The 72089-nt window shown below is 35.3% G+C and overlaps 1 long non-coding RNA gene across 1 annotated transcript; it reads left to right on the plus strand.

The window, feature by feature from the left end:
• Positions 1-21036: 21036 nt before the first annotated feature.
• LOC131032990 (uncharacterized) lies at positions 21037-46977 on the plus strand. The gene is made up of 3 exons (XR_009103536.2): positions 21037-21364; positions 21470-21659; positions 46624-46977. It is a non-coding gene; the product is annotated as an uncharacterized LOC131032990 (long non-coding RNA).
• Positions 46978-72089: the final 25112 nt, after the last annotated feature.

Consider the following 72089-nt stretch of genomic DNA (forward strand, 5'->3'; position numbering starts at 1 on the left):
ATAGCTTGTCAAAAGTAGGTAGGAGTAGGATGGGTTTTGTGGCTACTTCTTGCTTTAATAATTGGAATGCTTTATCAGCCTGTTTGGTCCACTTGAATTTGGTTTTTAGGCCTCCTTTTATGGTTTCAAGTACTGGTGCACATATGCCATTGAATTTCCTCACAAACTTTCTATAGAATTGGGCTAAGCCATGGAAACTCCTAACTTCAGTCCCTGTTTTAGGGGCAGGCCAATTCAAAATTGCCTCCACTTTGCTTGGAACCATCTTCAAGGTTCCATTAGACACCACAAATCCCAAGTAGACCAAATCTTGCTTCAAAAAGTCACACTTCTCTAAGTTGATTGCCAACTTCTCTTCATGCAACCTCTCTAAGACTAACCTCAGATGTTCGAGGTGCTCCTCTTTGGTTTTGCTATAGATGAGTATGTCATCTAAGTACACCACCACAAACCTGCCTATGAAGTCATTTAACACCTCATTCATCAACCTCATGAAGGTGCTTGGGGCATTAGTAAGTCCAAATGGCATCACAAGCCATTCATACAACCCTTCTGTGGTCTTAAAAGCGGTCTTCCACTCATCACCCTCCTTAATTCTAATATGATGATAACCACTTTTAAGGTCCAACTTGGTAAAATAAATGGCACCTCCTAAACAGTCCATCAAATCCTCTATTCTAGGAATAGGAAATCTGTACCTTATGGTTATCCTATTGATTGCCCTTGAATCAGTGCAAAGTCTCCACTTGCCTCCCTTCTTTGATTCTAGCACTACCGGGATTGCACATGGGCTGATGCTCTTCTTGACCAGTCCTTGATCCAACAACTCTTGCACTTGCCTTGCCACCTCCTTGTTTTGATCAGGTGTGAGCTTATATGCAACTTTATTGGGTAGGGATGCATTGGGAACAAAGTCTATTTGATAGCTTATGGATCTTCTTGGTGGAAGTGTTGCAGGTGCTCACTCACTATGTCCTTATACTCTTGCAACATTTGCTTCACCTCCTTGGGTACCTCTATTTGCAACTTGTCTTCCTTCTCCTTTGGCTTCACAAAGATGGCACACCTCACTGTCTCCTCCTCATGTAGCAAGTGTAAGAACTCTTTACCAGTAGTCAGTAAGACACTAGGTGTTCTTGAGGTTCCCTCATCATTCTCTGTCAGAGACTGAATCTTAAAGGTTCTACTGTCCTTCTTGAAGGAAATGGAGTTCTCCTCTCCATCATAGATCACCTTCCTATCAAATTGCTAGGGTCTACCTAGCAATAGATGATAGGCATCCATGGGTAACACATCAAAAAGGATCTTATCCTTGTATCCTCCAATAGAGAACTCTACCCAAGTCTGTTGATTGACAAGCACACTCTGCTCTTGATTCAACCATGTCACTTTGTAAGGGCTAGTGTGGGGTATCCTTGTGAGTTTCAACTTCTTGGCTGCCTCATCTGATATGATGTTATCAGTTGACCCTGAATCAACTATCACCTTGCAAACTTTACCAAGGATCTTACATCTCACCCTAAACAATGCTCTCCTATGCTTAGGTTCATCCTTAACCGGTTGTCTTATCAAGACTCTATTGAACATCAGATTTTCTCCAATCTCTGATTCAATATGGTCCACCTAAGGTGTATTTCTGCTTGATGTATCTTCATGGGCATAAGCAACCCTTTTTCCACTGTTTGATGAGGTAGGTTTGTCAGGGCATCTATAGGCCGGGTGTCCCAATTGACCACAGTTGTAGCATTTCATGGTTGCAAAGTAGGAGTTACCCCTGCCAGTACCTCTACCCCTACTTGGACCCCCTTGTGCACCTCTTCCTCTAGAATGGCCTCCTCTGAGATTGGTTTCACTACTATGTTCAGTCAACTTGGACTCTCCTTGATTCCTTTGCTCATTTGCCTTGCTTTGGTAACCACCTCGGTGATTCATTTGATCTCTACCTCTGCCTCTACCCCCGTTGTTAGAGTCTCCTTTCCTTTTGTTCCTCTCTTCCACCTTAGCAGCAAGCTGATGACATTTTTGGACAGTGGTAGGAGTCCATAGGCTTATTTCCTCTTGAATGTTCCACTTTAGGCCACTTAGATACCTAGCCACCTTCATAGATTCCTCTTCTTGGACTTTGGATCTAAGACAAAGCTTTTGAAACTCCTCTGTGTAGGAGGTCACATCAAGGTCTTTTTGCTTCAATCCATGTCGCTTCTTATGAATTTGGTCTTCATAATCCTCTGGTAAGTAGTTCTCCTTGATCTTACTCACCATGGCCTTCCAATTTGCAATAGGTAGCTTCCCCATGCTAACTCTCTCTTCTTGCAGGTACTTCCACCATGTCAAGGCTGCTCCCCTTAGTCTTGATTTGGCAACCTTAACCTTTTGAGCTTCTGTCACACCTTCACACTCAAAGTGGTTCTCCATACCCTCAATCCATTCCATGACGGTGTCAATATCCATCCTTCCACTGAAATGTGGCAATCCTTCAAAAGCTTTAGTAGTCAAAGCCTTGATGGCCTTTACAAAAGTTTCTTCATTGATCAAGGGGTCTAGTTCAAGTATAATGTCATCTATGTCAATAGTTTTCTTGCCTTTATCCTTGGTGTCCTCACCCCAGGGTCCATGTGCCCTTTGATCAACCACTTCTTGCAGCTTGTCCCTTATCTCACTCATAGCTTCTTCAAGGAGTTTATTTTTCTCCTTCTGCTCTTCTACCTCCCTAGCCAGCTCTGCATTAGTGACCATTATGTTCTCCCCTACTGATTCACTAGAATATAGAGACATGCACGGTCAACCAAATCTTTAACTTGGGCTTTGATACCAATCTGATGGGAATGGGTATGGGGTAGACTAGCCTAGTCTATGCTCTTTGATCCTCTCCTTGGATCACCAGGTGTTCTAACCACACCCTAGGGTCTCTAGGACTTCCCTTTCTTGTGGAATCCCCTGACCTTTCCCAATCCACCCAACAACAACTTGCAATACTTCTCCTAAGGTCTCACCTACTCATGAGATTCAAAAGGACCCTTATTTAGGCTCATAAGGGTTTGGCTTGTCCTACACCTTCTTAGGTCCTAGCAAAGATAGGACAGGTTTTAGGAATGGTTTACCATCCATTCATGTTCCCCCAAGAGGTTTAGGCCTTCCTATTTGTTACCGATCTCACAATTTTGCTCTTTCCTTGCAAAATAGGGCTACAAGGAATGAGCCCAATTAGGCCTCCATTACGGACTTTTAGGGCTCACTCTTGCAAACGATGACCCAACTTGTGAAACTCCCCAAAAGGACTGATGTTCAATTGGCAAAAGATCAAATATTTTCCAGGTTTTGGGAATCCAAGTATCTGTACACTGCCCTAGGTGAATTTTGGGGTTTTTAAGGGTTTTTAAGAGGGTTTTTAGGCCTGCCAGGGTCATAGTGAAGGTTTAGTGTTTTTACCACCTTGTCTGGATTGGTGGAAGCTCCTCCTTCTCACCAATGGTTCTCCACACACCCCTCTACAACTCCTCCAAAGGGTGCATCCTCCTTTGACCTTCCTTGCTCTCACGGACCTTTGCAACCTTAACCCTTTCTTGTCGGGCACTGTCCAGTCTCGCCTAGGAGTGGGTCTTTGGATGGCTTCCCTACATCTTCAAGGCCCCTGCTTTCTCTAAAGTAATGTATAGGGTCTACACTCCTATTCCCCATGGTTTCATGGTGATTCCACAATGGGGATAGGAGTTGTTAACGGGTGAACTCACAATACTGGTTCCCACTTTTTGACCAACTTTGACACTTAGATGAACATTTTGCATAAAACCTTCACTTTCCGACACCTATAAATTTTAAATCATTAAGAATTTGAAGATGATGTAAACTAGTGATTTGTAACATCCTTTTTGTAGATTCTAAATATATTTTTTTCAATTTTTTTTGATTAAAACTTTATTGATTTTTCCATCTCCCTCAAAAGTAGTTTTTTATAGCAAACAACATTTTTTAAGAGTGATGTGCATCCCGAAACGTATAAATTTTCTTCTATAAATGATAAAAACTTATCTCTTTTAAATTTTGGTTTTTAACATCAATACCCAGGGCATGCAGTTGGTTTGATAGTGATATGTTGAATATTTTTTATTTTATTAAGTTTTGAAGTCCGACTAATTATAATTTAGATATAGGTGTACGTTTGAACACATAACTTGCTCTATATATATCAAAATTAAGTTTTGTTTTTTTTGTTAGAAAGAAGACATCAATACCTAGGGTATAGATATTTTTTCAGATTTTTTTTGAATTAGTTTACTATTTTTCCCAATGCATTGAACAAAGAAGTTCATGTTCGGTGAAAAACCTACATTCATAAAAAATAAAATAAAAATATATTAATGAGCTTAAATATATAAAAAATCATACTATTTGGAAAGCTTATAATAAGGACTAAATCCTTAAGAAAGCAAAACTTCTAAATGAATTTGTTTGACCCCTCAAAAGCTAATGTAAAATTGGTTTTTTATCAGCATTTGATAGATGCAAAGGAGACTCCATTTCAAGTATGATTTAGAAGTAGAGAGGTTCTATCCAAGAAATTTTGATCTAAGAGCCTTTTATCTAACTCTCTTCTATTAATTACTTCAAATGGGACCTCTTAAAGCTTAAATAATTATATTTTCCAAAAAATGTATGATTTCAACAAAAATCAGGATGTACCAAAAAGTGGGAACCAACTTTGTGAGTTCACCCTAACCCATTGACACAAAACAGTCCAAAATTGGACAGTGAAAGAGTGTTTTACAAGATATTTACAAAAGACTCAAGACCTGCACAACACACTAAAACTAATTGCTCAAAATGGAAGAGTAAACACAACACAAATCTTTCAACACAGTTTAGTCTGCAAAACAATCCATTATCACTCTCTAATGCTCCATTGTGCCGACTGGCAACCAAAATCACAGTCCCAGTCAAGGTCTCTTTTCTTGGGCCATACAAAAACTAACATCCAACCCATCATTTTAGGGTTTGTAACTATATATAGTATCATTTCCTCGGTCTGTGTGCTAAAATTAGAGTTCTCCACGCTAAACTAAGGTTTTTGACCTATTAGGTGGAAAAGTTGCTTGACAACTTTGAAAAGTTGTCGTGCAACTTTTTGCAACTTTTGGGCAACTTTTGCAAAATTGCTTTTCTTGACTCCTAGGCCTACATTGGGATATCCTATGGACACCACCATGCTAAAAGGACCCCAAACACATCAATGGCACACACAACCACTCCTCCACAAGAAATGAGAACCTAGGACCTAAACTAGGACCTAATTAAGATTAATGAGCTCATGGCTCTTATTACATTTACAATGGCTTCTTAAAGAAGCAAAACACCAACAAAAACCAAAAGGAGGAAGACCTTAGAAGGGTGCTCCTGCACCAATCATTTAGCACTTATTTATACTTCAACATTAATGACAACAAAATCTACAACAATCATCTACATAATCTACAAACAAGAGCACCAACCATACTTTAATCCACCATACCAATACCTGAGATATCAATTTACAACATCCAATAATCATAGGCATTATGTACTTGACATGTATCTATCCAACAATTGTAACATATCATCAATGGCGCCACACAAATTGAGGGTTGACATCAATGACACCAACTACCAACAGTTTAAACAAAATAGAATCACAACCAGGCTATAAATTCTTATGGCTAGAACTTGCACTATCTGTAGTCTTTTGTACTCATTAATTTTGGTAATAAGTATGGAACATTCATTGAAACATCCATGCTATCAAACATAGTCTTCTTTAAAAAAATAAAACTTTATTTCCTACTTAATCCATAGATAAAAATAATTCATTTAAAGTAGTTCTAAATAATTTCAATAGCACAATGATAGTAAAGACATGATATGCCTTGGAAAACACCTTATATGGTAAAACTTTGTCTCTAAAGCACATACAAATGCATTACTCTTCAAACATGCTGTATACACTAAAACCTAGAGAAAAATAATGGAAACAATGCTAAATAAAGGTTCATACTCTATACTTAGCTACACCTTCGATAGTGATTGGTGACTAGAGGGCAAGAATTTACTTGATTAAGTGATTTGTTGAGATCTTAAAAGTTGGCTTGAATTTGGATTGAAAGTAGTTGGAGATGAATGCTTAGGATTTATTTGAATAACTTGATGACTAAGATTTAGATTTAGTCTATTTTGGATTAATGCTTTGTATTTATATTTATTTTTAATTATGAATAGGATGATTACTATATTAGTGGTGAATATATAAAGATTTGGGGCTTTAAGCTAATTAATCAAATAATTGGATTATTCAATTAATTAGTTGAGATGGATGTAAGAAATTGATTAAATTAGATAAATATAATTTATTTTATTAATTTGATGATGGAAAAAGGTTAGAGGCCGAATCCTAATTAATTAAATAAATATAACTCTTCTAATTAATTTTAGTATTGAAATGACATAATTGTAGTTACAATATAATGTCAAAAATGACAAAAGTAGTAATTTTAGATGTGTCACTAGGATGTGACCATTTTTTTTCATAAATGTTTGCATTATCATTTATAAAGAAATAATAGCACACATATTCACAAAAAAAGTGGGTGGATATAAAATTGCACTCCAATAATCCACATGAGACTAGAGATTGGATCAAATACATATAACAAACAATTACTAGGTAGAGACAATAGTACCCAAGGGGTAGGTGGAGGGTACTAGTCGATTGACTTAACCTATACATCAACGGGTCAGAGTCTCATGATGATTCCCCACAACTTGTCATCATTTTCTTTATCTTGACCAATTTTAAATGTTTGCACATATTATAGTACACTACTTAATTTTAAGTCTCTAAATCACACTACAATAATTAAGTATTGCTTGACAATATAAATATATCTCAATCATTAATCTCATTGTAAAAAATCTTCTCAAGTTTACCATAGTGGACCTGGTCTGTGATAGAGCTAGAAAAGAGTATAATCTTCCTTTGGAAAAAACAGTTTTCCATGAGTATTAATTACTTTTATAAAAAAGAAATATAAAATTATACGAATCAATGAAAGATTTTTTAAAACATTTTTATACGTAATGCAACACAAATTTGCAAAATAGAGTACGCGATATATAGATCATGTTCCTCGTAATGTGAATTTGAAATTTCATGCACCATGAACTGTATAGTGAGTTGCCTGCAACAACAAAGAGAAAATAATAAATCTCTTTGACTAACCCAATTCCAGTGAGAATTAGGATTGCATTCTATAAAGCTAGGAGAGCATATGCACTGTCCTGTATAATATTTATGATAAGAAATTTGTGCAACTAGTAAATAAATATAATAATATAAAGATAGCTAGTGAATATAATAGACAATATGCATGTGAGCAGAATTGCACTGCAATGTTTCCATTTTTTAAAAAGTTATTTTTAACTGTTGTGATTGTACACCACTTCATTTTCTATATTTAATTAAATATATCAATAATATGAGTTGGAGTTTCACTTATTTTTCATTGGGTGTGATGAAATTGATAGATTTGTATGCAGATTTGTTGTGGATGTAAAATAGGATAAATTTATGTCATATAAGTGATATTATTTGTTGATATTTATCTATATGTTCAGTTTGGTGAAGTTTCTTTTGATTTGATATCAATTTTTGGAAATTTGGTGTAGTCTTGTGTAGAAATCTATCAACTTAGCGGGTTTGTGAAGCAGTTGTTTTCATAGTTGTATTTGTTGTAATAACTATCATAATAATACAAATTGATTTAAAAATTAGATTCACATCATTATGTAAAGTTGTGGGCATTTCAAGTTCAATTTTGTGCACTAGCTTGTTGGTTTGTTGAAATTGTTAAGTTTGATTTATGCAATTTCCATATTTGAACTTTGTGTATGCGGGAAAATGTGGTGACGAAAATGAATAACTCGAATCCAAAAGACCCACACACCAATGAGACTCTTGGTGCAAGTATATGAACTAATTCAATTAGTTCAACTTCTCAAGGGATGTCCCATTGTTCTCTATCTCACATGATCCCTAAAGTCAATGTTTTTCTCTCAGATCATTGAGCAAGTGATTTAGGAATGACAATTCCAAGAACGAGTGATGTTTGATTTATATGCATGAATTCATTCTAAGATATATATGATGATTAAGCTAAATTATGAAGATGATGATATGATAAAAGATTAGCAAATTATCCTAGCATGAATACCTTATGATATTAAAAATATTCCTAAATGTTATGATGATATTCTAATAAAGAGAGGCTAAAATGCTTAGTAAATTAGACTATAATGTAGATGCATGAAAGATTGTTTTTTTTGAAAATGAGGAATGAGAGCTCTATTTATAAGGAAAATAGGGCAATGGATGAATAATCTTAACAAGGGCTAGGGTTGAAAGTTAATCAATCCATGTTTACAATTCTCACCAATGAAATGGTGACAATTGTCAACAAAGGGTTGCTTGAGAGGAGATGCAAGAAGCATTAAATGTCTGAGAAGACATTAAGGTTACCCTAGGAGGTAAGGGTTAAGGTTAGGTTAGGGTCATCCATTGGATAAAGCTTTTACCCAAGGGGTAAACTCTTGTGCAAGGGTTAATAGGATAACCAAGGTTAAAACAATGAACGCTTGATGAGACCCTTGGGTTAGATGAGGATTAAGTTAGAGAGAGAGTCTCTAACCATGCAAGAAGGTTGAGTTAACCAATAATGGTTAGGAAGACTTTGAGGGTTAACTTGTCGAAGACATAAAGCCTTTAATGCATTTCAAAGACTTTGGAGGCTTTGAGAAGTGACTTACCTTTGCTTAGGAATGTGACAATAATTAGGATATGAATTAGGCTAAATTAGAAGAATTTATAAGGGGTTTAGGAGGCAAGTAGGAGATGTAGGAAAATGCAAGTGGAGGGAAAATGATTTTTATTTAAAATAAAATTGCTTTATTTCAACTAAAATAGGTGCAACTTGCATAAATACAAGTGGGGGGATTTAATAAATAAATTAGATTTATTTATTTGCAAGGATCAATTTAATTAAATGTAAATTTAATTAAAAAGGGAAAAAGGGGAATTAATTAAATAAAGTGATTTTATTTAATTAAAGACTAGAAAAGGTTAGGGTGAATTTAATTAAATAAATTGAGTAATTCATTTAATCAAATAGATGAAAATGAAGAAATTAATTAAATAGAATTTAATTAATAAGAGGAATGGGGTTAAAATAAATATGAAATATTTATTTAAGAAAGTGGTTAGATTTATAAGTCTACACTTTGTTATCAAATTTCTAGTTGAGATATTACAAGGAAAATGATAAGAAATAAAGCATATACCTTGCAAAACACCTCATTAGATAAAACTTGATTTTTAAAGCACATCAAAATGTACTAATCTACAAACTTTTTATACGTTGGAACATAGAGAAAAACAATAAGAATGGATGCTAAAATAAGGTTCCTACTCTATACATAGCGACACCTTCGATAGTGGGTGAGTAGAAGGCTAGGTGAATTGTTGGGATTAAAAGCTTGTTTGAATTCACATTGAAGGTAGTTGGAGATGAATAGCTAAGATTTATTTGAATACTCTGATGGCTAGGATTTAGGATCTACTCTAATTTGGATTGATGACTTGTATTTATTGTTATTACTTTTAATTATGAATAGGAATCAGCTATTGTAATAGTAGTGATTATATAAGGATTTGATATTTTACGCTAATTAATCAAACAATTAGATTATTGAATTAATTGATGAGCATGGATACAAAAAATATATAACTTAAAAAAATATAATTAAATTCATTAATTTGATGGTGGATGGAAGGTTAGAGGATCATCTAATTAATTAGCATTGATATGATATGAATGTAATTACAATAAACTAATATAATGTCAAAAATGACAAAAGCGATAATTCAAGATGTGTGAGTACCATGTGGCAAATATTAAACAGGTCTAGGTCTAGGTCTCCCTCTCCATGACCTCTTAGACAATGGTCTAGATCCCTTGTCAGGGCCCTCTCTAGAGAAATTATTCCAATTTAGCAGCAATATTCCTTATGGGAGAATTAGTCTAAAGTTCTACTTTCAGAACATATGGATTTCCTTCCCAGCATGCAATGAAGTTTTATGTAATGTCATGGAATGTTAGGGGTTTATCTATCCCCACCATAAAAGTTCATGTAAAGAAGGCTATGTAAATCCATAATGCGGATGTAATTTTCTTATAGGAATTCAAAATTGGAGGAACACACCTCCAACTATTCCTTCAATCATTGTGGAATGATGGCTAGTTCAATGTTACTCTTTATAATGACAAAAGTGGGGGTGTTCTGCTTGGAATTGCACCTTGGCTAGCTAAATTTATAATTGCTTTAGGATCTAATCCAAATAATAATTGTTTTTAGTGCCTACTATTTTTTCAAGGAAGGTCTATTTGTCTTTACTCCATTTATGCCCCTAATGACTCCTCCTCTCAAATCAAATTATGGGATTGGATGGTCAACAACCTGATGAATACTAAGAGGGGGGGTGAATTAGTATGCCAAAAATCTTTGCACTTAAACACTTTGCAAGACTAATAGTAAACTGGTAAAACAGTTTAGTAGACAACCCGGTTAACACACATGCAAACCAAATAGCAAATAATGCATTCACCCACAGAAGCACAAACACCATAACACAAGAGATTTTAACGTGGAAACCCAAATGGGAAAAACCACGGTGAGATGGAACTCACAAGTAACTATCTACAGAATAGGAACCAGACCGGTTAAGGTCAGATCGGTTAACGTCATACAATGTTCTTTACCAGAACAGATCCTGTTAGGAATCTCCATCTCTGTTAGGAGATAAGTCTGATTAAAGACTACCTTGCTAGAGGATTTTAGATTCACAGATGTGAACCACCTTGTTAAAGGATTTACAAGAGGCTTTTGGGCCTACCCGGTTAAGGGCTACAGACTTGTCGAAGATGTGAGTAATCAACAAGTGAGTGATCTAGCAAATAGCACAGATTGCTTGGTTAGATCCTTGATAGCTCGTTCCTAATGCATTCCAGCATTACTTCAGTCTTCTATACATTCATACTCTCTCTGACTCCTCAACCACCTTAAACCCTAGCAACAACATTAACAACAACAACAACCTAAAACCCTAGACATGATGTCCTTATAAAGGAATCTGATTTCATGTCGGTCCAATAGGATTACAATACAATTTCCTAGGTTCAATGCATCTAGACGTATCTGGTAACACGACACAAAAAGCACCGTTAAAGTGTCAGCACTGTCAAACAATCAGTGGATGGTAACTCATCACAAAATGCCGGTTGGTAACTCATCATAGAGTATTACCGGTTCATACAAAATACCGGTTCAAGCAAAATATCGGTTGCCGGTTTGACAAAATGAAGACTAGGAAATATGTGTTCTGTCGCTTTGATTCTTTGTACCGCTTGAGATCCTCGAACCGCTTGTGGTTAACATGCCGCTTCAGATTGGTAATCACTTTCTGCAAAACACCAATAGTCTAAGGACTATAATGCATCATACCGGTTGGAACATGTACCGGTTGAGCTTTAATTAATACATACAAAAATGATCTCAATGCAAGTGTGTGTCCATCAATGACAATCACAACATAATCATCAAAAATGCCAACAATCTCCCCCTTTGGCATTGATGGCAACACTTAGGAAATTTTGACATTTAAGTGTTTTACAACAAAAATATGCCAAAATCAAAATGACTCCCCCTAAGCATATACACTATCCCTTTTATAGAAAATACAATGTATACTACTTCTTAATAGAAATAACATGAAAGTATACATCAAAACATTCAAAATTTATACTTCTCCCCCTTTGCCAACAATGACAAAAACAATATTACAGACTAACCCATGTTTCATTAAAATAATAAGTGTTTATGACAGTAAAGAATAAAACTTGTCAAAAATAGATTTGAAGTCCTACAAAAATTGTTTCATAGAGAAGGACCAAGACTCAAGTAGGGAGGTTGCCACTTCTTTCTCTGTCTGCATCTGGGAGACCTGTTCTTCCATGGCATCTAGTGTGCTCATCTCTTGAGTCACTGTTAAAGCATCCAGATGGAGATAACATTTTTGAAGAATATGCAGGCGTGGGAGTAGAACTAGTTGGAGTTCCTGCAAATCTCGATTCCGGTTGCTTATTTCCAACTCTAATTTGGCAGATTGGATGTGAAACCGGTGAACGGTTTGCCCATAAGTTATAAAAGAGTCGTATGGTAGCTTGAAGGTACTCATATACAACTGCAAGTCAGTTTGAAGCTTCTGCTTCTGTACAAGTACATCACCATAGAAGAGATGGGGTTGGCAAATCTTTTTGAGTAGAAGATTCCCCTCATCCAGAGCATTCATTATATCCTTTTGTGCTTTTTGTAGCTCAGACCGGAGCTTATTAAGCTTCTTCACCAGGGCAATGTTGAGAGCCTTTTGATGCTCTTTCTTGGCATTTGCCTCTGCTACCTCCTCTAAGCTCTACACTTGATCATCCACTATTATGCATAGGATCTTCAATTGGGCCAATGATGAGTCGGTACAGGGGAGGTTTGTACCGGGTAACAAACCGGTAAGAGTGTCCACTGTTGCTTGGATCACATCTTCCTCCTTCTTCCTCCTTAACACCTCAAGGCGTTCTTGAGCAACCTTAATGCTCTGTAGTAACTCCATTTCTCTTGCGGACTGGAGGTCAATAGGACTAGTGAGGTCAGCCGGTTTGGCTTGACTACCGGTTGCCTTTGGAGTCTCCATTTGCGTGCTCTTTACCGCTTCAGCTTCCTTGCTCTCCTCTGCCTTCTTCTTCTCCGCTTCTTTTCTCTTTTCCTCTTCCTTATCCTCCTCTGCCTTCTTCTTTTCTACTTCCTTCCTCTTCTCCTCTGCCTTATCTTCCTCTTCCTTCTCCTTTTCTGCTTCCTTTCGCTTCTCCTCTTCCTTTCTCTTCTTCTCATCCTCTTCCTCTTTCTCCTTCCTTGCATCTTCTTGTTTCTTTTTCTCTTCTTCCTCTTCTTTTCTTTTCTTCTCTTCTTCTTTTCTCTTTTCTTCCTGTTTCTGTTTCTCCTCATCTTTTTCTTTCTTCTTCTTGTCCTCTTCCTTTTTCTTCTTGTCCTCTTCATCCTTCTTCTTCTTTTCCTCTTCTTTCTTCTCCTTCTCCTCTTCATCCTTCTTCTTTTCCTCTTCTGCTTTCTTCTTCTCCGCTTGCTTCTTTGCTTCCTCCTTTTTGTCCTTAGTTTCCTTTTGCTTATTTACCTGTTATGCCCGCTTCTCCTGTCCTGTTGCTTCCAATGGTGTACCCTGAGCAACATCCTCTCCATCCAGAGCATCGACATCAGTGGTGTCGATAGGTTCAACAACCGGATTTCCTTCATCATCAAACACTTCATCCGGTTTAGTTATTGTCGGTTCTTGTTCAGCCTTCCTGTTGGCTTTAGCCACGCTATGCATCTTAAGAGCTTCTAGAGCAAGAGTGTGTGTATTCTTGAGCACTTCTTGACCCTTTCCTTCAAGTAACAAGAGTCTTCTTCTTCTCATGAATAAGAGGCCTTTGTATTTATTCATTACTTCAAACAGTTCTGAATTTGATACATCAGGAAAATGTTCCGCAAAAACTTTCTCTCTCATTTCTTGTTCCTTCTCTATGGCAATGCACCATTTATTGTCTAAGGAATTATACAAAGAATCCGGTGTCTCAGATCTAATTTCTGAAGGCGACCAGTCATTAACACATAAGTACTTAATTATTTCTTGTTCAACCGCTTCTTTTTCATCATCATTAAAGTCATCAAAACAGTCAATCAAATCATTCAACACTTTTCTCCTAATATTTTTGATAGTTATTTGACAATGTGTCAAAGTTTTGTAGGAGGAGATGTCAATATTTATCAGTGTTGATGATGTCGGTTCATTCTTTGTCTTTTTCTTTGCTTGTCGTGTCTTCTTAGGTTTTTCCTCAGACACAGTTTCTTCTGAGTTTGGTGAGGCATTCGTTGTCTTCCTCTTTCTCTTGAACACTTTAGTAGGTGTCGCTTCCGGTTTCTTTTTAGCCAGTGACCGCTTGGTCACTTTAGGACTAGCTGTAGTAGTCGTTGCCGATGCTGAAGACACTGCTTTTGCATTCTTCATTGAAGGTTCTTTTCCTTTCTTTGTTGAGGGTTCCTCAACTGGTGTTATCCTTTCTAGGTAGGTGTCGGTTCTCCTTGCCTTTGGATCAAGCGGTGAGGCAATAAGGGTAGAGGCATATCATTCATTACCTCATAGCCCATAGGCTCCACTTCCTCCTGTCTGGGCTCAACAACCTCCATTATGCATTGATCCACTTTAATGGTGAAACAGATATCATCTTCATATTTCTTGACAATATCACTTGATATTCTCATCCTCTGACTCATTTTGCGTCTGAACTCATCAAAGTACTTGTTCAGAACTTCAGGGTGACCGGTTCCAACTGCTTGAAGGCTTTCCTTGATTTTCTTGGTTACCGGTTGGTCAGTAGACCCCTGGACATCACCTAATCCTGGAAAGTAGCCTTGGAAGTAAAAGAACAACCCAACTAGTATTTGTCCAAACTTGAACCTCAATGCATTATCCTGTTTGATCGATTTAAGATTCAACAGGAGCTGCCTTTGCATACCGGTGCACAGGTCAAATGATGCATCCTCCTTGATCATCCGGTAAGCAGCATTTACCGCTGCAGCAGATACAGAGTTAAGTCTGTTGGTAGAGAACGTCTGGTAGCCTATCACCATGCAAGCATACTTGACTAGATTGTCCTTGATTCAATTGACTGTCATACCTCGTGAGTCGCTCACTGAATCGGTGAGCTTGGACATTTCAGTCTTGCTTGCCGTCCTTAGGGTTGGCACTTCCCCTATATTGCAGAAACTAGTGACGACATGAATTGTTTGTGGTGTAATATCATGCGTTCTTTCTAGGTACATCTTGTCACCATGAACTCTGCTCAGAATGATCCTAATGTGATCATCTGTGAAATCCTCCAGGAAATAAACAACATTGTGGAGCTTCTTCTTCTCCAAAATACTATACTCCAATTTTATCTTTTTATCTTTTCCACAAAATAAACCTAGCTGCGAGTGAATTGCTAGAGACCCTAGGTCTTCGATTTTACAATCTATGTAATCTGATATTCCCTCTTCTACTATCACACCAGCTGGAACTTGTGATAAGGCATTATATTTAGACTTGCATTGAATAAAGCTTGCTGAATCGACAGATGCACTAGAGCTAGTATGGGATGCAAAAGCCATGATAGAAACTGAAAACTCAAAAAATACCTTTTGAAAATCATGAATTTAGGGCTTTCATATTCTTCTCCACCTCACACTCCGTCGGTTGCAGAATCGCTGCTTTGCGTTCTTCACTTGACCATTTGCAGTTTGAATTTGAATCTCCTTCAAGGTTTCTTAAATTTCTTTGAATCGCAGCACAAATCACTTTGTCATCGCTCTGCACTTGAAAACCTTCTTTGTTCGAAAACTGATAGTGAGAAATTATTTGAAAATTCCTTTTAAACATATTCCTCACCTACCGTAATAAATGCTCCAGTATTAGGGCTTAAACCCTAATTTGCCTTTTATCATTTTCGGTCTTCTACCGATTGACAGGTATCATACACCGATTAAGGACTTTTACCAATGTAAACTGGGGGTTCGAAACATTTTGCCGTTTGCTCCCCCTAAGCTTTTCTGAAGTGTAGTTTGTCGGTTCCGTGATTTCCACACTAGGTGCAGAAACCAGTTCCTCTTGCAACATTATTGGTTTCTTCTTCCAGGTCTTGTTCATATCCACTTTAACAGTTTCAACATCAATGTTTCCTTCCAGAGTGATCGGTATGTCATCCGATATGTTCTTTCTTGATCTACAGAATTTGGCAATGTGACCCGGTTTGTTGCAGTGATAGCAGACCAATCCAGGTGCTCTCTAAGGTCCATTATTCATGTTGTCGTTCTTCCTCATGCATGTTGCACCAATGTGACCATGACCATGACAGACCATACATTTTTCTCTCCATCCGGTTGCCGCTTGATAGCCACCGCTTCTTGGCTGATGATTGAAGGCATTAAATCAGTTGGGGTTCCGGTTCACAAAAGATTCTAGACCAACTCCTTGGGTCCTCTGAGGATATCTTCCAGTGTTATTCATAACAGACCTGCATTTAGATGCTCTATGCCCAAACTTGTTGCATGCATAACAATTATCATTGAATTTATAGGATATAGGCCTATCATTTAGAAAATAAGGAAAATAATTGTAAGCCTTACTCCTACACACATTGGCAGTATGTCCTTCTTTAAGACAGTTAAAGCAAATAGGTTTAAACTTTTTCTTACCTTTATCCTTTGATGTCGGTTGATTCTTTGATGTTCCAACATTTGTACCAGAGGTCTCACCTTCCTCATGATCAAAATAACCAAGTCCATCAGTATTCTTGATAGGTTTGGCAGATTCAAGCTTTTGCTCTAGCTTGACAGTGCTCTTGTTGAACTTAGCAAGTATTTCCTTTGACTCAAAGAGTTCTTTGGAAATAACAACATTTATTTCCATCAGGTTTTCATTCTCAGAGATGGCATTGTTCAGTTCTCCTTGCATTTCTTCCTTTTCCACTTTGCTCGGATGGAGTTGAGCAGTTAGGGCAATGATCTCTTGCTTCAGCTTGGAGTTTTCATGATCTTTGTCTTTGATCAGATCTTCAGCTTTCCTCCGGTTCTCAAGCTCTTGGCACATTCAGATAGTCAGTCCTTCCAATTCTTTTCTTAGGTTAGAATTGGATTCATTCAACTTTTCTACTTCTTGAATCAGGGCTTCCATATCCGCTTCATCAGAAGAACTATTTTCAGATAGCTCCATCAACTTTTCAGCATGTTCTCTCCTTTTTGCTTGAGATGCCTTGTATTTGACCATAAGATCATCATAGGCTTGCTCAGACTGAGTGAGTAGATGAGTAAGTTCTCTCAATGTGTATTCCCCCATATCTCTTTCCAAGTGGTTAAATTTATAGAAAGGTAGGCTCTGATACCAACTGATGAATACTAAGAGGGGGAGGTGGGTGAATTATTATGCCAAAAATCTTTGCACTTAAACACTTTGCAAGACTAACAGTAAACCAGTAAAATAGTTTAGTAGACAAACCGGTTAGCACACATGCAAACCAAATAGCAAATAATGCATTCACCCATAGAAGCACAAACACCATAACACAAGAGATTTTGACGTGGAAACCCAAATGGGAAAAACCATGGTGAGATGGAAGTCACAAGTAACTATCTGCAGAATAGGAACCAGACCGGTTAAGATCATACAATGTTCTTTACTAGAACAGATCCTGTTAGGAATCTCAATCTCTATTAGGAGATAAGTCCGATTAAAGACTACCTTGCTAGAGGAGTTTAGATTCACAGATGTGAACCACCTTGTTAGAGGATTTACAAGAGGCTTTTGGGCCTACCCGGTTAAAGGCTACAGACTTGTCGAAGATGTGAGTAATCAACAAGTGAGTGATCTAGCAAATAGCATAGATTGCTTGGTTAGATCCTTGATAGCTCGTTCCTAATGCATTCCAGTATTACTTCAGTCTTCTATACATTCATACTCTCTCTGACTCCTCAACCACCTTAAACCCTAGCAACAACATTAACAACAACAACAACCTAAAACCCTAGACATGATGTCCTTATAAAAGAATTTGATTTCATGTTGGTCCAATAGGATTACAATACAATTTCCTAGGTTCAATGCATCTAGACGTATCTGGTAACACGATACAAAAAGAACCGTTAAAGTGTCGGCACTGTCAAACAATCGGTGGATGGTAACTCATCACAAAATGTCGGTTGGTAACTCATCACAGAGTATTACCGGTTCAAGCAAAATGCCGGTTGCCGGTTTGACAAAATGAAGACTGGGAAATATGTGTTTTGCCATTTTGATCCTTCGTACCGCTTGATATCCTCGAACCGCTTGTGGTTAACATGCCGCTTCATATCGGTAATCACTTTCTGCAAAACACCAATAGTCTAAGGACTATAATGCATCATACTGGTTGGAACATGTACCGGTTGAGCTTTAATTAATACATACAAAAATGATCTCAATGCAAGTGTGTGTCCATCAATGACAATCACAACATAATCATAAAAAATGCCAACATAACCTCCCTATGGCAGAGTGGGTTTGGGGAGGTGATTAATATGGTAGAAAGTCACCATGATAGAACCTAGTTCAACCCTCTCAAACTCTCCTAGAAATAATTTGATACTTGGATTTTAACCAGGAATACTATGGGGGTTTCTGACCCCATTTCTGACAAGAAAGATTCTCACTCTTACCATTGGTTTACATGGTCTAACTTTAGAGAGGTTAAACTAATAAAGCTTTGCTGTCTTGATTGATTTTTTATAGCTGATTCCCTTTCCATTATTCCCTCTTCTCAAAACACTCTTGTTAAAGTGGATGATGTTGCCTCTCTCTCAAACCACCTCCCAATTTTGACAACTTGTGATCTCATTGCTTTCTCTTCCCACTCCTCTAGCCTTCTATATAGGCTCAACACAAGTTATCACCTTAATCAACTTGATTGCCTTGCTTCTTTGATTTCAATTTGGAATGATGTGACTAGACCTCTCCAAAATGGTAACTGGATCCAATGGTGGAATGATGGTATTACCCACTTCACATTTTCCTTAAGATCTTTATGGGAAAAAATATTAAGACATCAATTAGAAAAAAGTAGAGTCCTTCTTACTTTAGCACCAACTAATACCTCTCTACAACATCCTATTGTTGATGCTAAAATAAAAATCAAGAGATTTAAATTTTATCAAGGTAGATGAGCTCAATTAAGGGTCAAGTTGCATTGGATAAAAGAAGGAGACAAAGGGACCGTTTTTTTCCAATTATCTCAAGACCAAACACTCCAAAGAAAGAATATAGTCTATTCATGACCAAGAGGGGAACAAATATGACAACCCCGATGATATTAAATCTATTTTCTTTTAGCATTATCAACAACTATTTTTAGAACCAACCGAAGGATATCAACTTCAAGAAATAATTGAAGAATTAGTTGGCACTTGCATCCCTACTAAGATTAATCCAAAACAAAAACTTTAATTGGATTAATTGCTCACCCTTGGAGAGTTTGATGTTGCCTTGAAAGATATGCTTGATTCCAAAAGTCTCGGTATTGATGGCTTAGTGACAAATTTTTTCAAATTATTGTGGCCATTTATTAGGAAAGATTTTTATTAAGTCTATAAAGAAACCTTAGCCAAAGGAGTCCTATGCCCTTCCATAAATCAAGGATTGATAAAACTAATTCTTAAAGGAAAAAATGAGAACATTTGAGGGTGGAGACCTATCACTCTCCATAATACCTGCGACAAAATTATTGCCAAAGCTATTGCTAAAAGAATTAAACGCACAGTGTGAGAAATTGTAAAGTCTAAGAAAATTGGATTTATAGGAGGGAGATTCATTTTAGACAAATTGGTGCTTGCTTGGGAGTTTGTTGAATGGCCTCAACAAACAGGTCAAAGCTACCTCCTCATCAAATTGAATTTTGATAAAGCCTATGATAGGATTAGATGACAATTCATATTAAAAATGCTCAAATGGCTAGGCTTTGGTCGCAAGCTCATATCACGTGTATACAAAACTTCTCTTTTTTGATATTAATGTTTGCCTTGTTATTAATGGCTCAATTTGTCAAACCTTTCCTTTACAATGATCTATAAGGCAAGGTTGTCCTTTAGCTCCATTTATCTATGTTCTCATAGCTAATGCACATGGTTATCTCTTAAATCATTGTAAAAGGCAACATCTTATCCATGGTATTTCTCTACCTGAAAATGAAGTTGCTTTGAACTCTCACTTTGCTGATGATAGCCTATTATTCATCCAAAATTCTCAAGAAGAACTAAATCATAATGGATCTCTACTTGCAATGTTTAATATCATTATAGATAATCATGTGCTTTGTACTCTTGGAGAAAAGTAATCTTTTGTCTTATAGTAAGTGATTGCTGCTCAAATCTTTAGCTTTTAGTTGTTTTCTTCATGTATTGTTTCTTTGTATTCAACCCGAGTTGTCTCTCTCGGACCTTTTGGCTTCCTAGACTTCTTCTAGATTGTTGGTATCTATTGTACATTTTTTTTCTTCTAATAAAATTATTCATTTTTTACAAAAGAAGAAAAAGAAAAAGTGTTTTACACATATTATTTTATATTACTTAATATAAATGTCATTTGATCATGGAAGGTTCAACTCTCTAAATCACACTACAATAATTATCATTTAATCTCATTTTAAAAGACTGTCTTAAAATTCACCATACTAGGGGAGGGGGTTTGTGGTGAAGGTAGAAAAGAATATAGTCTTTTTTTTTTTAATGAATGATTTTATTATTTTTATTTTTTTACACAAATTTTTTATGAATTTAAAATGTTTTTATTGAAAAAATAAACAAATAAATTGATATGAATAAATGAAAGACTTTAGCAACATTCAGAAGACCAATTACTTGTAGAGAACTTGTACTCTTGAAAAAACTGTTACAATTTCAAAACCTATAGAAAGTAAGGTAAAAATAGACGGACTGAAGGCAGGATATGTACAAGTGACCAGTTAGGTGCCTCGCGGAGAGTCCCTTGTCCTATAAGTCATTTGTAGAAAAAAAAAAAGATTGGCTGTCATCATAGACAATAAAATAAAATGATTTATTAATTATTATTCCGTCATTGTTCAATGTTCACGCCGTACGCGACACATAAATCATGTTCGTTGTAATCTCAATCTCAAAATTTAGTGTACTTACTGTAACCCAGTAGGTTACATGTTGGGTTAGGGTTAAATCTGGTAAAAAATGAGTGGCTCCTGGCTGTCATGTTTTAATCTCAATCTCAAAACTAGTGTACTTAATGTAACCCAGTGGGTAACATGTTGGGTTAGGGTTGAATGTGGATAAGAATGAGTTGCTCCAGCTGTCATGTTTTTAAACTTTTAATATGCCTCCTGCAACACAGCTCTGTAAAATAAGGTACAGCGATCATGTTCCCTCTAATCTGAATTTGGAAGTTAATACCCCACCAATTGTACAGTGAGTTGCCTGCAACAACAAAAAGACAAAATACTATAATTATAGTGAGTCACTCAATTCCATTCAGAACCTGGATTGCATTCCATAGAGCTAGGAGAGCATACACACCGTCCCCTGCAATAGATTTGTGACAGGAAATTAGGGCAAGCATTCTCATTCGTAATGAATGCAATAATAAAATCAGCAGGTGTGAATATTGCCACGCATCCGTATAAACAAAATACAATTAGGATGATTTGAGGGTTAGGTGTTTATCTCTTTCAATCTGAACTATTTTGTTTCACCGTTTCAGAAATACAAGAGACGAGCAAGGAGAAAACTGCAGTTGAATGCTATACAGAAGCTTATAAAACTGTTGGATTATTTATTTTACAAGTGCAAAGTAGGACTGTATGAAAAGGCCAACGACTTCTCACTTCTCGAAGATATTGAAGTTGGGCTCCTCCAATGGCAAGAAAGCTATACGAACTTGGCAGCCCTAGGTAAGCAGCTCTATTCCCCCAAAGCAATTCTATTTCTTTTTGTCATGATTTTATTTTCAAATGTATATGGCAATTTGTTTTTAGTATTTGTTTGAGATTTATAAAAATGGAATTCCATAGAAATAGAATAGAATAGGAGATTTTGAATATTTATCTGTGTCAGTGATTAGTTCATTTTAATCAGTTGTTATTTGAAATACTTGTTTTGTATGGTGTCATACTTGTTATAGCTGTTATTTTTTGTAATTTTGCTTTGATTTAATATATTAAAAAAAAATTATCTAAGAAATGATAAACTTTGCTATTTTTATTTTGTGAAAGACTGATTTTTTACTATTTAACTTGATTATAAACTCTCTTTGTTGCTTAAATGTTGAAAAGAAATATTGATGTAAATGTCTTTGTACACTTCATGATAAAAGCTGAGATATATTGTGTTTATGATCCATATAAAAAATGCACACCCTCCTTAAGCTGAGATATATTGTGTTTATGATCCATATAAAAAATGCACACCGTTCCTTTCGCAAACCTAAATCCAATGTATACCTAATAGAGTCATGGACAATCATCTTGCACAGGTGAAGAAAACCATTGTGATTTGGCTATGAAATAAAAGGAGCCCAAAAAAAAATAATCCTTTTCTCCATTACCCAGATCCAAGTCAGGGTCCCTCAACGATTTTTAATGGATGTCGGAATAAACAGTGCAGATAGTCACTGCATTTGTACCGCCATTCACATGGTCCTGTCCGCACTGTATTTAAACAGGAGATACGGAACGCAAGTTGGATGAATTATGACAAACTCTATAAAGATACGACTTACGATTTGCATTGATTGGGATGTGCAGTGATGGGATGGTTCTTACGTCCCATACTTGAAAATATATCTTTATTGGCTACCTAGGTAATCTAACGATAATCTGAGATAAGAAAATCTACGGATTAATCCTATAAGATAGTTTCTTATAAGAAGAGTTACTTAGGTATCCATAGATGTTGAAGGATCCTTAGGGGTAGTAGGCAAAGTGGGTCCCAAGGAACTACCCAAGGATAAATCAACTATTCTCTTGGCTTTGAATTTTTGGTAAGAAAAGGACAAGGTATCTTCAAGAGGTTGAATGAGTTGAGGTTGTTGAGGCCAAATGTATTCTAGTGTAAAGTTTCCACATCTAGACAAGAATCGGAATCTACTATGAAATATTGTATGCACTATCTTTCAAATGTGGACTTCAAACACTTATGAATTACAAAAGAGAGATTTCATGGAAGTGAGCCAAGGATGACCCTACTAAACACAAAATTGGTCCGAGGTGGAGATTTTGGTAAAAGGAACATTTAAGCTTCTAGGTCTGACTTTAACTTTAAGGATTATAGAGTTGGTGAAAGGTCACTCCACCCAACACACACGCACATAATAATAATATAGATGAACTAGACAAATACAAGAGGGAAAACAACCAATTTCTATTAATTCATGAAAATGAATTACAATACTTAGAAATTACAAGCTACAACCACATGGGCTTTCTTATTACAAAGAAATCTAATTCTATCAAGAAAAAATTGCAAGTTGGAGCCACAATTTGTACTACTAAATTGTCCTTTGTAACCCATGTTCACCTTCTTTATCTTGGAAAGTGTAACTGCTCTAGAATATCCTCGAAATGTATAACTCCTATTTTGGGTGTTGGAATCCAATCGTCCATTTTATCACTCAAGGAGATATTTTATTAGAGTTTGGAAATTTAAATATCAATAGAACAACTTCCAAGAGCAATAACTTTCACTCCAATTGTTGGATTTTTAATTATTTTATATTGTTGGAAAGCTCATGAAGATATCTACAATCCCAAATAAGTCCAACTTTTGAACCTATATGAGGCTTCTAAGGGCCTTAAATTTGAATTTGAATTCTTATTAGAGAAATTTCCCAAAACAATTTTTTAATCTCCCAAATTCCATTGGACATTGAGATGATTCTTTCACCATTAACTTTATATTTTAGTTTCACTCTAGAGGGTAATTTTTTAGGTTCACATGTGCTCAAATGCCAACTTACTAAAATTAGTTACCTTATCATTTTTAGCCCTTATTGAAATATAAAATATTTTTTGGGTGATGCAAGATTGGTCTTATATCATGAATGCCCCTGCATCACCACCCCACCAAACACATGTATACAAAACAATACTAGAGATGAATGAGAGAAATACAAGAGGCAAAACAACCGATTTCTTTTACTTCTTGAAAATGAGATACAACACTTAGAAATTATAGGCTACAACCACATGGGCTTTCTTAGCACAAATAAATCTGATTCTATCAAGAAAAATCTACAAGCCAAAGCTACAATATGCACTACTAAATGATCCTCTATAACCCTTGTTTGCCTTCTTTATCTTAGAAAGTATAATTGCCCTAGGATGTTTTGGAAAGTGTAACTCCCATTTTGGCCCCCAAAAGTACAATTGTCAATTTTCCCCCTCAAGAAGATAATCTATTGGAAATTGGAAATTTTAATTTTGGTAGAATAACTTTTGGGACCATAACTTTTGATATGACTATTAGATTTTCAATCATTACGTATCATTGGAAAGCTCGCGAGGAGATATACATCCAACTTTTGAAATTGTACGAGGCTTCTAAGGGCCTCAAATTTGAATTTGAAATTATATTAGAGATGTAGTGTCATAAATTGTAACTCTTCACAATTTTATACTCCTTTTTTGTGGCCTTGTATTAGTGTGCTTCCTCTTGGCTCTATTCCAAGCCTATTTCTAGGCTTTGCACTGTAAAATTATTATCATATGATCACATGGCTATCTTGGTCTTTATCTTGAGCTTGAGTACACCTAAACAACCTTTGATTTACCCTTTTCTAGGTGGACAAGGGCACTAGGCACCCTTTTCCTAGCGGTCAAGGGTTGTAGGCATCTTTGTCTCCCTAGATTGGCCTATTTTTAAATATGTCGGTGCTCTCGTTCCCATATATTAATCCCCGAGCCCAATATTTTAATATGACTGTTGGATGTCAACCTAATTTATGAAATACCTTAGGAACCCTACATAAGATCATCTTTCCTAATTCTTTTTCATCCATAAGCATCCAAGTACATCCTACATCATTTAAGAGCAACTATTATTAGCTAATTCTTTTAGATCTAAGCAATTATGGAACAAAAGTTTCTAGCAATCTTGATGCAAGCACATTTTTATGATTGATCCCTTTTATGTCTTGTCATGTCATGTTATTGCATCAACACTTGTGATCATATTCAAAGAGCATTGCATCTTCACCATTATCGATATGAGTAAGCTTGACGTATAATATTGCAAATCCAATATTTTACTTCAGATCTTTACTTCCAATTGTTTCATTAAGGATTAATTCCAAACCTAGGGTTTGGCCTAGGCAAGCCCCTGCCAAGCCAAAACCTTTTTCTCCTCTTGTATTTGTAGTGGCATATTTTAGAGACAACAAATATAGATTTGAAAAAAGTAAACTGAGATGCACAAGACCAAATTGTAAAGAAGTAAAAATTTTGGGTCAAGGATGTTAACTTTAGTGATCAGATTGCAGAGAACAATGTGAATGCAAGAATACAAAAGAGACAAGACACAACACATACCCTGGGAAAACCTCCCTCTTGGAGGAAATACCTAACAACAAATCAGATCTAGATCCTTTTATTAATTGTAGAATACAATGGCAATAAAGATCAGATTACTTATCTGATATAACTGTCAACCTAGGGCAGAATTAGAGTTACAGTTGTAACCCAGCTAGGGCACAATGTAACAGTAGAACATAATAGACTTATCTCTTTTTTATATAAGAATATCATCAACATACAACTTCCAGCTCTTCGTAGTTCTTCACTGAAGATTGCAGACCTAATGATGTTTGTAGACCTTCAAGAGGAACTCGCTATCCTCTTCAATGTATTCACTGTCCAGGATCGCATGTATGGCAAATGTTGATGGCAGAAGTAATTTGCTGATTCCTTGATCAGAATTTGCATTGACCTTTTATTGCAGAGCACAGGGTCTTCACATTGATTGTCTAATATTCGGATTGCTTGATTGCATTTTCGACTAGTGATATGCTTGTGCATATATACAAGAGGTGAGCCCTATCTTGGGTCGACCTAATCCATCCTTGGGGCCAACACTATAATATTAGTTCTACACGCCACCATAAGCATGGGACCTAAACAATATAGTTTCCACGTTACAAGAGCCCACGCTACATAGAGATGTGCTAAAATAAGATATAGGACCACATGTTTGGAGAAGGGATGCGTCCTTTTAATAATACAATCATTTGGGCCCAACCCATCATAAATGATCAATACATAAGACTATACGCCACAAAATGTGTGTGCTGGAGATAGGTCCACACGTTGGACCTAGAGGTGCGCCCCTTTACATGTTAGGTCTAGCCCTTATTGGTTTTACACATTACATATAAATACAATAGATAGGACCCTGCCCTATAAGGATTCAGATAGGGCAATCCGAATCCTATTTATTTTCCTATCCTAGTTACACAAAAAACCAACAAAGGATGCACAACATCAATGACCAATTATTTTCTGATAAAATTTTAGGGAGATACTTAGGGAAACATCCTGATTCTAAAACTATTTCTATTGTTCACATTCAACACTTTTTGGTCAAGGTCTCCTAGCATCTTTGTCCCAGTTTTCAGCCACATGTTTCTCACTTCTTCCTATTTCTAAATCTATAATTCATGTTTTAGTTGTTTTGAAACTATCTGTGCATGCTAATTGTTGACTGAAAAATGGGCTATAGACACTGGTCTGAAGAGATAAGTTTTTAATCCAACAATAGTAATTCTAAAATATATTAGAAGACTATCATCCAAGGGCTGCAATCCTAAAGGGAGATATAAGTATAGATAGGATATACAATCACTAAATGACTAAGGATAACTAAGAAAAGGACTAGGTGATAGATGGAAGGTATACATGATAAAGGAGATTTAAGGAATGCACATTACATTATAAGATATTTGTACAAGAAAATTTATCTTACTACTCTATTATGGTGTATGATATTTCTTTCTGATTTCAGTAGTCAAACTGGATCCGAAATTCATCTAATTGCTACCTCAATATGATTGCCTCTAGGGTTACAAACTATAACTAGTAGAAATCCTTGGGAACAAGGCTTCTATCTTTCTCCTTTATATTTCTTGGTAACATTCGTTTCATTGCCAAGGCCCTGGTAGGTTCTATTGGGGTTATTGTGTGGAACAAAATTTTCAAAATTCAATCAATATTGGATCAAAAGAACAAAAAATACAGATGAATTGACAAAAACTTGATCTTCTTCACGTCTATCCTATGAGAGGGTGTCAGGTGCCAAGGGGATGGGGGAAAATGTCTAGAAAAGAATGAAGAGACACAACTAATAGGAAAAGACCAATCAAGTAGCCACCATGGAATTTAATATAGGGATAATGGAAGACTGGTTCGCAAGCACCCATGGCAAAAGGAGAGAACAATAAAACAAGAGAGATCAAGGAGCAAACAAAGACAAGGAAACAAAAATAATGGACAACTCTAATGATGAAGAGAGGAGATTAAGATAAACCTTGGAAAGAGAGGAAAAACAAAACATAAGAGAAAAGCGCGCTAATAAGGGTGTTGCTAAGTGTGCCAATGTGGGTGTAGCTGAAATAAGGAGAACGAAGGAGAAGAGAGAGAAATCAAAAGAAGGTACTCCAAAAGATTTGGACATAAGATTTGATGAGGTGCAAGAAGTGGTAACCAAGATGCAAACAACAATTGAAAGATTTGATAAAAGGAAGTTGTTAATAGGGTCTAGTAGTGGCAATATGGCTCCTACCTTGCCACACCCTCAAAGGATTTATTATTATCACATACTGGTTAGATGACAAGTTCAAGGTGCTATTACAAATGTCGGTACAAACCCCCTTTTAGACCAATGACGTTTTGGAGGAATTGGTTAGCCTAAGTGTGAGAAGATTAAGAGAAGATGATATAAAATCATGAGATTAATGAAGAGGTGCGACTATAAGACATGAATTTTACAAATCAAAGAATGAAGAAATGTCTTGGAGAGACACTACCCCCGGACAAAAACGCATCCCTAACCAACAATAAGATTCAAAGGTTGAGATAGAAGAGATGCCTAAGTAAAAAGAGAGGATAGAAGATAAGGGGGGAGAAGAGAAGAAGCAAGTACAATTGAATATGAGTAGGAAATACCGTGTAGTGAGATTCTAGGAGAAGAATACTTTGACATCAACTTAGACAAAGCCAAAGGCAAAGAGAATAAGCCTTACAAGAGTCAACGAAAGAAGGAAAAACAAACAATCAACTATTGGAAAAGAATCTTGTAGTTCATTTCTAGCTATCATACAACCTAGGGACAAATCTTAGCAACATGGACACTACAATTAGGATCCCTATATATGGGATTGATACTACTGATGCAAGGCACATTGTTTCATCTCAAAATCTATATGGTAAAAGATTTGTAAATACCTTGACAAAGAAAGGTTATTAGACTTTGTTGGATGAATAAGAGATGAGGAACTTAAATGGTGTGTCAAAAACTATCCAAAATACACAATCACATGGAATACAGTCAAAATAAATTTCCTATTGACCATTGGGACACCAAAAGTCCCTACATAGATTGTCATAAGGATGAGGAGTTTGACACAAGGATCATGCTCTATTAAGGAAAATGATAAAATATTCAAAGAGGTATATGGAAAATTGGAAGAAGCACTAACAGAGAAACAAAAGATTGAATGGTTCATGTTTGGATTCGACTGAGACATAAGAATTGACTTGGATGGAAGGGATTTCTAGAAATATATAGATTTGATCCAAATGGCCTACCGGATAGAGTCCCAGCTTTAGAGGAAACTGACAAAGGATCAAAATATATAATTGTTAGTGAGCCTATAGAAACAAGATAAGAATTTAACCATTCAATAAGAAATAAAAGCAACAAAACTACAAAGAACTGGTGCACATATTGCAATAGAGAAGGGCACGTTTGGAATAATTGCTCGAAGGGCCGAGTTGAAAAGACACTTGTTGTTGCCAAAACAATCAAGCAACATAACTTGTACTGCACCTATTGCCAGGATTGGGACCTACGTGCTCCCTCACGAACTTGGACAACCGTCAACATAGACCCCCAATCCGAAATGGAGGGAACATATGTGTTCAAATCATAGTTGTTGTTAGGAGGACAAAGATGATGTCGGATACCAAATCCCTATATGGCAGGATAACCAGAATGTATGTGCAACACAGGGTTATCAGGATGACAATCGAGAATGCAACTATAGAGGGGATTGAGGTAAATGTCAAGGAAAGAGGAGAAGAAATAATGTGACATGTTTCAACTGTGGGAAGATAGGTCATTATGCCTCAAAATAGTGGGCTGAAAAGAAGCTTAAATGTACATTTTGTGGAGGTGAAGATCACATAATGTTCAATTGTGATAAATATAAGGAATTCTATAGAGATATATAAAAGTCTTCTTCGAGTGATGAACTATAAAGAGGGGATAGAGTAATTTGGAGAGTACTATATCAAGGTATCTGATGTTGCCATAGGATGGATGTATGAACCTTCAACACATCGCAAGATGATAACTCCGTTGAAGAACTGGCAGGGAAAAGGAAGAATAAAAACACAAACAAAAATAAAGCCTTTATTGTGACTAGCCAAGGGACATACAACGAAAAAGGAAAAAAGAAGTCCATAGTAGAAGAAGGCTTTGAAGACTACCACAACCTAGCAGAAGAAGGAGAAGAATAAGAGCCCACCCTATTTAGACCAGATAAAAGACAACACAATAAGGTGATAGAAGAAGAAAAGAAAGCAATAAAAAAAAATTACAAAAGGAAGTGGCTTGTTTTACTTAGTACCTAGGATGTTTAAATAAATTAATAACAGTATGAGGAAATAATGATCTAGTTATAAAATGAAAACAATTAGGAAAATACTGGAATAATAGGTCGTAAGTGAACTACCTATCTAAAGACTGGAATTGTAATAATGGCCTACTACTTATTGATGTTCAACTTAATGAACACAAAGTAAAATATGTAATGGTGGACCTAGGAACATATTTAAACATTATACCATTGACTACATGGGAGAAATTGGGCAAATCGAAGCTAGTGAAAACTCCCATAAACATATGCCTAGTAGATGGATCCTGTATGAATAAACTAGGGACATCGAAGAACATGGAAGTAAGTATAAAACTTGGTATCAAAAAATATATTGATTTTGAGGTAATCCAGATGAAAGAACTCTTCAACACATTCTAGGAACTACTGGGGCTTAGATGGTTTGTAAATGCAAATGGGATTGTAGATTCCCAAAAGAAAGAAATATCTTTTATTGATAATAATCGAATCATCATAATTCTCCTAGTTGGTCCAAAGGATACCTCTTATATTGAAGAAATAGCTCAAAACATATCAAGGAGGATGTGAAGAATTTATACACCATTTCTAGCCTTCAGAATGGACAAGTATTATAAAACTTGAATACCGAGGGAGAACTAGAACTTCATAGTGACACTGGAAGTACATAAATTGAGGAAGTATTAAGGGCTTGGCTATTGAACACACCTGTTATTTCAACACGTAGAGTAGATGGCTTCCAATGAGTATTCTTTGTACACAATAGACCAAAATCACCACATAAATCAAACCAAAGTAGACTAATATGTATATTCAAATGCACAATGACGAAACCCCACCATATCAGACCATGAAAATTCTAGATGGCTACTCTAATATATCTTCGAACATACCATAAGAAAGTCTTAAACACAACCAAAGAACACAAAGGGGAACCTTGCAAGATATTGTGGTGAAAAACCCTAGGAAGGTTTGACATGGTATAGGGGAATAAGACAAAAAGAATATTTCATTTTCTTGTAACATATTGTACATTAAATGTGAGCAGATGATAAGTAACAATGACTAAAAAAGACTAGCCATAGCAGCTAATAGGAAAAACATGACAACATGAACCAATAACAACTGGAAAACTCAACATGACCGCCAACAACACTTATATAAGCACTCCATGTTCACTTTGCACACTTCACTTTCTATCTCTAACCTCATATCTAACCTTCTAGTGCCTTCAAGTTTGATAGATCATATAAATTATAACACTCAAGTCTCTAATCCTAGATGCACCCATTCCCAATGGCCTCATTTACTACTCCCACCCTAATAGTTACCTTTGTTGAGCCCATCCTATCCTAACCATGTTCCCTAGCAAAGCCTTATAAACAGATCCGATTGGAGCTTTTTTTGAAGGTATTGGGTGATGTCATCTACATAGAGGATATTCAAAAGTATATACATGCACCACTAGAGGAAATCAACCATACCTGCTTTGAGACATTGTAGGGGGAGTCGTTAAAGAGAAATAATGAATAGAAAGCAAAGTATGCAAGGGTTGCACAGAAGAAGCTTGATTGATGTTTTCAAAGATTTTCTGGACTTCACCTAAGAACATGAGTAGGTTTGCATGGTTCTTAGCCGGCTACGTGATGATTTTCTATACCTGGACTAGCCTCACAAGATCACCAAAGAAACCATTCAAGAAATTACCAGGCTGATGGAAGTTGGAGCCCTACCCTCTAAGGACACAAAGAACATGGAGGTTGAAAGGACAACCATAACAAGATTTGATGGGAGGATCTTAAACATCAACAACATCACTAACAAAAGAGTACTCTGTGCTATGAAGGTGATTGCGTAAAAGGTGTACTTCACAAATTTGGAAGGCGTGGCCATAGAGGCCATGGTACATGCTCCTTATCAGATGATCAAGGAGGGAAAAGATTTCAATCTCTCTGAATTCTTGTGACATGAGCTATTGGAGAGCACAAATTGGACAAAGAAGATGAATTATCCATTCTGGTATGGAAGTTTGATAATTTTCCTCACATTTTATTTTCTCAAATAGCTACCTTGATTTGGTGAAAATAATTGGAGTGAAGACAAACTGATATCTGCTCAAATCTTAGATTATGTTAGGGCATTCCTAGACCCTCATGCATATTTCCAAGTTTTTGTGGGGTAATTTAATAGTTTTTAAAAGAAAATGTAAGATAGACAATGGCTCTCCCACTTGATTGTGTAGAAATATATTGATAACAGATTCTTTTATGTGGATAAAGACTTTGTACTAATGGATGCCCTAGAACCTCGAACCTCCTGGATTTACCCCCTACCCTACAAAATTTTTGATATTAAAATAGATACATATGTACAAAAGCCTGTTGGAGCTCTCCAAGGATTCAAACAAACCCCAAAGTTAAACTGCGAAAGAGTTTTTGAACTCTCTAACCCACGAGAAAGTAGTAGCGAGAGAAGAAAAAACAGAAAAAGAGAGGAACCCATGACAGAAAAAAAGCACCTAAGCCAATTGATCAGAGGAGGTTCAAAATATTTCAAACCCTGATAGCACAACTATTGATTGTTAAAATATAGGGAACTTGGTTGGTTGATAGAAAATCAAAGACTACAACGATCAAGGCCACACCACTAGAAAAATAGGTAGTTGAGGCTCTACTCAGCATGAGTTCAGAAAAAAGAAGCCAAACGAAGCATAAGGCAACTAAACCCCCACCATCCTCATCATCGTCATCTAGTGAAGAGGAAGCATTGGTCATTGAAGGGCGCATCCCCACATTGTAATATCCCCTATTAAGAGGCTGCCAATTCCTAAAGAGAAACATACAATACTACTTATTATGCTACATTAATTACATATTAAATAACTATGGTTGCTCATAGTACAACTAATTTTTTCCTTATTCAAACTCTAATATTAATCCCTTCTAATTTCTAATCTCGGATGGGAGATTTTCTTGTCTAGGGCACAATGATACCATCTTCCTAATGCAACCCAGATTACTGGAACCTCAGTCCATTCACCCTTGGGGCCTACAACCCAAATTTCAAGATCATGAGTTCTTTCACCCTTGGGGCTCATCTATCATGATATGTTTTTACTCCGCCTCTCCCTAACAACACCACGCCTCTTCTTATGGGGGAAAAAATTAGAATCGATTAAGTACTTAGACTGTGAATATATTGATATCTCATTCAACTACGAGTATGATTGTCATACATTTTGTATTCTATATTAATATTACTATTAAATTATGCATAATAACATTATCAAGCTTCAGATATTAAGCATGCATATTAAGCACATCCCTATGCATACCGCCAAGTACAAGGATGTTACTGCCTAGAATTTAATAACAGTTCCGATCCGATCTGATCGACAGTGATGTCTGATGTAGAGAAAGGATTAAAATCATCTTACAAACAAAAACAAGCACTCACTTAGTACTTTGGACAAAGATCATTAACCATTCCTTCAAAATCAAGTCTTCTTTCTAGTAGCCCTTCAAGAGGGTCTGACAAGGCATAACTCCCCACACAGGTTTCGTATCCAAAGTCTAAAAACATATATGGACACCCTTTTGGCCATTAAAAACATATATGGAAATGAGTGTGGGTTAATTTGGACCAAATGACTAAAAAATTGACTAGTAATGCTGCCAGAAGGGTTCAAACTCAAAATTTTCACTGTGAAGTGCAACGAACAGTCATTCATAACTTCCACAAAACCCAAGAGGAGGTCAATCACTTCAGTCAAATTGTAAATAAAATAGGTACAAAAGTTTTCCTGGTGCAGGAGCACCTAGTTTTACGTAGTTTTATTGATGCATTTTCCAAATTTTGGAGTGATTGATCATGTTTGGGATCAATGAAGGAATAATGGACTGTTGATAGGTCCACAAGTGTGTTTTGGAGTTATTTGAAGAGTGTTTGTCACAAAGGTGTGCTTGTTTTCTTAGTTTTGGCCAATGTGCCCTTGTAAGCCAAAAATGCTATTATTTTGCATTATAGTGTAAAACGCTTTGTAAGGCCTAATTAGGTATTTGATCATTTTAGTTTAATGTTAGGAAACCATCCTAGGGGGTTTAGAATGAATAGAAATACATAAGTTGCAAAAATGCAAATTGGAGCAAAAGTTGTCATTGTTGCTTGACAACTTTTTGCAACTTTTTAAATTTGATCAAATCGGTGGTTAGAAAACCGATGGGAGGTTGGTTATGAGCAAGGAGGCATATAAAATTCTTTTTCCATGATTGTAAATGGGTTGGTAATTTCATGATCAGATTTTGAATAAAATTGAAGGCAATTTCTAGGTTTTTACTTGAGATTTGTAAATTTGACTATAGCAGTCCGTACCAGATGATCTGATATTGGTACTATCTTTTTATGGTGGTTTAGTGTATGTTGTTGTGGTGCTCAAGAAATGGTTTCATACTTTCTTAGTGCAGGGTTAGTGTGTGTTTACAAATTCTTTTCTACTGCTCTGCTCTCGGTTTAAGCAAGGGTTTAAGACCCTAGACATTGTTCCAACTTGAAATCCCATTGAGTTTGTTCAATGGCCCTTGGGATTCAAGTCATGGAACCTATGAATAATGTACATATTCTTTGTAGCGTCCTGGAGGTTGATTGGAAGCCATTTGCCATCATATCCTAGGCGAGCTCTGCCATAGCTCGGCTAGGGATATGATTGTCATTTTTGTCATTGCTTGCAGGGAAGATAAAATGTGGATGTGCCAAGTGTTTGACATGAGAGAATGAAGCCTAATGGAGTCTCAGTAGCAGAAAGAAGGTATGGTAGGGTGTAGAAAATAGTAAACCCTATTGGAGAAGACTAGCAATCTTTAAACCCTCAAAAAGAGCCATTTTAGGTCTGTACCAGTACGACCGTACCAGACAACCTAACCTACTGAGTCCAAAAGTTTGTCCAAAAGGGTATTCGGATCACTAAGGCTCTTAGGATGTCTTTTAGGAATTTTATGAGCAATTGCACAAAAACCATGAAGATAGGGCTAATAGGGGCTCTTAGGGCTACTAGGCCTAGAAAATAGGAAAATGAGGAAGCGATGGAAAAATGGAGAGAAACCAAACAAAGAACCATGTGAATGGCAATGAAACACCTTCTTTGCACCCCTTGAGACCTTTGCAAGTGTATGTTAGAGATTGGGCAACTTGAAGGTTGGATTTACTCTAGTGAATCTCAGCTATGCTTGTGAGAAATGGGAGCGACAATTTGATAGGGAGCACTCCAAAGGAGTTCAGTTGTTTGATTTAAGATTAGACAAGACTAGGGTGTGAACAAGGTTGGAAGCCCACTAAAACATCTTTGCCCACCTATTATTCAAAGGAGCAACTCTTTTGTGAGATCCTCCCCATCATTTCCCAAAGTTATATAAATATCTAACTGTGGAAACAAAAGTTATGGTGTTTTTCCCAAAATGAGTAACCCTAGGTAGGGTTCCAGGCAACCTGCACTAAAATGACCATAACTTGGTCTAAACTCCATGGAATCTTACCAAACTGGTTGCAAATGAAAGAAGACTTGAATCTTTATCAGTTCCAATTTATTTTCATGTCATTATCAGGCCAAACTTATCCATACAAATTGCTTCAACTCAGAAAAATACAGAAAAATGACAAGAAACATGGACTATTTCATTAATTTCAATTAAATCTTCTTCCACCTCATACTGCTCTCTCTTTCAAAGCACCACATCAGGTATATTTAACCATTTTACAAAGATTTCCAATTGTTTTTTCACCTTCCAACCGCTCAACTACCTAATGACAACCCTTGACCTTTCATATTCTTAACATGACAACTTGACAATTTCTTTTACAACATTTTACATACTTTGCTAATTTGAAACCAAATGACCCTAAAAACATTATAAATGGTCTTTTAAGACCTTATTACATCACAAAATGACTTTCTTATGGCTAGACCCTAACTACTTGACCCCTTACACCAAAATTTGAATATGTTTTAGGTGCTCATGCACCAATGTCACTAGGTGCTTTGATTCCTTTGTTTTATATCTCTCAATGTGAAAGAGAGGTCACATCTCTTTATTATGTATGCCTTTGGCAATAGACACACCCTTTCATCATTAATAGAGCTCTTTGAAAGTGTGCAACTCTATATTATTTTTGCCCTTTTTAAGGGACACAACCTTTCATGATCAGATCTACACTTCTTATTTAAATTAGATTTGCACATTTGATTCCAAATTGTCCCCCCCTCAAATGAGGTTCTCTTCTCTCTTTTATATCTCATGTTTGAGCGAGTCACAACTTTTCATTTCATGTCTTTTGACCACTCATTAACTTAATTATATTTAATTATATTCATTTATATTTTAATTTTGTTAATATTTATTATTAAATTCTATTTCAAAGCGGGAAAATTATACACATCCATTCCTCCCACCCCACAACCCCCATTTCTAGAAGAATTTAAAGTTTATCAATCCTTTTTCATTCCCGAAACTTTCAACAAAACCCTTGACAAGTATCCCCACATGCTTATCCTTAACAAACGTACCATAGAGTGGGCCCTCAATCGCTATATGATTGCTCATAACTACACTGTTGAGGACTTCATCAATAATTTGCTCGGACCCCTAACGATAGCAATTACACACCAAAGATCTAGAGCCTAGTAACAAGAGGATAACCAAAAGCAAATAGTTATGGATACTACAACTCCATGTTGGTATTATGGATTACTTCGTCATGTGTTGCATTGGTTTTGTTATTGATGTCAACACTTATCTTCCTAGAGGTCTGCATTGTTGATTTGGCACTCTGGTTATATTTGTTTGTTGATGAATCGACACATTGTGGTCCCGGTATGGATATTGGCTTATGCACAATTACCGGTATATGTTTCACCAGCAGCTCAGGAAGTTGATGATGACTTGTTATCATCTGGAAATCATTTGGTTATGTCAAAGACATCGATTGGATGTTTGCATTTGGTGTTTTGCATATTGGACTGATCGGGTTCACATATTTGCTTTAACCGACAAATAGGTCCAAGTTATGAACTGGCATAAGAAATCATGTTCCAGATCTGCACGACAGATTTTGGAAATGGTTTATTGATTGGATAATATGTAAATGTATTGAGGCCGATATATTGTATTGCACCAAGATTTATTTTGTAATTGATTTAAATGTAATATCTTTTGGGAGCCGACCTAATGATTAGGTCTTAGGTTTTGTATAAATAATTGCTTGATCTTACTTGGAAGAAGTGTGCATATATTGAAGATTATTGTGAAGACCAAAAACAAGTAGACCCTTGTGCGAATCACGCAGATATTATCTAAAGGTTGAAGGAAAGGTTATGAAGGTGTTTGGTCCTCATGCGCAGAACTTAAACCAATACTGAATCCGGCATTGAAGATGCTAAATTGAAGCAGTACATTGACTATTGGATTTAACCATCCAACTGTGTAGTCAGTGAGACATCTAATTTTGTGATTGAGCAGTGAGCTCTAGGCGGTTGGGCTTTTTGCATGTTCAGACCCCATTATTGTATTCACTTACTATCTACAGTAGTATCATCTGATTGTGGGTAAGGTTTCCCACCGTGGTTTTTCCCCTTATAGGGTTTCCACGTCAAAATCTCTGTGTCATGTGTTGTGGATGTTGTTTTGCTTTCTGTTTCATGCATTAAGTTGTATCGGTAATACTATAACTGTTAATCTGTTTTACCAACATTGTGTTTTAAGTTGGAATAATTGTTTAGGGTTATAATCTATTGACAACTGATTCACCCCCCCCCTCTCAGTTGTCCTTCTTGGTTCCTAACAATTGGTATTGAAGCCTAGTCCTCTTTTTTTGGAAGCCTAACAGCTTGAGGAGATCCTATGGCAACAAACATCTTCAAGAAGGACAGTCCCAAACTTGATGGAACTAACTATGGTATATGAAAGATCAGAATGGGGACACATCTGAACTGCATTGGAAGAGATATATGGGATGTTACAAAAAATGGTGATGTTGCTCTTAATCCGAATAACCCTAATCCACCAACCTTAGCTAAAGACTTGGAGAATCATTGCAAAGCAAGAAGCACTTCTGAGCACATTATCAGATCAGCAAATCATAGGATTATCAAACAGATCTACATCAAAAGCTATTTGGGATAAAATGGAAATATTGAATGAAGGAGATTCCACTGTCGAAATTCCAAAACTAGAATGTTACCGGGTCAGGTATGAAAATTTAAAAATGGAAGAGGATGAAAGAATTTATGCATTTATGGAAAGAGAATGAAATTGTTTTAGGAATACAATGTTGTGGAGGATCTTTAAGTGAAGATGGATTTGTTTCTAAAGTTTTAAGAGCTTTGCCACTGGCTTACAAAATGAAAGTGACAGCTATTAATGAGTTGAGAACAATGCCTAATACATCAGTATCTAGAGATACACTGGTTGGAAAACTTTCAACATTTGAGCTTGAATAATTTGGTCTTGTTGCTAGAGTCAAGGTTGATATAGCCTTCAAAGCATCATCATCATCATCATCATCTGACAAATCTGATTGGAAGACATTTTATGCAAAAGAACTTGAAGATATTAGAAGAGAAAATGAAGAACTTGAAGAACTTGAAGCACTATTTGCAAGGAAGATGCCTAAAGTTCCAGTAGGAAGTAAGTATGAAGGTAGAACACCTTTCAAATGTTTTAATTGCAATAAAGTTGGTCATATGGCGTCTAGGTATCCTGATAGATATTTAAGACTAAGAGATGAGGCAAAGAGAACATATAAGTCTAACCTTCAATATTAGAGATACAAATTTAAGAAAAACAGAGATAAGTCATGTTACTATGCAGATGAAAGTGTTACAGATGATTCTAGTGGATATCCAATAGATAGTGGATGGGCATTTGTCACAATATAAGAAGATCAACCGACACCTATTGTCAAACCAGTAGAGTAGGCATTAGCAACAAAAATTGAAGAAAATGATGAATGGATCATTGATAGTGAATGCTTGCATCATATGACTGGTGATAAAAACAAATTCTTACCATTACAGGAATATCATGAAGGTTAAGTAAGATTTGGAGATGACAGAGCTTGTTTAATCAAAGGAAGAGGCACTATATCTTTGGATGGTAAGCACAATATTGACAATGTTTATTATGTTAAATGTTTAAAGCATAATCTTTTGAGTGTTGGTCAGTTAGTGGAAAAAGGATTTCAATTACAATTCAAGAATGGAAAATGCAAAATCATAAACTGAACCTGATTGGAGATTGCAACCGGTAATCAGACTAAAGGTAATATCTTTCATTTGAATACTAGCGATAAGACATCTTTGATTGCTCAGATTGATGAAAGTTGGTTATGGCATAAAAGACTCTGTCATGTGAATTTTGATTGCATTGTAAAAATCAATTCAACCAAGGCAATAATGGATTTACCTAAGATTGTGAAACCTGATAATCCGGTATGTAAGGAATGTCAAATGGGAAAGCAAGTTAGAACAACATTTAAGAGCATTTATGAGAAATCCAATAATATTCTTGATTTAATTCATATTGATTTATGTGGTCCAGCAAGAACAAGGAGTCCTCAAGGTGATAGATACTTTATGCTCGTAATTGATGATTATTCAAGAATGTGTTGGGTTACTTTTCTCAAGGAGAAATTAGAAGCTTTTGGGAGATTCAAGATGTACAAGGCAATGGTAGAGAATGAAACTGGCAAGAAAATCAAATGTTTGAGATCTGATCAAGGAGAAGAATTCACATCTAGGGAATTCAATGCATACTGTGAAGAGAATGGAATCAAAAGACAACTATCAACACCCCAGACACCCCAGCAGAATGGAGTTGTGGAAAGGAAGAACAAAACTATACTGGATGCAACAAAAACCATGATGATGGAACAAATCTACCTCATATGTACTGGAGAGAAGCAGTAAATACAACGGTTTATACTTTCAACAGACTTCACATCAAAGGTGAAACCAGTAAAACCCCTCATGAACTATGGTTCGGTCATATTCCTACTCTTAAATATTTCAGAATATTTGGAAACAAATGTTATATTAGGAGAGATGAGTTTATTGGAAAATTAGATCCTAGAAGTGATGAAGGAATATTTCTTGGTTATTCAACTAGAAGCAAGACATATAGATGTTATAATAAAAGATTGCAAAAAATCATTGAAAGTACTAATGTGAAGAAAGATGAATATTTTAGAGGAGAATCAAGATCTATAGGTTCTGAACCGCCAATAAAAATGATTATAAATAAATCGACACGGATTGCAGCAGAACAGAATGAAGAACCAATCACATCGGCATCATCAGAGAACTCAACTGTGACTGAAGATCAACAGCCTGTGAATGGAAATCAGAATAATCCCAGGTATGTAAGATTGAATCATTCAAAAAATCAGATAATTGGAAATAAAAATCAAGGTGTTATGACAAGAGGAAGATTAAAGGATGAAAAGGTATGTTTAATTTCTCAAGTTGAACCAACATCAGTTGTTGAAGCATGTCAAGATAAACATTGGATAAAAGCAATGGAAGAAGAATTATAATAGATTGAAAAGAATAATACTTGGACATTAGTTCCCCGGCCTAGAGACAAAAATATAATTGGAACTAAATGGGTTTTTAGAAATAAACTTAATGAAGACGGTGAAGTAATTAGAAACAAAGCAATATTAGTTTGTAAAGGTATTCTCAGAAAGAAAGAATTGATTATAATGAAACCTTTGCACCGGTAGCCAAAATTGAAGCAGTAAGACTGTTTCTTGCATTTGCAGCTCACAAGAACTACAAAGTTTATCAGATGGATGTAAAATGTGCATTTTTGAATGGAGATCTTGAAGAAGAAGTTTACATTGAGCAACCTGATGGAATTTTATTAACAGATGATAAGGATATGGTTTTCAAATTAAGAAAAGTTTTATATGTATTGAAGCAAGCTCCCAAAGCTTGGTATGCTAGATTGGATAAATATCTTTTAAAGCTAGGATACACAAAAGTAATGCTGACACTAATTTGTATTACAAAATTACCAATGATGACATTTTGGTTATTGAAGTATGTGTGGATGATATCATTTTTGGAGGAGAAGAGTTATGTAGAGACTTTGCTAATAAGATGCAGGAAGAATTTGAAATGTTTATGATTGGAGAGATAAATTTTTTTCTAGGTTTGCAGATTTCTCAAACATATAAAGGTATATTCATTTGTCAAAAAAAATACTTGAAGGAACTTTTGAAGAAATTTGGAATTGAAAACTCCAAACCGGTAAGCACTCCTATGACTACAACAAATAAATTGATATCAAAGGATGATTCAGCTCCTATAAATCCGACAAGGTACAAATCTATGATTGGAGGGTTACTATATTCAACACAAACCAGACCTAATATAATGAATGTCGTATTTATTGTTTCAAGATTTCAAAGCAATCCTAAAGAAAATCATGAAACTGTAGTAAAAAAGATTTTCCGGTACCTGCAAGGGACAACAAATCTTGGTTTATGGTATCCTAAGGATGACAATTTTGAGTTATGTGCATATATAGATGCAAATTGGGTAGGAGATGTGGATGACAAAAAGAGTATCACTGGTGGAGCATTCTTTCTTGGCAAAATATTAATTTCATGGATCAACAAGAAGCAGACCTGCACATCACTATCTACAACAGAAGCAGAATATGTTGTAGCAACAACTAATTGCACTTAGGTATTATGAATCAAGCAAATATTGAAGGATATCAAGGTAAAATGCGATGAACCAATAATTATTTACTATGATAACTCAACAACAATAGATATATCAAAGAATCCAGTATTTCACTCTAAAACAAAGCATGTTTCTATTAAGTATAATTTTTTGAAAGAAAACATTGAAGCAAATGAAGTGAGATTGGTTTATGTGAACACTAAAGAGCAAATTGCAAATATTTTTACAAAACCTTTGCTTAAGGAAACATTTGAATATCTCAGAGAGAAGCTTGGGGTAATCACCCCACCGACAGAGACTTAAATGATGCAGATTGACATCAAACTAGTAGGGACTAATAGAAAAAAAAAAATTCCGGTTTTGATGAAGGAGAGCTAATGCTCAGGGGGAGTAGTTAGTTGTATGTTATGTTTTGATTTTTAACTGCTTTGGCATTTGATGTCAAAGGGGGAGAGATGTCTATGAAAAAACATTGTACTTTGAAGATGTATTTTGGTTTTGGTTATACTGTTTCTGTTTTTGGTACACAACTTTGTGTTGACTTGTTTAAAGGAGATTGTTGGCATTCTGTTTTTGGCACTTAGATGTTTTTCCATCTTGTGTTGCCATCAATGCCAAAGGGGGAGATTATTGGTATTATGGATGACTTCGTCATGTGTTACATTGGTTTTGTCATTGATGTCAACACTTATCTTTCTGGAGGTCTACATTGTTGATTTGGCACTCTGGTTATATTGATTTGTTGATGAACCCACACATTGTGGTCCCAGTATGGATATTGGCTTATGCATAGTTATCAATATATGTTTCATCAGTAGGTCAGGAAGGTGATGATGACCTGTTATCATCTGGAGATCATTTGGTTATGTCGAAGACATTGATTAGATGTTTGCATTTGGTGTTTTGCATATTGGACTGATCGGGTTCACATATTTGGCTTAACCGACATATAGGTCCAGGTTATGAACCGGCATAAGAAATCATGTTCCAGATCTGCACGACACGTTTTGGAAATAGTTTATTGATTGGATAATGTGTAAATGTATTGAGGCGGACATATTGTATTGAACCAACTTATTTTGTAATTGATTTAAATGTAATATCTTTTGGGAGCTGACCTAATGATTAGGTCTTAGGTTTTGTATAAATAATTGTAACATGTAATAACCCACTTCACTTAATCCAAAAACTCAATTGTTTTTTTTTTAATATATAAAAATATTGATTTCTTATTCTTACTTATTCTTATTTATTTTTTATTTAATCACATACTTAGGTACATCTTTCCAAATGAGATAGGCATCCATCCAACTGAGATGGGCATCTAACCATATGGGTTAGGCATCTATCCATACGAGACTAGGCATCTAACCATATGGGTTAGGCATCTGTCCATACGGGACACGAGGTTTCATCTATCCAATCCGGGATGGGCATCTACCCAAATGGGGTAGGCATCTATTCATAAGAATAGGATATGCTCTGGCCAGAGACTTTAGACGCATCAGGACCATCCGGGTCCTGAGCCACTCTCTAAAGACTACACTCCCCTACTAGGAGTGCACTCAGGTCGCCGTCCTTAGGAGTATTAAAATAATTACATAAACAAGCTTGAGTTCCGCCTTGAAATTCGGCCTAAAGCTTCGGGAAGTCAAGTGAATCCAAACGAGATTCCTTTTGAGTATGCATTGAATTAATTTTAACCTTTCAATTAGTATTTGCCAAGCGAATCCTCGACGATTTAGAGGGACGATGCCATAGACACTGTTATTGCAGCTTTATTAGGCGTTAAGTGCAGTAGTTCAACACGACGACATTACCCGTAAGTGTGACCCAGAGGCACCATAGATACCGAACGCCGCTAATTTTTGGTTTCAACTCCTCTTGTTTAGTTATCTAACTAGGAATTTAACTTTGAATTCATGAATATTAAATGAAGCAGTATACCAATACAATTATGAATAAGAAACTATTATATACAAGGAATTATCGCTTGAATTAAAAAACTAAAGTATGAATTTTATGTAATTGAAAGGAACATAAACAAATCGACTACTTGGAATTGTATTTTCTCTAAAGGAAAGTTATGATAATTAAAAAATCGAAAACTTGAACTAAATACATGAAATTACTGTAGACGTATAAAAATGACCATATTCCTAAATGAATATTTTATGTTCATTTCTCTATTTAATTAAATCCAATTTAATTAAATTACCCGCATTCCTCTATTTAATTAAGTAAATTACTCAATTAAATTCACTATACCATTTAATAGGATAAATTTATTTTATTCAATTAAAGCCCCTGTCCACTTTTTAATTAAATTCAAATTTAATTAAAATAGTTATCCTAAATTAAATAAATCTAATTTATTTAATTCCAACCAAATAGAAATAAAGCAATTTATTTTAAATTAATTCTATTTTCCCTCACCCACTTGCAAAATCCTACACCTCCCACTTGCATCCTAAACCCTCTTCCTAACCCCTTCTAGATTCTTCTAATCCTGATTAATTAACCCAATCCCATCCATTATCCCTTTTCCCTAAATATGAGGTCACTTCTCAAATTTGGAGTAAAGTCTTCAAAAGGCATTAAAGCCTTTATCCATTCAACAAGCTAACTTGTTGAATACCCCCAAATTTGGAAGGACTCTTACAAATTTATCCCTAAAGTCTTCATAACCATTAATGGTTAACTCAACCCTCTTACATGGTTAAAGAATTTCTATAAACTCAACCTCCATGTAACCCAAGGGTCTCATCAAGCATTTATTGCTTTGACCATGGTTATCCTTAAACCTTTGCACAAGAGTTAATCCTTTGGGTAAAAGCTTTATCCAATGGATAACCCTAACTTAACCTTAACCCTTAACCCCTAGGGTAACCATGAGGTCTTCTCAAGCATTTAATGCTTCTTGCATCTCCTCTCAACCAGCCTTATGTTGACAATTGTCACCATTTCATTGGTGCCAATTGCAAACATGGATTCCCAACTTTCAAACTTAGCCCTTGATTAATTCTTTCAATCCTGGCCATCCATTGCCTTATTTTTGCTATAAATAGAGCTTTCATTCCTCCATTTTCAGATATCATCCAAGTCTTTAGCATCACACGTATACTCAAATCCATTCAAGCTTTCATATTTCTTATATGCTCATCATTTAGCTTCTCTTTTAAATAGGAATTAATCTAAATATGCAAATTTAGAGTATATTCCTTATCATTTAGCTTAAATCATAAACTAATATAGTATGCTAGGATAGTCTTGTTTACTAACCTTGTCATCTTATGGCTAGTTTATTGCATTTGTAGCATCATGCATAGCTTAGAATGCATCTCATCTTAAAATCAACAAAAACATCCCTCGTTCTTGCATTTGTCATCCCTAAACCATTTTGCTTAGTGATCTGAGAGCAAAAACATTGGTTTGAGGGACCGGGCAAGATAGAGAACCATGGAACCAACCTTGGGAAGTTGAGCCATACTTCATGACTCCATAGCTTGCACCAAGAAGTCCTATGGGTGTGTGAGCAAGGCTCCCTAGAGCTCCGTTTTTCACATATTGAGTTCTGTCGACCCGCTTTTCCCTCATACAATTACTAATTGCTTGGAAACCATGATACTTTCAAAGATAACTTATGAAAATGATTTGAATTACTTGCAAGTTATAATTGTTTTGGATAAACCAGTACACAATAAGTATGAATCCTAGTACTAATTTGCTTGAAAGAAAATTAAATGATTGAATAGCAAGAATTTGGAAATGAATTTTAACACCTACTTGTTTGAAGTGAAAAGTACTTAATAATAATCCCAACTAATTCTTTCATATGAAGCAATACAAATTTCATCTACAAATGATAACACTACTTCAAATGTGAATCCTAATACTTGAAAGGTACTAAATTGCTTGAAATAGAATTTAAATTATCAAATAATTATACTTTGGAAAATAATTTAATACTCACTTGTTGAAGGGAAAAGGAAACAACTATTCAATAATAAGCTTCAAATTAACCACATTATTCTTAGTTACTAATTGTTTAAAAAAGAGATTAGACAAGAGTGTAAACACTTTCTAGTTAACCAAGTAAATAATACTAAGTCTCCTAATAAACAATTTTAATCAATAAACTTCTAGTTGCTTTTGAACTAATACCTTTGCAAGATTATAAAGTGATAACTAATTACTCCTTCCACTTGAAGTAATGTTAACTTTATCGTTGGATACATTCTACAAATAATAACTGTATCTATATCCTTTATTACAAAAGACAATGATACTAGATTTGGAAATTAATATTTGGATGACTCTTTGACAATATCTATGATTACATATTATATGAAATTTGATAAATTATAATGACTCTCAAATCTTAAATATATAAACTTAGGTACATAATCAACACCATATAAATGTATAATAATATTATTTATTTTTTACATATATTTTACCTCTAATATTTCTTTTTTATTACATTTATAAAGTCATTATATTTATTTAAATGATATATTCCCTTGCCCACAAAACTTTATTCTTTTTTTTTAATTCTCTTTTTATATCTTTAATGAGGAAATAAAGTAATAATAATATTCAATTCTATACATAAATAAATCAATTTCATAATCCCCACCCAATCATCATGATTTTTATTTTTTATTTATATTTTTAATGCAACACTACATTACTTTTTCTTTATGAAAAGGGGAAACATTATAAAAGAGGAAAGTTTAAAAGAAAAGGAATTTATTAATTAGAAAGGCAACTTTATTCTAACATGCCACGTGAGAAAGGATGTTTTTTTCCTAATCTTCAAATTTATTTTGAAATTATCCCCACTTTACTCCCCTTAAATATTATAAGATGAAAATAAATAAAGCCTTTAATCATTTAGTAAAAAAAATAAAATAAAAAGAATGTCATTCACAGGAAAGTCCAAGGAAATATTTAAAAAAGAAAAATAGTATTTTCTTAAAAACCCTAAAAATCCGTAAGGATTTCCTTTACTTCCCCCTTTACTTTTCTTGTGAGAATTAGACATGAGGCGGCTAGGGTTCTACTGGTATTGATCACCATGATAGGAAGAATTTATCTATGAAGAGGAGGCTATTACCACAACAGGGGTGCAAGGAAAAAAAATATTGTTGTTTTCTTTTATTTGTTTTCTTTGTGAGATTTTGTTTTTATATAATTTCATTTACCTTAACATTGTTTCTCTATGTTTTTTTTTTTAATTGGTTTATCATGATTTGCTCACTCAATGTAGATCTATAGCTTGCAAATCCAAAGATTTCACATTTTAGAGGCATGGGGAAGGGCAACATAAAGGAGGAGGGATGGTGGCGCTACAGGAATGATATCAATAATAGGGTCAAAATAAATAAAAAACTTCAGCCAAAGGACCCTCTTGTAACCTCCAGGAAGGAAAAGAAAGAAAAAGGAATTGGGTTTACTCCTGCATCTTCCTGTGGGTGATCAAAGAGGGGTGAGATCCGAATGGCTTGGTTCCCAAAACCTATTTTGTTTAATCTAACTATGCCTACCTACAAGGTAGTATGTAAATTTATTGAGCAAAATTCCTAAAAGTAAAAGTATGCTTTATTTTTCAAGTAATATACAAATACCCACTTCATTCTTTCACCATTTAATGTGTTCATACTAGGAACATATACATTTTTTTTTTTTAATCTAATGTCTGTACTACCAGATGATCAATGCACAATATATTTTATTTAGCATCTATAATGACAGAGTTTTCATTATTGAATGTCAGTATGAAATCCTATCCACTAAGATATAAGCATATGTATGTAGGGAACTACTAATGAAAATGTAACTTATTTTATCTTTTTTATTAAAAAAATTCAGTAAACAACTTAAAAGACTTCTCTTCATTCAAATTCCTTTCTGATACAAAAAAACAAGTGAAAGAGTTGCAGTTCAGAACATGAGATTTTCTCACACAGAATAAGTTCATAACTATTACATTAAGAAGCACGTTTTATAACTCTTCATTCTGTATTTTCTATCAATAATTGTCCATCTTACTATGGTCTTACATCTCTTTTTGAGATACATGACAAAAAACTCTAAATATTTTTTTGTTTTTACAAACATAGTTACATAGCATAGTATTTCCGTTTGACAAGGATATAAACATAGCTTTCTATTTCCTTCCACTTTCTATTTCCTTCCACATACAGGAGACCTTTGCCTTACTTTGTTTTCAACATGGCTTTCTTTGAGCATTTCATAAGGGCTTCGATTGAACTATAGTTTTAATGTAAGCTTTAACGTGTCACATATATATATATAAAATTATTTTTACTCTAATGTTTAACTATAATGACAATTAATATTTTGTGTTTTATTATTTTATTTTATTCTACTATATATGTTTTATTAATCTATATTTTGTTTTGGAAACATAAAATAATTGGATTAAACCAAGGGATGGGTTTTCAATTGACATTTTCATTTGTATACATATTTTTTTTGGAAGGAACCCTACTAACTTATTAATTCAACATGAAGGCAAAATATACATATTTATTTTGTACGGGCATGTAGATTTACTCCTTCAAAATTTGGAACAGGGAAAGATACATGCATATGTGTTTTTGCTCTATAAAAATCCAAGAGCATGCAATGTATTTCCTTTATCAAAATCTGTAAACAATGAAGGAGATTTCTTGAAGAGAGATGAGAATGCAATTTCCTATATTACTTAACCCACCCTCTTTCTGATTTAAATAAAATATCAAAACCTACATAAAGTTATTTCAAATAATATGCTTGCAAATAAAAAGTAACCCCCCCGTTCTTTTCTCTACTAAAAAAAAAAGAAAAGAACATGCAAGTAAGTAGGGAAGGAGGAATCTGAATCTGTAATCAAATGAAGACTTTGTTGTTGATCACCTTCTCTTTTCCCAACTATCCTTCTTCAATCCTTTCCTTGTAGCCTGGTAAGGATTCTCCAAAACCTCTAAAATCCTGCAATACTTCTACGAAATTTCTCTTACAACTAATTTCTTAAGAAATCAAAGACTATTTTATCACAAAAAAGAAAAAGAATGAACTTTTTTTTTTCCTCTTTCCAAAATCTAGTAGTCAATATATAGAAAAAGAGAATCATTTCCCACTACCAAAGAATTAATTGATTTCCATATTCTTTTTCCCAAAATAATTCCATGTAAAAGTGGGGGTTACATGCATATTAATTTGAATTCGCAATTTATTCATGCAAGACACATTCCTTACAACTTGTCATAGTGGCGGTTACATTCGACCATGCATTTGAAATTTGAATTTGAAATTTGTTTCTAAAATCTTCTTAGTTCTCCTACACCATGTGCTCAATGAGAATATTGAGTAAATAAATAATTTCCAAATAATTTTATGACCTCATGTGTGTCACCACATATTAATTCTTCTTTTTAAAATAAGTCCATCCTTATTCAATTTTTCATCTCTAACTAACTTTACTCATAATAATAATAATAATAATAATAATAATAATAGCTAGTCCTATCAAGAGGTTTATGATAGATCTCATTTGGAAGAAGTGTGCGTATATTAAAGATTATTGTGAAGAGCGAAAACAAGTAGATCCTTGTGCGAATCAAACAGATATTATCTGAAGGTTGAATGAAATGTTATGAAGGTGTTTGGTCCTCATGTGCAAAGCTTAAACCGGTACTGAATCTGGGATTGAAGATGCTAAATTGAAGCAGTACATTGATTATTGGATTTAACCATCCAACTGTGTAGTCAGTGAGACTCCTAATTTTGTGATTGAGTAGTGAGCTCTAGGCGGTTGGCCTTTTAGCATGTGCAGACCCCATTATTGTATTTACTTAGTATCTGCAGTAGTATCATCTGATTGTGGGTAAGGTTTCCCATCATGGTTCAAAATCTTTGTGTCATGTGTGGTGGATGTTGTTTTGCTTTCTATTTCATGCATTAAGTTGTACCAGTAATACTATAAGTGTTAATCTGTTTTACCGGCATTGAGTTTTAAGTTGGAATAATTTGTTTTCGGTTATAATCTATTGACAACTGATTCACCATCCCCTCTCGGTTGTCCTTCTTGGTTCCTAACACTCTAGACCTGACCCCACCATATTTGTAGAAGTTGAAGCAGAAATTGCACACTTAAATCTAGAACAAATAGAGGTTAGACAAGCTAATGTTGGATGAATTGAGGGAACTCATAATACATAGATGGAGATTACCATGGTAACCACAAAGGCCTACAAGGTGTTGTGTGAGGAGGAGAAAACACAAAAGTTGAAGGAGCCCCTAGGGACTAATCCCCCTCCTCCACCACCTCATAATGGAGCAATTGGGACATAATCTACTGATACATCAACAATGGCTCAAATTCGACAAATTCTAACACACACAACAAAGACCAAACACCATAACATAACTATTTCAGATTTCAATAGTAGGCAACAAAGTTTATATTGGTGGTATCACACTTACAAAAGTTTTAGTTTGGTGATATATTGCAATAGACAACTTGAGAAGAATTGTTAAAGGAGTGCATGGAAATAATAAACAAAGTGGATGAGATTATCATGGACATACAAAATCACTTCCTGCAAATTAAAGGGGACCCCTCTTCACCCACTCTTAAACACCTTCGGCTATTGATTGATGTATTGCTTCAAGACAATAGAGTCTTGACATATAACATCGGATACGCAGTACAAAAGGAGTTTGACAAAAACAAGGAGGATGAGGCTAGGAAGTGTTGTGCTTCTACGCAGCAACTTTGGGACCCAACTAGTCCTGACTAAATTGATTGCCACAGAGATGAGTGAGCTTTGTCTATATTTCTTATAGTGGGCTAGTATGTTGAAACATATTCAAAATATATTGGAGGAGATAGAAGGGGAAATATCGAAGACTTACCAATAGTAAGATGCCATGCATAATTAGGATAGAACAATCTAGGTAAACATTGAGGCCTTACATGATCAACATTAACAACAATAGGACCATATGGATAAGAGAAGAAAGAGATTCTGACAACTGATAGACTTTGTCAGCTTGAGACTAGCCTACTTCACTGAGTTGATAAATAATGCATAGACTTTTTGGGATAATCTACAAATCTTTGTATCTCTGATCGAAGCAGAGTCATAGCACGTAGGCCTTCATATCCATGTTGATCAGTTACAAACGGTAAAGAAATAGTCAAATGACTAGTTTCAAACTCCACAAATCATTTATCAAGACATCCTACCATAGAAGAAGACTACTTGACTTAGGACAAATCAAATTTTTGTCGATAGGATGATGTTGACCAAAAAACATGTTATTGACACCAGTCTGGAGAGATGTGTAATTTGAAAATAGTAATTCTGGAATAGATTAGAAGGCTATCATCTAAGGGTTGCAACCCTTAAGGGAGATATAAGTATAGATAGGATAGGCAATTACTAAGTGACTAAGGATAACTAATAAAAAGACTAAGGTGATAGATGGAAGATATTCCTGATAAAGTAGACATAAGGAATGCATATTGCATTATAAGATATTAATACAAGGTAATCTATCTTGCTTCTCTAATATGGTGTATGATATTTCTTTCTAATTTAAGTATTTAAAATAGATCCAAAATTCATGTAATTATTTCCTCAATAGAACGTCCTCTGAGGCTATAGACCCCAACTAACAGAAATCCTTAGGAACAGGACTCCACTCTGTCTCCTTCAAATTTCTTGTTAACATTGATTTCTTCCAATTTCCCTTCATTAGCCCTAATTCACATTATCAAATTCAATTTCAGCTCAAACAAGGAGAATAAAGAAGTCCAATATGTGCTTAGCCCCTTTTCAATATATTTTAGGTTGAGCCTATTGACTATTATTCCCTTTAACATAATAGGGTTGTAAGTCAATTTTGTTCCTAGCTTACTAGTGAACCCTCATTTTCTACATATAAACATTTTGGTGAACTTGACACTTATAACTTTTTGCATATTTCTGATTAGGTATTTTTTAATCTGGTTTTCACAATGAAATTTAAAAAATATGTTTGGTTTTCTATTTTACATGTGATTATATTACTTATTAGCTATATTCATCAAAATCATATGTTGGATAATAGCTTCTTTGACTTCATGTTGTTTGTATTCATCTATACAATTTTAATGTATTGCATTTTGAGGTTTTCAAATATGTTTCCTATATTTCTCAAAGCTTCCATACATGTTTCATGTTGTTATATGATGACATTTTATAAGGAAACTCATGAAATGCTTGGATTTCATTAAATATTTAGTGGATGTTTCAATTAATATCTTTGATAATCCTCTTAGAGATGATGTTGAAATGAATCGTAATTGTACCTCTCTTACAGTATCTTTTATTCACAAGGAAAGAGTTAATGCTCCTATCAATGATCTCTCCAACATAGATGTAACATTGAAGAATAATGATCAATCCTCTCCTTACAAAGGTACTTTGTTGCAAGAGAGACAAGGTGAACATGTTAATCTTAGCATATCTATAACTCTAGTTCCTTCTAATTATCTAAGAGCCTACCTTACCCATCAACATATTTTGAGACAAGTCAATATTATGCATTTTATTCATGATTTATCTCCTAACATAACATAAAAAAAAAATTAAGTAAAGATGAAGCTTTAGATGATGAGGATACTTCTCGCCAACCTAACAAAGTTGATATCAATGATGATAGAAATAATAATCTTCCTAAAAAGATCCTTTCACCTTCATCTATTCATCCCTTTGGCCATTCAAGATGTACTTGCACAACAAATTTTAATGAGGTCTATCATGAAGGTCCTTCCCCTTCACGATTAAAAACACATTTTGACATTGGCAATGACATGATTGCTAAACAATATAGTGGACAAGGTCTTGGAAATATGGAACAAAGAATCAAGGTCCCTATATACCTTCACAATGCACTAGAGAATGTATAGGGTTGACTTCCCCTTTCTTATCAATCCTGTTACTAAAGTCTAATCTTCTTACCTAACAAGAAATAAGGATTATCTTTGTTGATGAACCTTGGAAAACAGGAAAAAAATATTTTTTTGGAAACTTAAACATGACAAAAACATTAAATTCCATTTTGTCCACTTCTCAAAAAACCTCAAGCTAGGTAATAGTAGTACATATTATCTCTTTCATCGCATCTATTCTCATTATGTTGGTGATTGTCAAGCTTTTAAATAATTTATTCAAGATCTACATGATAGAGCCACGATAGAGCTCTTATTCATATCACAATTGATCTCATTCTTTTTCTAAATCTACAAGTAGTGCCTTAGCATTTCCTTCGCCTATTATGTTGCTCCTTACTATGTGACATTGGTAGCTTACCTTTTGGGGGCTGTTTGTGATGCATTGCGGTACAATTTCATGTGCAATTATACTTGGCTAGCAACACAATAGCCTTGGTATTCCTGTCTCCATGCTTGGTGGGCAAGAATAGTTTTCAATCTTTTCTCTCTTTTTTAAGGATTCACTTTTCCTTTGTGAGTTGCATCTCTTATAAAGATATACTCTATTGTATAAAATTATTCATTCTTTGTGAGATTTTAACCTTGCTTGGAGGTGTGTATCGTTTGTTAGGATCTCTTCCTTTCTTGAAAGCATTTGTTTTTATGATCTCTCCTTGGTGTTGAAGGAAATCCTTCTGTACATAGGAATCTTGGAAAAGGGGACCTAAAGGGGATAAAATAAGACATGAATGCACCCAATTTGCATGTAAAACGAGGAAATGCATACTGTAGGAAGAAACCCTAGAAACTAATAAAATGATGCCGCATTGTTGGACAGATACGTCAGACCATGGACCATGGATAAGAGGAGCTTCATCCTCAAGACGAGACAAACATGACGAGGATAGAGGGAGCACTCAGTGATATGGACATAGTCACTCAGTATGATTTAGACATCCTTGGATTTATACTCAGCCTGCAGACCATACCAAACTCAGACAGTCTGATTTTGTACTTCGACACATACTCCATTGCTATTCTTTTGCCTCTGAATTATGTGGGTTTCACCTACAAGTGCAAAGCGTGATTGAAAACAAAGTTGTAAAGTGAAAATGACAGCATGAGGGTACTCAAACTGTGGTTAAGATTGATTGAGAAAAGAGTGCTCAATTTATAGACTATTTGATGAGAATTCAAAAAGAGCAATAAAATAATTAATTGGCATGATTTTGTGACAAATTATGACAAATTTCATGACCAATTTCATGACAAGTTGCTATGTAAAAATGTGACAAATTGAGATTAATTTGTGCTCATCAAATTATGACATGATACGTTTCAAGCACAGGTTCATGATGCACAAGCACAGGTTCATGTTGCACAAGCATAGTTTGAGGCTACACAAGCGTAGGTTCATGACGCAAAAGCGCAGGTTGAGGCTACATAAGTGCAGAAGTGCCTAAAGATATGTTTCAAGTGAGTCGCTCAAGCGGAAAAACTTGTCGATGAAGCCAATGGGGGTCCTAAGGAAAAGGGGACCTAAAGGGGATAAAATAAGACATGAATGCACCCAATTTGCACGTAAAACAAGGAAATGCAAACTTTAGAAAGAAACCCTAAAAATTGACAAAATGATGCCTCATTTTTTGACAAATACACCAGACCATGGACCATGGATAAGAGGAGCTCCATCCTCAAGACAAGACACACATGACAAGGACAGAGTGAGCATACAATGATAGGGACACAGTCGCTTAGTATGATTTAGACATCCTTGTATTTGTAGTCAGCTTGCGGCCATACCAAACTCAGACAATCTGATTTTGTACTCCAACATAGGAACATAGTCGAAGATATACCAATGAAAGATAAGACTCGCAAATCCAAACAAGTCAAACAAACATCCTGATCTCCATTGCCAAAGTGAGAGTGTTGTGTTGATAGGACGATCATGATGTTTGGTTTTAGGGATTCCAGTACCCTGTCTAAGACAGGACACAGTCTGGTTTCAAGTATACTGCACCATGTATAAGACACATGATAATATTGACAAAGGACTGATAATGTTGATGTTGTTGATTGATAGGACAACTAGATCAATTGGAATGCTTAGTTTGCTAAATAGTTCATTTGTTGATTCGTGATTTTGTTAAGCATGTGTGTTATTGTATTGTTTGTTTGACGTCTGCTCAAATGTTTGTCTATGGACAAGGGGACATTTTATTGGCAAAATGAAATGAAAGGATTGGTTTTTGGATTTTTTATGTTTTCCATTTTCTAGGGTTTTTTGAAATTTTTGATTGTTTTGGTGCTTTTTCAGGACATTTTACAATTTTTTTGATTATTTTAGGACATTTCTCGAATTTTTAGTGATTATTTCAGAATATTTTTCGAATTTTTAGTGATTATTTCAGGACATTTTTTAATTTTTAGTGATTTTTTAAGGACATTTTTTGATTTTTATGATTTTTTATGATTTTGGCCCCAATGTTTAAGGCAAGGATTATGACAAATGGATAAATAGGCTTGTTGAAATGTCGGTTGATAGAGGGAAGACATTGGCCATTTATTATGGAGACAACATGGATGGAATTTCCAAGGGCTATCACGTGATGGGATAAGGGATTGGATATGACAATGTAAAGTAATGGCATGGCCTAAGGGACATGTCAAGAGGTTTTTGAAAGCATGTTTGCCAATTTTATGTCCTTATGTTAGATCAAGATCAAGGAACAAAAAAGAGAGAGTATGGATGGTGATAGGATATGCATTGGATAAGCAAGATAAAAAGTGGATAAATGACATGGACTAAAGGTTGTGATAGGCTAAATGATAGTGATAAAAGGTTGCAATAAGCCAAGGAATATAGACGAAAGATGGTAATAAGAAAATGGATAAAGACCAAAAGTTGTGATAGACTTAAAGTTGCGAATAGGAAGCATGCCATTCATGAAAATCCTCAGCCTTGTCAAGATCAAAGGTGGAAAAGGGAATATGGACATGAAGAATGATAGGATAATGGAGGATATGACAGGGTATTAGGATAATGAAGGACATGACGAGGGTATGATAGGATAGGATAGAAAGGACAAAATTTGCTCCCAAGTATAGTATGCAAGAAGTTCATGGATTAAGCATGACGCCTGTTTGCCAGGTTTTCATCATGGTACTTCCCCAAGGCGCTTGTTTGCCAGGTTTTCACCAGAGGACAAATTATTCTTCTGTTTCTTTTTTCTTTTTTTTCTTTTTTAAAAATTTTTTTTTTTCATTTTTTAATTTTTCTATTGTATTTTTTTTTTTTTTTTTTGTATTTTGACTTTTTGCCGAATATGGAGGCATGACGGGTGATGGAAGGACTCAAGCATCTTGTTTTTTGGATAGTAGCCTTAAAAATTTGTGTTGCAATAGACCATGGCTATTGAAAGTATGCTCAAAGACGTTGATAGAATAATGACATGGAAATGAGATGGGACTAAGGCAAGGATTTAATGCAAAGGATTGGATAGGATGGAAGGAAGGATGTAAAATATGCATTGGATAATGGATAGGATATTGGAAGAATTGTTCTTGGAAGGATGAAAATGCTGGCAAGATCAATATTGGCACACACCTTGAGGGGTGGTGGACTAATGGAGAAAAAATGGATTTTGGATATTGAGATTTTGATAGAGGAAAGGCCATGGATTTTGGGACATAAGGACCCAAAATGGATGAAGGGGATTTTGGAGGAATATGTTTTGAAGGTTTGGATAGAGGAATAGAAATTTTGGATGCCAATTTTGATTTCTGTTTAGAATGGTGTGCTTCAAGGAGCTGCTTAGGAATCCACATTGTCTTTGATTTTTCATGCTTTTGTGGTTCCTTGGAACGCACTGCTTCTATAAGGGATTTAGGAACCCATATAGATTTTGAATTTTCTTTCTTTTGATCAATTGACCTTTGTGGCCTTTTGGATATTTCTTTCTGGATCATATTTTGCTTTGTTTTGACATGTCGATTAGACTGGATATGTTGATCCTTGATTGTATGTGGATTATTGGACTTATGACCTTTATGGTTGGCATCAAATTTGCTTGGAGAGGGAAAGGACCAAAGTGGAGGAACCCATTATGCATGCATGGGGTTCATGAACATCTTGCGCCAACATGTTAGAATCATGCGAGGGATCAAGATCACTAGGAAGATTGAGATCATGAGGGGGACTAGGATCAATGAGAGTCTCTTCATGCGATGAAATGGGAGGAATAATGGGATCATCAAAGGAAATAAGATCTTGGAGTGTACATGGAGGATTAAGACATGAAGATGGAGGAACAAGGGGATTTTGTAGAGGATCTAAAGGGATAATAGCATCTTGTGGATGATTTGAAAGTGAAAGGATACTGTGATCTTGAAAAGGAGGAAGATCATTGGATTCCTCTTTAAAGGTGTTCTGCTCTTGACTTTCAATGGGATCATCAGAAAGAATGGAATGGATATCTTGATCTTTCTTAGGTAGTGGAATGTCAATGGGATTTAAAAGGACATTTTGGTCATGCAATGGAAGGGGATTATTTGGGATAGGTTGGACTAGGATATCTTGATCTTGCTCTCTTTTAGGACTCATTTGTTCGTGCTCTAAATTATCCTCTTGACATGGGGTTGGACTTTGAATACACATGGGGGATTCTAGCAAGGAATCAATGCTTTGACATGAGGGAGATGGACTTTGAATAGGATCCTCTGCAATAGGCATGATGGGAAATGAAGCACATGGTGGCATTGGGTCTAGCATTTCTGAAGTATGGCAAGGACTTGCATCGTGAATTGGATTAGCTTGGCAATCAATTACGGACAACCCTTGGGGAATTGCATCCTTAGGTGTATCATTTGATGGAGATGATATGGAAGGCTCTTGTGAATTTTCAAGAGTTGTAGGAATAGATGCCACTAGAGATTCAATTTGCTTATGACGGGATGAGTCGTTGCTAGACATAGGTGCATGATTTTGATCTTTCTCATAAGGATCGCTTAAGATTTTCTTTAAGAGTTGTGTAATAAAGCCACCTTTCTTTGGAGACACATTTGAATCCTTGTGAGGTTTTGACATTACTGCTTTGAATTTGGATTTCTTTGAAAGTGATTTGGTTTAATGTTTTGATTTTGGACTTGGTTGAGTTGGTTTGACATGTTTGAAATTTGGTTTTGGTTGTGTTGAAACTTCTGTTTTTGAATTTTTGGTTGTAATTGTTGATATTGATTTGTTGACTAAGTTGGATGTTGATACTTGACAGTTGGTTGAATCAATTGTTGACATTGTGTGTTTGGTTGGACATATTGTTGAAATTGTACCATTGGTTGTGTTGGTTGGATTTGTTGGACCATGTGTAAGTTGGACTGGTAGGATGGATAGATTACTCTTGAAGGTTGAGTCTTATAAGAATATGAAGGTTGGTATGACTCAAATTCCAATTCTGATTGTGATTCTGATTTTGAGTCTGGTTCTCTTATGATTGGTGGTATTTGATTATTTGTCTTCATTTTCTCTAACCAAACTGCATGTGGGCTAGGATCAGTCTTGTTCGAACTAAGATTTTGATGTTTTGGATGCAAACTTGAGGTTTGGTTTTGAATGATTGTTTGATTTGAGGGTGATCTTGGTTGAACACTACCAAGTCCTCGTTGCATTGGTATGAAGATTGGTTCAAAATTTGGTGGTGGTCCCAATTGAATGATTCTATACTCTGGTAGCATGTTTGTATGTGGACTAACATTTGGATAAAAGGTTGGTTATATGACATTGTCTTGTTGTTGTGTTGGATAGAATTGTGATTGTCTCAACTAGGTATCATCCATTGGAAAAGACATGGCTTGATATGTTGATTCGTGCGATTTCTTAGACTTGGACATTGTTTCAACAGGCATGTCACTATGCAATGCAATATTTTCGAGATTTTGATTTTTAAGGATGATGTATGCAACTAATGCAACCTAAAAGGACGACAATGCAACTTATGTTTTTTGGGGGGGATTTTTGAAAATGCAACTTTGAGGGATGCAAATGTGACCATGGACAAGAATGCAACCTAAGTTTTTGTTGTTTTTCACGGTTTTGGACAAACTTTTGAAAAGCAAACCTAAAGACGTAACCTTGGGAAGCTGAAATGAAGTCTAGACCTTAAAGGACAAGAGGACCAAATGATGATAGGACAAATGACAATGTCACACATCTTATACGCTTGGATACTAAGCTAAGGTTTGACAAAATGATGTTGATAAGAGGACAAATGTTGGACAAGGTCAAGACTCCCTAACAACAACTTAGGGTTTAATCTAGAGATTTGAATTTTCAAGTTTGGAAAATCCTAATTTTGGGACTATTATGCAAAAGGACAAAAACTATTAACAAGGACCTAGGGTATGAACCCAAGATATGATATGAATATGACCTAAGAAAATGAAATGAAATGACCTAAGGGTATGAAATATCTCAAGGCTATTATGTAATGATATGAGCTTAAGGTATGAATGAAAATATTGACAGAGATTGGAATATGATATTACCTAAAGTTTTGGATTATGCAATGGCATTATCTAATGTAAGAAAGGGGTATGCAAGGAAATAATATGACCTAAGTGAAGACCTAATTTTGGAATGTCAATGATAATGCAAGATGCAACTTAAGCCAAGACCTAGTTTGGGTATGACAATGCAATGAAGACTTAGGAAAATGATTCTAAACCTAAGTGCAAAATGAGGTTGCTTGCAATGAAATGGACTAAAATGAAGGAAGATGACAATATGTCATAAGACCTAAGTTGGGCTATGCAAAACCTAGCCCTAAGTGACATGAATGTTGAAACAAGGGTACCCAATCTTTTAACAATTCATGTTGATAAAATATTTGCAAATTATTGGATGGATACTTTGAATTTCCTTGAACCAAGTTTGACTTTGTTTCAAGTCTATTTGGACAATTGTTTGGGTTTGATGATAAAAATTGATTTTGACTGCTTTTGAAAAATTATTTTTGCCAATGTTTTTAAGGTTGATTATGTCTTTATTCATAATTCACTTTTAACAAGCACGTAAGACAAGATGTTTGTTTGACTTTGACCCAAGACAATCATGCACCTTCAACAACAAATCCTATGGCTGGCAAGGAAAATACTTGTTGAATCCCCTTACCCAGAATAATTTAATCAACCAGATAGTTAGAAGCTTGGTAGCACTGGCTCCCCTCCACGACACTCACTTCTATGGGCATACCAAGCTTCGAATTCAAGGGGCATCACTTCCCAAGAATTTACTATCTCGAATTGAAGGGCACATGAGGGGTTTCTTTGGCATGCACATATCTCAACGCCTGAGTCAACATGTAGAAGGTTTTTGGTCTCTAAGCACAAATGTTTATAGTCAGGGCATCCATTCGGGTGGGCATAGATCCGACGAATTTAATTATCGCTATGCCATTCCAGCACCTGTTGCTTGCAGCTTTTATCACAAACACGTTTGATTATAGTAGCTCGGAAGACCTTGGGTTTAGCTTGTTGCCACTTAGGGTTGTTCCCTCTCACCAATGCTTGTGTGAAGTGTCAGGCAAATCGGGAGGCATGCCCACTTCTAAGGGTAAAAACACACACACAAAACAAAATAAGATATGGCAAACATGGTGTTCATTAACGTTTAGGAAATTGAAGTGTGCAACTACTCTAAAAATTGCAAACACTCAGTTTTGATCAAATTCTTTGGCCATCACCTGCAACAAACACATTAGTAGTTTTGTGAATAAGTCTTCGTCAAACGTTTTGCCAAGGTGTTGCACATATCATCAGTAACACAGAAAGCCAAAATGTATGAAACAAAAAGCAATCATCATATTCTGCAAGTAAAATTCACCAGTCATACCTTAGGTTCTGCCCTTGCACAGGCTCAAAATCAGGGCACATAGGTGCAGAATCATAGCACATAGGCACAGAATCAAGGAACATAGGCGTAGAAGTGCAGTGCACCTGGAAAACAACAAAATTTGCTCAGAGGGTAAATTTTGCAAAATTAAAGCCATATCATGCATGAAAACCCCAATTTTTGATGAAAATTAACTGGATTGGACTCTAAAACCTAGTAAGATGACATAATTTTGTCCAAATATCAAAGACCCATGATGAATCTATGCCCAAATTAGCCAATGCACAACTAAAACCCTAAATTGCACAAGCTTAAAATGCTCAAAACTGAAATACAAAACTTATGATGTCAAAACCTTAGTGACTAGAGTGTGAGCATTTGTTGTTCCTTAACCAACCTAATTAGGCTATGTGAGTTCATTTTAGCCCTAATTAGACTGATTTTGCATGAAATAGAAATAAAATGAGTAGATTGGAGTTTATTTTAGTGTCGAAATTGAAAAGTGTGAAGTTATTTTTAACCCAATTGCATGAAAATTGAAAATGTGAGAGTTTTTGTTCATTAACCAACCTAATTAGCACTATGTGGATTCATTTTAAGCCATCATTTATCAAAATTGAAGCCTAATTTAAGATCAAAATCCTTCAATAATATCAATACAATCAGATTTTTGAGCCTTTTAACCGAAAACCCTATTCTCTGTACAAGCATAGTTCTGGGCCACACAGGTGCACAACCTCCTTGCACATGCACAAAAAAAGCTAGCACAAGTGCAAAAATAGCCTCCACAGGTGCAAAAGTAGCCTGCACAGGCACAAAAGACTCGAAACTGCTCAGAAAGGGTGCTTTTCTTGAAATTCAACCTGCAAAGACCTCAAAGACACCTAAGAAGGATCAAATTTAGTTAGTTCATGTTGGGTTCACCTAAAAATACACATAGGAATCATGGAAAACATCAAAGCCATCAATTAGGTAACCACAAACCCCAATAAGATAAGAAATGATCCTAATACACTCAATAGAAGTATGAAGACAAGATTCAAAACAAATTAAATGCAAACCATAACGCTAAATCTCCTCCATGTGATTCCATTGTTATTCTTTTTCCAAATTATGTGGGTTTCACCTACAAGTGCAAAGCGTGATTGAAAACAAAGTTGAAAAGTGAAAATGACAACATGAGGGTACCCGAATTGTGGTTAAGATTGATTGAGAAAAGAGCGCTTAATTTATATTTGATGAGGATTCAAAAAGGGCAACAAAATAATTAATTGGAATGATTTTGTGACAAATTTTGACAAATTGAATGACCAATTTCATGATAAGTTGCTATGTGAAAATGTGTCAAATTGAGATCAATTTGTGCTCATCAAATTATGACATGATTGATAGGAAAAATAGCCCTTTGATATATGACAAATTGGGAGCAATAATTGCTCTTCAATTAATACATGATTGAGAGATAAAATAGCCTCAAATTATATGACATGATTGAGCACAAAAAGAGAGGCTAATTAGTGGGAAAAGTTAGGAGGGAAAGTTTAAGAAAATTTGAAATTTGATAAATTAGAAAATTAGGTGGAAAAGAGGAATTAGGTATTAGGAAAATGAAAATTAGAAATCAGGTGAAATTAATTAACAAATATTCATTCATTAATTAATTCACAAAGAGACATAATTAGCCATTGTGACAATAAGGACCTAGGATAAGTGGATTTATTTAACCTAGAGGGAAATGTCGAATATGATTAAATGATTATATCATAAAACCCTAGGAGATGAAATAGAAATGAAAGGACAACAATTAGGTCATGACAATAAGCAACTCATGTAAAGCTGATTCGAAAATGACGAAAATTGGTCTCCTTCCCCTCCCCTTTGGTTAAAGATGTTATTTTTGTTAAATGTCTCCACTTGGAGGTAGATGTCTTTGGGCAAAGATCTCTTCCTCCTTTCATATGTGCATACCTCAAAAGGATCCCTTTACACTTGTTGCAAGATATCTTTTTTACAACTATCTCTTCCTTGTTTTAAAAGTTGAGTCATCTGTTTAACTTGGATTGTATGTACATTGCTTCTTAAAGGATATCTCTTTGGTGATGAAGGTGTCTATTCTCGTTCTTTTCTTAACTTAAGACATCAACATAGGGCTATGTTGACATCTTAAGGGGGGATATATGCTGCCAACTTGTGGCTTATTTTGTAGTTGCATTTTGAGAATTTCCTTACAAATAATGTGTTTTTTTTTGTTATCCTTGTTCAATTTTACGGACCCTTGTCCCGGTGTCACTGCAACACCAATTTTGCAATAGGATTTCCTTACAAACAATATGTTTTGATTGGTTCTCCTTGTTCAGTTTTATGGACCCTTGTCTTGGTGTCACTACAACACCCATTTTGTAGTAGGATTTCCTTACAAGCAACATGTTTTGTTTGGTTATCCTTGTTCAATTTTACGGGCCCTTGTACCGGTGTCATTGCAACACCCATTTTGTAGTAGTTTGCCTTGCAAACAATAGTTTTTTGGTAATCTTTCTTTTTCAGGATGAATCAACCAGTGTAATGTACCTTGCTAGAACTTTTGAATATCATTTCCTTTTCACAGGTATCACACAACATAACACATGTCCCTTAGAATTCGTTCTTTCATAGATCACCTATCATAACACAACTTCTTAGCTCGTGGAATCAATATTCCCTTCCTCCATGGATCACCTAGCATAACACAACTCTCTAGCCCATGAAATCCATGTTCCCTTCCTTAATGGATGGGTGTGTGCAAGAAGTTATCCACCTTTTGGCCAAAAAGTAAAAATGTTTTTCCTTGTTTTCCAGAATTCGTCTCAATTGACCTAAAAAATTGAAGCACTTAAAGAATGGATCCTGAAAAAAGTCAGTAATAAAAAATGTAGTGTTTGAAGTCTACTTTTCAAATTTGTAAATTATTTAAATACCCAAATGACATAAATTAAGTTTCAATAGGTATTTCTAAAACATATAGTTTAAAATTCAGTTTTTCAAGCCCATACTGTGCTCGTGTATACAACCATAATTTGACCTAAATGATTTATTATTTTTCCAAATCCTTTTGGGAAAACATTTGTAACACACTCATATTTGATGAGGATATTTTTTGTAATTTTTTTCTAAATATTTGTTTTTCGTTAATTTTTTTATTGGGCATAATTGTTGTTTTGAAAAAGTTTTGTGTACGACAAGCATAACTTGACCTAAACTTATCATTTTTAAAAAATTGTATATAATTGACTTTAGTTTGATGCCATATAGTTTGTTTTTCAAAAAACTTAGAAACAATTTAAAAAAAAAAGAAATATTTTTATTTCAAGTTTATGGACCTCTTTCATTAGAAATTATATTAAAAATGAAAAATTAATCTAATTTTTTAAAAATTATATATTTGGAATCTAGATAGTCTCTTCTCTAATAAGTTTTTATTTCTTCAAAAAATTCTCAAAAAAAGTCTTCAGATATATGTCCAAACTTAGTATTTTGTATGGATACTGACATGGCTTTTAAGTTGCAGGTCAAACTAGGTCTAGAGTTAAGGGTCAGCTCTCAGAGCCTTTTTCCCAAGTGAAATCCGAAGCAAAAATTAGCACTGGAATTCAATTTTTTGAAACAGGATTCCATTTTTTTTTATATTATTTATTTTTTTATATTGAAAATGACACACACACACACACACACACACACACATATATGAAAATATAATATTTTTTTATATTTTATACTTTTTTATATTGTAAATGACTTATATATACATGAAATATAACATTTAAGTATAAGTCAAAGGAGATAGAGAAGTAGAAAGAGATGGATAGCTAGAAAGTGGGAGGGAAGGAAAGAGGGATCAAGATGTAGAGATGGAGAGAGAGGAGGGAAGAGAGATGTATTTAGAAAAATATGGGTTGGTAGGGAGAGACAGATAGAGGTATATGTAGAGAAATATAGGTAGGGAGGGAGTGAGCAGAGGTGTATAGGGAAGAGAGAGAGAGGAGATAGAGTAGAGAGTAAATGATGTAAGAGAGAGGCACAAAGATAGGTTTAGATCTTGAGGGAGATGAAGAGAGTGATATAATCGTTATCTCCCTCAAGCTCTAGACCTAACTCTCTACCTCTTTCTCACATTCTTTACTCTACTTTTTGTCTCCCCTCTCTCTCTATACATGATGCAGCCATAACGGGTAAAAACCCTAAAATGAGTCAACCGGCTTATACATCAAGAGAGACACAACAAAAGCAGCAAGAGAAAATAACAAATTCATATAAATAGATCTTCTTAAAGCCATTTAACTTTCGGCAATCATCTGACAATCTTCATATTATCATCAAAGAACATCTGGTAATTAACCGGTTACATGCAGGCTTCAAGCCAGGTACAATTCAACTAGGACTCTAAGAATCAACCAGATTACAACATGCAAATTTCAATCCTTATTCTAAGTTCTATTTCCTGTGCCCCCTACAAATGATTACATAACATCATATTTATACCCATCGGAATATATCTGGGTCAGCCTCATAAGATTACATTCACAATTGCAGGAAAATGAAATGTGTAATTAGGTCGACCCTAAGAATTAGATAAATCTTTCTGGAAAATAACAACCAAGTGATGCGGTTCAGCAGGAAGGTTGACCACATGCTAAAGAACATCAGACAAGACCCAAGATGGATCCACACGCTAAGAATCGCGTCGGTAAAGAAGGAAAACCAACCGGTAAGCACAAGGACTGTCCCGGAACCCAGAAACAATCAACCAGAAATGATAGCTGATCAGAAAAGAACCCAAATGAACTGAAAATATGGAATCAAGCTTATGAAACTATCTAAAAATAGAAAATAAGATCTACCACAAAGAACAAGCAACTACTAGTACATACCGATAAGAACACAGAAAACTGCACAAAGAACTAAACAAGAACAAAACTGAAAGGAAATATGTTGACCATTTGGTGGAATTGATTATGTGTTGCATTGATGTTTTGTCATTGATGCCAACACTAGCTATTTGGATGCTTTATTGGTACCCTTCTGGTCTTGGTAGGTTAAGTGGCTTCTGGTTAACTTGGATCCTACATGATCGGGTAGGCTCCGATATTGTCTGGTAATGGAATCAGCTTGGTCATGATACTTATACTCATATTTGGTCAGTTGGTTTTAGTCTGGAGATCGGATGCTATTCTCCTTGCTTAGAAGATTGTTTTATGGTTCTAGCGAGGGTTTCACCGGCAAAACTTTTGATGGAGATCTTTGATGAATTGCATAAGTGGTGTTGGTGCAGCTTCTGATGGAGTTTCAGGATGCTGTTGGTGATCATATTTGAAACTTGACACATGGAGATCATTGCTGAAACATATGGACTTATACTTGGTCCCGGTTTGATCTAGATTATGGACCGACTTTAATTTAACGTGTGGATAGGACCTATTGATGTATTTCTGGGATGTCTTATGTGTTGATATTATTTATTTGGTCTAAGGCCAACATGGTTTGTAATTATATAATCAGTTTATTGTCTGGTGGCTGACCTGATTGTTTATGGTCGAGGGTTTGTATATATAGATGTAAGATATCATTGTAGATCATTATGGTTAATGTAAGAGGTCATGGTCAAGGAATGCAATGTGCGAATAATGTAATATTATTCAGGCAGAGGAGTTGGTCGATCATTGGAAATCGAATTGGGTTTATGTAAGAGGATTTAGTCCTCCAGTATTGAGCATAACTGGAACTGTACTTAGGCATAAGAGATGCTATCTTTTGCAGTTCAACACTTCTTCGGATTGTCATCTAGATTTATATGTAGTCAGTAAGGCTCCTTTTGTGATGAGCAGTGTGCCCTAGGTTGTTAGCCTTCCTGCAAGTGCAGGCCTCTCAATTGTAATTTACATACTTACTGCAGAAGTATTATCTGATTGTGGGTAGGCTTCCCACCGTGGTTTTTCCCTTTACTAGGTTTTTCATATACAAATCTTGATGCTATGTGGATGGCTTTTATCCCGTGATCATTGTTTATGCTTAATTGGTTTAACTGCTATTTTGGTATTAATGTTTTGGGTTCCGGTATTAAAGTTTAAATTTCTAATGGTTCTTGTAATCTATGACAATTGAATCACCCCCCCCTCTCATTTATCTTCCAGTTATTTGAATTGTCTAACAATTGGTATCGGAGCATTGGTCGTCTCTGTAGAAAGCTTAACCGCTTGAGGAAGATCCTATGGTGACTAACAGTTCAAGTTCATCCAGTTCTTCTGGAGCTATCTTTCGAAGGGATATTTTGAGGCTTGATGGAACAAATTACACAGTATGGAAGACTGAGATGGAGACTTATCTGAGATGTCTTGGCAAGGAGATTTGGAAGATCACACAGAATGGTGTCACACCCTATAATCCGGGATCTGGCAATCCTCCTCCGGCAAACCTGAACAAGGAGCTTGAGAATGATTGTAGAGCAAGAGAAGCCCTTTTGTGTGCACTTTCTGATCAACAAATAATGGGATTAACCGACAAATCATCTAGAAAGGCTATATGGGATAAATTGGAGACTCTTAATGAAGGTGATCCTATAGTGAAGATTGCTAAACTTTATGGTTACCGGGTGAGATATGAAAACCTAAAGATGCAAGAAGATGAAAGGATTACTGCATTCATGGAAAAGGTTAATGAGATTGTTATGGGAATTCAATGTTGTGGTGGAACTCTGAGCGAAGATGAAATTATTTCTAAAGTCTTGAAAGCCCTACCACCAGCTTACAAAATGAAGGCTACTGCTATTAATGAGTTCAGAACAATGGCTAATACATCTGTCAACATAGATACTTTGGTTGGGCAACAATTTGCTTTTGAGCTTGAAGAATTTGGACCTTCTGGAGCTATAAAGACTGAACCTGCTTTTCATGCATCTACATTTACAACTGGTAAGCAAGACTGGAAAACTTTATATGCAAAGGATTTGAAAGATATGAAAAGAGAAGATGATGAGTTTGAGCAACTTGAAGCACTATTTGCTAGAAGAGTACCTAAAGGACCGGTAGGAAATAAGTATGAAGGAAAATCACCTTTTAAATTTTTTGCATGTAATAAGATTGGTCATTTTGCATCTAGATGTCCTGAAAGGAATTCAAGATTTGAAGAAAGAGTTAAAAGATCATTTATACCTAACCCTGGATATCAAAACAAGTATAAATACAAGAAAAACAAAGACAAATCATGCTACATAGCGGATGAGGAAGGCATCATTGATTTAGATGATGAACCAGCAGAAGACTTTGCTAGTGGATCCAATAATGGGAAGGAATGGGTGTTCCTGGCTATCAAGGAAGATGATCCAACACTGGAAGGGAATGTACCTAAAGAGAAGAAACTTGCTTCTAAAATTGAAGAAAAGGATGAATGGGTAATTGACAACGGTTGTTCACATCATATGACTCGAGATAAAGGGAAGTTTCTGTCTTTGCAAGAATTTGATGGTGGTCTAGTTAGATTTGTAGATGATGAAACATGTATGATCAAAGGAAAAGGAATTATATCATTGGATGGTAAGAACAATACTAACAATGTTTATTATGTTGAAGGTTTGAGGCATAATCTTTTGAGTGTAGGACAGTTGGTAGATAAGGGATTTCAATTACAGTTCAAGGATGGGAAATGTAAAATCATTAACAAATCTGGTTTGGAGATAGCAACCGATATATAAAAAAAAGGTAATATATTTCATTTGAATTCCGGTGAGAAGACATGTTTGGCACAGATTGATGAGAGTTGGCTATGGCATAAAAGGTTGTTTCATGTGAATTTTGATTGCATTGTGAAGATTAGTTGAACTAAGGAAGTAAGGGATATACTGAAGATTATGAAGCCCTATAATCCAATATGTAAAGAATGTCAAATGGGTAAATAGGTCAGAACCTCTTTTAGAAGTATACAAGATAAATCAAATGATGTTCTTGATCTTATTCATACTGATTTGTGTGGCCCTACTAGAGTTAAAATTTTTCACAGTGATAGATATTTCATGTTAATCATTGATGATTATTCTAGAATGATGTGGGTTATTTTTTTTAGAGAAAAATCTGAAGCATTTGAAAAGTTTAAAATCTTTAAGGCTAAAGTGGAAATTGAGACAGGATTGAAGATTAAATGTTTGAGATCAGATCATGGTGGAGAATTCACATCCGGTGAGTTTAATAACTTTTGTGACGAGCATGGTATAAGAAGACAATTTTCTGCTCCCCGGACACCTCAGCAAAATGGAGTTGTGGAAAGGAAGAACATAAGTATCTTGGATGCTGCTAGATTAATGATGATGGAAGATAGTCTACCTCATATCTACTGGAGAGAAACAGTGAGTGCAACAATTTATACATTCATCAGAGTACATATCAAAAGAGAAATTGGTAAGACACCTTATGAATTATGGTTTGGCAATACACCTACAGTTAAGTATTTCATATTTTTTGGTGGTAAGTGTTATATCAAGAGAGATGATATTATTGAGAAATTTAATCCTAGATGTGATGAAGGCATATTTTGTGGTTTTCTAATGAAAACGAAGCATATAGATGTTATAACAAGAGATTGCAGAGAATTACGGAGAGCGCTAATGTCAAAGCAGATAAGCTGAATAGAAGTCAAATCAGAGTTTATGAGAAGGAAGCGGTAGTGGAAATGATTATATTTGAACCGGTAGCACCTTTAGCAGAATAGAGAGTTGAACCAGTTACTCCGACAACATCTAACAATTCAACAGTAACTGAAGAACACAGAAGAGGAACAGAAAGTTAGAACATTCCTAGGTATGTGAGATTGAATCATTCAAAAGATCAAATCATTGGGGATAAGAGCAATGGAGTGATGACAAGAAGAAGTCTGCCAACTAATGAGGTATGTTTAATTTCACAAGTTGAACTGGTATCAGTAATTGAGGCATGTAAAGATGAATATTGGTTGAAATCTATGAAAGAAGAATTATATCAGATTGAGAAAAATAACACATGGACCTTGATTCCCCGACCTAAAAATAAAAAGGTTATTGGAACTAAATGGGTTTTTAGGAATAAATTGAATGAGGATGGTCAAGTTATAAGGACTAAGGCTAGAATGGTTTGTAAAGGATATTCTTAGAAGGAAGGAATTGATTATGGAGAGACTTTTGCACCTGTAGCTAGGATTGAAGATTGGAGATCATTTCTTGCCTATGCTGCTTATAAAAACTACAAATTTTATCAGATGGATGTTAAATGTGCATTTTTGAATGGAGATCTTGATGAGGAAGTTTATATTGAGAAACTTGATGGTTTTTCACTATCAAATGATACAAATATGGTTTGCAGGTTAAGGAAAGCTTTATATGGATTGAAACAAGTACGTAGAGCTTGGTATACAAGGTTGAATAAATATCTTTTGAAGCTTGGTTTTACTAAGGGCAGTGCTGATAGTAATTTATATTATAAGATCACTGATAATGATATACTGATTATTGAAGTATTTGTTGATGACATTATTTTTGGAGGTGAAGATAAGTTTATGCATAGAATTTTCTAAGAATATGGAGAAAAAATTTGAGATGTCTATGATTGGTGAGATGAAATTTTTCTTAGGTTTGCAGATTACTCAGACTGACAAAGGTATTTTTATCTGTCAAACTAAATATGCTAAGAAATTGTTGAAGAATTTTGGTATGGGAGATTCTAAACCGGTAAGTACTCGTATGGTTACAAGTGAGAAATTGACAAGAAAAGATGTTTCTGCATTGGTAAATCCTACAAGATACAAATCTATGATTGAAGGTCTGCTTTATTTGACTTAGACTAGGCCTGCCATTATGAATGTTGTTTGTATTGTTTCATGATTTCAAAGTGATCCTAGAGAAAATCATGAGATGGCGGTGAAAAGGATTTTTAGATACTTGCAAGGTGCATTTGAATATGGCTTGTGGTACCCTAAGGATGATAACTTTACTTTATGTGCATATACAGATGTTGATTGGCTGGAGATGTTGATGACCGAAAAAGTACTCCTAATGGAGCTTTCTTTCTTGGAGAGAAGTTGGTTTCATGGATCAACAAGAAATGGTCATGTACTTTTTTATCTACTGCTAAAGCTAAGTATGTTGTTGCTGCTACTAACTGTACACAAGTTTTATGGATGAAGCAAATGTTGAAGGATATAAAGGTAGATTGTGATGCACCGGTACTTATTCACCGTGATAACTCCGTTGCTATTGATATATCAAAGAATCCGGTATTTCATTCTAAAACAAAGCGCATACCTATCAAGTATAACTTTTTGAAGGAGAAGGTGGAAGCGAATGAAGTTAGACTGGTTTATGTGAACACTAAAGAGGAGATTGTAGAGATTTTCACTAAACCTTTGTCCAAGGAATCATTTGAGTACCTCAGAGATAGATTGAGAGTTTCTGCCCATCCGGTAGAGACTTGATTGATGCGGTTTGGCATCAGTCCGATATGCATTATCAGAGATACTATTCATTCCGACACTAATGTGGGATGCTAATGCTCAGGGGGAGTAGTCAGCTTTGTGATTCAGAGGCTTATGTTTTTGCTTTGATATTTCTATTAGATTTCTGACATTGATGTCAAAGGGGTAGTGATATTTATGTGAAAAAGAAAAAGAAGTGGGAGAGATATTGATAAAGAAAAATTCAAAGCTATATGTGGGAATCTGTTGGTTGTCTTCCACAGGGGGAGACTTGTTTGGCATTTATTGTACTTAGATGTTTTTCATATCTAGTGTTGCCATCAATGCCAAAGGGGGAGATTGTTGGCCATTTGATGGAATTGATTATGTGTTGCATTGATGTTTTGTCATTTGATGCCAACACTAGCTGTTTGGATGCTTTACTAGCACCCTTCTGGTCCTAGTAGGTTAAATGGCTTCTGGTTAACTTGGATCCGACATGATCTGGTAGGCTCCGGTATTGTCTGGTGATGGAATCAACTTGGTCATGATCCTTATACTCATATTTAGTTTGTAGGTTTTGGTCTAGAGATCGGATGCTATTATGCTTGCTTAGAAGATTGTTTTTTGGTTTAGGCGAGGGTTTCACCGGCATAGCTTTTGGTGGAGATCTTTGATGAATTGCATAGGTGGTGTTGGTGTATGTTTTGATGGAGTTTCAGGATGTTGTTGGTGATCATATTCGAGACTTGGCGAATGGAGATCATTGCTGAAGCATATGGACCTATATTTGGTCCCGGTTGATCTAGGTTATGGATCGACTTTAATGTAACGTGTTGATAGGACCTATTAATGTATTTCTGAGATGTCTTATGTGTTTATATTATTTGTTTGGTCTAAGGCCGATATGGTTTGTAATTATGTAATCGGTTTATTGTCTGGTGGCCGACTTGATTGTTTATGGTCGAGGGTTTGTATATATAGATGTAAAATCTCATTGCAGATCATCATGGTTAATGTAAGAGGTCATGGTCAAGGAATGCAATGTGTTAATAATGTAATATCATTCAGGCAGAGGAGTTGGTCGATCATTGGAGATTGAATTGGGTTTATGTAAGAAGATTTAGTCCTCCAGTATTGAGCTTAACCGGAACTATACTCAGGCATAAGAGATGCTATCTTTTGCAGTTCAACATTTCTCTAGATTGTAGTCTGGATTTATATGTAGTCAGTGAGGCTCCTTTTGTGATGAGTAGTGTGCTCTAGGTTGTTGGCCTTCCTGCAAGTGCAGGCCCCTCAATTGTAATTCACATACTTAGTGCAGAAGTATTATCTGATTGTGGGTAGGCTTCCCACCGTGGTTTTTCCCTTTACTGGGTTTTCCACGTACAAATCTTGGTGTTATGTGGATGGCTTT

The sequence above is a fragment of the Cryptomeria japonica genome, chromosome 3 (genome assembly GCF_030272615.1).
Source record: "Cryptomeria japonica chromosome 3, Sugi_1.0, whole genome shotgun sequence".
Taxonomy (NCBI): domain Eukaryota; kingdom Viridiplantae; phylum Streptophyta; class Pinopsida; order Cupressales; family Cupressaceae; genus Cryptomeria; species Cryptomeria japonica.